This window comes from Hypanus sabinus, chromosome 28 (assembly GCF_030144855.1).
Source record: "Hypanus sabinus isolate sHypSab1 chromosome 28, sHypSab1.hap1, whole genome shotgun sequence".
In the NCBI taxonomy this organism is placed as follows: Eukaryota; Metazoa; Chordata; class Chondrichthyes; order Myliobatiformes; family Dasyatidae; genus Hypanus; species Hypanus sabinus.
In genome coordinates this window covers 33,781,377-33,842,324 of record NC_082733.1, presented here as the reverse complement: position 1 = coordinate 33,842,324, position 60,948 = coordinate 33,781,377, and the positions used below count along the sequence as shown (strand labels likewise).

Sequence of the window (60,948 nt, the reverse complement as noted above, 5' to 3'; positions counted from 1 at the left end):
CAGAAAAAGCAGGATCTCCCAGTGGCCACACATTTTAATTCCACGTCCCATTCCCATTCTGATATGTCTATCCGTAGCCTCCTCTACTGTCAAAATGAATCCAAACTCAGGTTGGAGGAACAACACCTTATATACCAGCTGGGTAGCCTCCAACCTGATGGCATGAACATTGACTTCTCTAACTTCCGTTAATGCCCCTCCTCCCCTTCTTACCCCATCCCTGACATATTTAGTTGTTTGCCTGTTCTCCATCTCCCTCTGGTGCTTCCCCCACCCCTTTCTTTCTCCTGAGGCCTCCCATCCCATGATCCTTTCCCTCCTCCAGCTCTGTATCACTTTCGCCAATCACCTTTCCAGCTCTTAGCTTCATCCCACCGCCTCCGGTCTTCTCCTATCATTTCACATTTCCCCCTCCCCTCACTACTTTCAAATCTCTTACTATCTTTCCTTTCGGTTCGTCGTGACGAAGGATCTTGTCCCGAAACATCGACAGCGCTTCTCCCTATAGATGCTGCCTGGCCTGCTGTGTTCCACCAGCATTTTGTGTGTGTTGATGATAATAGCTGGTCTGGGTCTTGAGTAGCTTCAGACCAATGCACCATCTCAGCCAGCTCCATCTTGGGCACTAGACTCCCCACCATCGAGGTAACTTTCAGTAACTGAAGCCTCAAGAAGGCAGCATCCATCATTAAGGACCCTCACCATCCAGGACGTGCTCTGTTCTCATTGTTATCATCATGAAGGAGACGCAGGAACCTGAAGACACACACTCAGTGTTTTTGGAACAGATTCTTCTCCTCCACCATCAGATTTCTAAACAGACCATGAACACCACCTGATTTTTGCACTACTTATTTGATTCTGTATATTTCTTATTGCACCTCATTGCAATTTTTTATGCCTTGCAGTGTACTGCTGCCACAAAGCAACAAATTTCATGACCTATGTCATTGATAATAAACCTGCTTCTGATTCAGATACAGGCTTCTTTGACAAATCTTATTGGTAAGGAATTTGTACATTCTTCCCATGACCCTGTGGGTTTCCTCTGGGTGCTCCGGTTTCCTCCCACAGCCCAAAGACGTACCAGTTAGTGCTTTAGTTGGTCATTGTAAATTATCCCATGATTAGTCTAAGATTAAATCAACAGTGGGGGGTGATGAGTGGCATGGTGGCATGGCTTGAAGGGCCAGAAGGGCCTATTTCACAGTATATCTGAAAAGAATGAATGGATGGATGGATAGATGGGTAGAGCGATAGATAGATAGACAGGTAAAACTAAAAAGCTGTCTGGATGTGGGAGATGAAGAATTCAGATTGGCAGCTGGGTGGAAAGAGTTGAGTGTTCTAGAGCTGTAATGGGGACCAAAGGAGTCATCCATATCTACAAGCTGTTGGGTAAGGAGATGGCTGCATGGTTGAATGGTGGGGAGGATGTGTGGTGTTGCCAGAATAACTCTACAACCCTAAAGCCTATCCAATACTCATAATGTATTGATAATATTAATTGTGCTAGAATTACTCTTGGGTTCCAAGTCCCTATGAAGACCATTGATGAGGAGTCCTCTTTGTATACACGTTCTTGTGGAGATCCTTAGGGATTAAGAATAAAGTACACTGAATAAAGGGCTTCTCTTCTTGAATGGCCTTCTTTTCCCCTTTGGCTGCTGCTCAATCTATATTGGTTCCAACCCAAAACCACAGATACAGAAAATAAGTTCATACTGTTCATTGGCTCAAAAAAATGCCTGTTTCAGGCGAGAACAGGGGAGTAATTTTGTGCCAGGTAGTTTATCTTCTCATTATTACAGAGGTCCTTACAAAATGTTGTGCACTGTGCGTTTTCTCCCTCAGCTTTGGCTCATTAATGAGCGAAGATGCCGGCTGCCAAAACGCCTTTGAACGGCCCTATTCATGCGCCTCATTACACTGCCTGTATCAGTGACAGGACGCACTGTGGAAGAAGAAAGAGAAACTGAAATCACTTAGCACATTGAGAGTCAAACTGGCTTTCTCACTTCCAGTCAAAACACTTGGATCACTGATTCAGTTGGCTGGCTCAAGAGAGACTGCTTCACGAGCGCAAACAAACTCAAAACATAACCTTCGGCCAAAAGAAACTGGATAGGGTCTTTGAGAGGCAACAGCGTGGCAATTCATTGCAAGTCACTGAGTGCCTTTATCTCGACTTTTGCATGGCTATGACGATAACAGGTAGACATAGATTGACATCATTAATTCAGGCTTGGAGTTATGCTGTCTCCATGAGGAGCAAAGTTTTGCCAGTGTGCAATTAGCCCTGAGAGACAAAGATCTCATTGGGCCAAGGTACCTCATGTCCTAGGTGCGATTCGGTGAAGGAATGTATGTCTGATCTGGAGAAGCTAGGAATTGACATTTTTTAACCATTTTGTAACCAAAACTTGGAGAACAGACCAGTTAAAATCACCAAAGTATTGCATTGATGTAGCACCCTCTCAAACAGAGAAAACTGGCCAAGGGACTTAAGTAAGAGAAGGTGATATCAGAATCAAATTTAATATCACCAGCTATGTTGTGAAATTTGTTAACTTTATGGTAGCAGTACAATGAAATATATGATAAATAAATACAGGAAAAAATGAGTTACATTAAGTATATATATGTCTATTAAATAGTTAAGCTAAAATAAATAGTGCAAAACAAAACAGAAGTAAAAAGCGGTGAAGTAGTGTTCATCAATTCAATGCCCATTTAGAAATTGGATGGCAGAGGGAAAGAAGATGTTCTGAATCATTGAGTGTGTGCCTTCAGGCTTCTGTACCTCCTTCTCAATGGCAACAGTGCGAAGAGGGCATGTCATAGATTATGGGGGTCCTTAATGATGGATTCTGCCTTCCTAAGGCTCCACTCCTTGAACATCTCTTCTATATTACAGAGGCTAGTACCCATGATGGAGCTGACTAATTTTACAAGTTTCTGCAACTTGCTTTGATCTTGCACAGAAGGCCCTCCACACCAGACAGTGATGCCAATTGAAGTTAATAATTCATCACCTTCTACCTTAGGCCACGAACTTATTAATCACCCCGATGTTATTAACTGATGAGTTATTAACTTCAAACTTTCTGCATAATCACTCAAAGAGTTGAACTGCATGTGCATGTAATGAGAACTGTATAACTCATCTCCTTCTACCTTAGGCCACAAACTTATCAATCACCGCTGCTGTGGACACTTTCTGGAGGTCCACGATCCGTATGCTCCACGACCGCTGGAGTAAGTGTGTAAATGTAGGAGGGGACTATGTTGAAAAATAAATGTGCTAGATTTTCTAAAATTGACTGCTTCTACCTTAGGCCACGAACTTATCAATCACCCCTTGTACGTATGTCACCATATATAACCCCAAGGTTCACTTTCATGCGGGCATACTTAATAAATCCATAATTGAATAATAGCCATAATAGAATCAATGTAAGACCGGACCAACTTGTGCGTTCAACCAGTGTGCAAAAGACAACAGCCTGTGCGAATGCAAAAGAAAAAAATAACAATAATAAATAAATAAACAATACATTTTGAGAACATGAAATGAAGGGTCCTTGAAAGTGAGTCCATAGGTGATGGGAGCAGTTCAATGATGGGGCAAGTGAAATTGAGTGAAGTTATCCCCTTTGATTCAGGAACCTGATGGTTGTGGTGTAGTAACTGTTCCTGAATCTGGTGGTGTGAGTCCTGAGGTTCTTGTACCTTCTTCCTGATGGCAGCAGTGAGAAGAATGCATGTCCTCAGTGGCGGGCATCCCGGATGAATGATGCCGCTTTCCTGCAACAATGCTTTGTATAGATGTGCTCAATGCGGGGCTGAGCTTTTTTTGCTATGGAAAAGGTGAGTCCTGATTATATTCCAGGCTCTGAAGAACTCTTCTCCTACTATGGATGCTGCCTGACCAGCTGAGTGTTTCAGTAAGTTTCTGACTTAATGTTTCCTGAACCAACAGTTTTTGTTTGATTTTATTTTACCTTTGAAATAAATTAGTTAGATCTTCCCAGATCTAAATTGAAGAATATAAAATTTAACCTTGTGCCTTGAGTTTGCTTACAAACCTGGGGACTATTGGATAAAGAGCAAACACGAGGAAATCTGCAGATGCTGGAAATTCAAACAACGCACACAATATGCTGGTGTACTGTCGATGTTTCGGGCTGAGACCTGACGAAGGGTCTCGGCCTGAAACGTCAAAAGTACTTCTCCCTATAGATGCTGCCTGGCCTGCAGTGTTCCACCAACATTTTGTGTGTGTTGTTTGACTATTGGATAAAGCCTCCTAATTTCTGATTTTTGCCTTTTGATCCCAGGATTCATTCACAAAATTGAAGCAGGACTAGGCCATTCAGTTCCTTTGTCATTCAATATCTTACATCAAACACTTTTCTTGCTGAATTCCAAGCACCATGCACAAGTCCAGCATTCTTGGGACTGGTAAACAAAATGTTATTGGCCTTTCCTCCCCCAACATGTCGCAAAGGTAATGAGACAGTTGTCATGGGGGATTTCAACATGCAGGTAGACTGGGAGAATCAGAATGGTACTGGACCGCAAGAAAGGGAGTTTGTGGAGTGCCTCCGAGATGGATTCTTAGAACAGCTTGTACTGGAGCCTACCAGGGAGAAGGCAATTCTAGATTTAGTGTTATGCAATGAACCGGATTTGATCAGGGACCTGGAGGTAAAGGAACCATTAGGAGGTAGTGACCATAATATGATATGTTTTAACCTACAATTTGAGAAGGAGCAGGGAAAATCGGATGTGTCAGTATTACAGTTGAACAAAGGGAACTATGGAGCTATGAGGGAGGAGCTGGCCAAAGTTCAATGGAACAAAACCCTAGCAGGGACGACAGTGGAACAAAAATGGCAGGTATTTCTGGGAATAATGCAGAAGGTGCAGGATCAGTTCATTCCAAAGATCCTAAGGAGAGTAAGGGGTGGCCGTGGCTGATGAGGGAAGTAAAGGGCAGTATAAAAATAAAAGAGAAGTATAACATAGCAAAGATGAGCGGGAAACCGGAGGACTGGAAAGCTTTTAAAGAGCAACAGAAGATAACAAAAAAGGCAATACGCCAAGAAAAAATGAGGTACGAAGGTAAACTAGCCAAGAATATAAAGGAGGATAGTAAAAGCTTCTTTAGGTATGTGAATAGCAAAAAAATAGTTAAGACCAAAATTGGGCCATTGAAGACAGAAACGGGTGAATTTATTATGGGGAACAAGGAAATGGCAGACGAGTTGAACAGGTACTTTGGATCTGTCTTCACTAGGGAAGACACAAACAATCTTCCAGATGTAATAGTGGCCAAAGGAACTAGGGTAAAGGATGAACTGAAGGAAATTTATATTAGGCAAGAAACAGTGCTGGATAGACTGCTGAGTCTGAAGGCTGATAAGTTCCCGGGACCTGATGGTCTGCATCCCAGGGTACTTAAAGAGGTGGCTCTAGAAATCGTGGACGCATTGGTAATCATTTTCCAATGTTCTATAGATTCAGGAACAGTTGCTGCAGATTGGAGGGTGGCTAATGTTGTCCCACTTTTCAAGAAAGGAGGGAGAGAAAAAACAGGGAATTATAGACCAGTTAGCCTGACGTCAGTGGTGGGAAAGATGCTGGAGTCAATTATAAAAGAGGAAATTCTGACACATTTGGATAGCAGTAGAAGGATCAGTCCGAGTCAGCATGGATTTATGAAGGGAAAATCATGCTTGACAAATCTTCTGGAGTTTTTTTGAGGATGTAACTATGAAAATGGAGAGCCAGTGGATGTAGTGTACCTGGACTTCCAGAAAGCTTTTGATAAAGTTCCACGTAGACGATTAGTGGGCAAAATTAGGGCACATGGTATGGAGGGCAGAGTACTGACATGGATTGAAAATTGGCTGGCTGACAGGAAACAAAGAGTAGTGATTAACGGGTCCCTTTCGGAATAGCAGGCTGTGACCAGTGGGGTACCGCAAGGTTTGCTGCTGGGACCACAGCTGTTTACAATATATATTAATGATTTAGATGAAGGGATTAAAAGTAACGCTAGCAAATTTGCTGATTGACACAACGCTGGGTGGCAGTGTGAAATGTCAGGAGGATGTTATGAGAATGTAGGGTGACTTGGACAGGTCGGGTTAGTGGGCAAATGCATGGCAGATGCAGTTTAATGTGGATAAATGTGAGGTTATCCACTTTGGTGGCAAGAACAGGAAGGCAGATTACTATCTAAATGGAGTCGTTAGGAAAAGGGGAAGTACAACAAGACCTAGGTGTTCTTGTACATCAGTCAATGAAAGCAAGCATGCAGGTACAGCAGGTACTGAAGAAAGCTAATGGCATGCTGGCTTTTATAATGAGAGGAATTGAGTATAGGAGTAAAGAGGTCCTTCTGCAGCTGTACAGGGCCCTGGTGAGACCCCACCTGGAGTATTGTGTGCAGTTTTGTTCTCTAAATTTGAGGAAGGACATTCTTGCTATTGAGGGAGTGCAGCGTAGGTTCACAAGGTTAATTCCCGGAATGGCGGGACTGTCATATGTTGAAAGATTGGAGCGACTGGGCTTGTATACACAGGAATTTAGAAGGATGAGAGGGGATCTGATTGAAACATATAAGATTATTAAGGGATTGGACATGCTGGAGGCAGGAAGCATGTTCCCGCTGATGGGTGAGTCCAGAATTAGAGGCCAGAGTTTAAGAATAAGGGGTAGGCCATTTAGAACAGAGATGCGGAAAAACTTTTTCACCCAGAGAGTGGAGGATATGTGGAATGCTCTGGCCCAGAAGGTAGTGGAGGCCAAGTCTCTGGATGCATTCAAGAGAGAGTTAGATAGAGCTCCTATAGATAACGGGGTCAAGGGATATGGGGAGAGGGGAGGAACAGGGTACTGATTGTGTATGATAAGCCATGATCACAGTGAATGGTGGTGCTGGCTAGAAGGGCCGAATGGTCTATTCCTGCACTTACTGTCTATTGTCTATTGTCTATAACACCCAACCACTACCCCCTTCTACCTCTTTTCCTTATTTAACCTAGCCCTCTGCTCTAAGGATGAATAGGGATTTTGGGGACTCTTGAATTGTGGAAGAAATATATTGCACCAACTGGTGTGTGGGGCAGAGGGTGATCAAGCCTGACCTCTGCTGCTGAATCCCTTTGGTACTGAAGACTTGACCAACTGCTTTTGTCTCTCCTATCCTGTTTCTCACAAATTATCTGAGAGTCCACTGATGTCCGAACCTTCATCAAGTCCTATTGATCTCTTAGCGCCCAGGAAAGCAATGCCTTGGTTTAAAATTCTTCTGTCAAAATTCTGTTGAGAGGCATTTAGCCTGAAACATAAACCCACATAACTCTCTCCAAGATATTGCCTGATATTCTTAGTGTTTCAGCATTTTCTGTTTAATTTCTGATTTCCAGGAACTGTAGTATTTTGATTTTGATTAAAATTATTACATTACTTTCAAATTCCTCTTGCTCTCCTACTTTCGTCTCCCTGTCCATTCTTCCCTTCCTACTCTCCCCTCCTATTTGCCCCTCCCCTCCTCTCTCTCCCCTCCCCATTTCACTCCCCCTCTCCTCCTTCCCCTCTTCCCTCAACCTCCTCCTTTCCCCTTCCTTCTCCCCACCTCTTCCTCCCTCTTCCCCTCTTCCTCACCACTCTCTTTGTCCTCTCTCCCTCCCTTTCCTCTTTCTTCCTCTCTGTCTCTTCCTTCATCTCCCCTCTCCCCTCTCTCTCCCTCTTCCCCTCTCCCTCTCCCATTCTCCCTCTCTCTCTCTCTCTCTCTCCCTCCCTCCCTCCCTCATGATCGAACTGTGTTTGACAACACATCTTTCAGTTCTTGATAGAGACTTTACCATTAATGTCACTATGTAAATGGAAGATGTTGGCATGGGTTGAATAACTATGTAATTCAGAGAAATCTCTTCCTTCTTGTAGCAGCTGGTATGCAGATAAATTTGCACTGATCATCTATTATAAACGTACCGGTACTCAGCACCGTGCTGTGGGTGTACTGTTCCCTGGAACTAGGCAAGACACCAGAGAGCAGATACTTTCCGCCAGGTAATATGTTGCTTTATTCCAGGTTCTCAATTTTTAAAATGTGATTTCAAAATATTTTCTCTCTCTCTATTAGAATTTTGCTTGTCCCTTTGTCTTTTAACAAATCAACTTTTTACCTTCTGAAACTGGTATGTAATTTTCAAACATTGCTCAAACTTAGGTCCTAGGATCCCTGGTCTAGAGAAGCTCTTGTGTTCTTCTGAAATGGCCCAGATCCAGAGAATGTCCTGAGTTCTGCTGAAATGGCCAAATTCTACCTGATCTCCCTGGGTTAAGTTTGACACAGAACATAGAACAATACATCACAGGAACAGTTCCTTCAGCCCACAAAGTTCTGCCAAACTAATTCAACCTAATTATAAGCCTAACTAAACGAATTCCTTCTTCCTATATTCTCTGCACATGTGTTTGCCTATCTCAGAAACACCTCCTTTGCATTTGCCGCCACTACTATTCCTCCCAGTCACCACAAACTAAGGACCCACCGGTCTCTGTGTAAAGAAATAAAATATGCCCTGCACGTTTCCTATGAACTTGCTATCTCCCACCTTAAAAGCAGTCCTCTCATTTTAGACATCTCTCATTTCAGACAAAGGTAATGATACTCTCTGCCCTCTCATAATCTTTTAAATTTCTATCAGGTCCCTATGCAGCCTTCACAGCTCCAGAGAAAACATCTCTTTCTCAACTTCAATTCTCCCTGGACTCTCTTATTTCTTTAACCCTTTCCCACATACCTGTGCATGATCATCTTAAGTGCCGCTTTTCTTATTCCTCATCCATCTGCCCCTCTGTTTTACCACGAGAGGCTGTTTTTTCAGATACCATGTGGTGTAACAACATGAACAAGTCACTGGAGAGACATTGAAGCTTACGGATGCAGACGTGGTTTATTCAACAAATAAACAAATAAACCACCTCTTGGAGGAAGAGGGCTGCTTGACCCAATATTACATGACATTTTTATATGCTAAAGATCAAAAGTAGCAACTGGACAATTCCATAGTCACAATGTATCTACAATGCTTAATTTGAATTACATATAATTTTCACATCTCCTTTTTCACACCCACACTCCAGACACCCAAAATAAATGTTAATCAGCATTGTCTGGTTTTTAACTAACTGGTGTCCACAGCTCCAGGGAACTATTGTTCAGGGCTACATTTTAAACTTAATCTACAATCCATGTTCAGCTCCAAAGTTTGATTGCTAATGTTAATATTTGCTATATACCCCAACTCCAGAATATGCTCTAATACCATTTCTCATCACTCACTGGGCTATAAGACTGAAGAATGGAATTGCATTCTTTTACCCGAGACCTGTGATTATCTGGAGAGGTGGAATGCACAATATCCTTTTGTCTGTTTGAGGATGGCATATGCATAGGTCACAAGAGCACTCTCCTTCGTACACATCAGTAGAAAAGCATCTGTTGACTCTTTCCTCTTTGACAATGGGCTTGATATCCCAAATGAATTATTTCCCATTTCCCTTCCTTAGTAAAACACTCAAAAACTTCTACAAATGTACCATGGAGAGCATTCTAACTGGCACAAACTTATCAATCACCCATTGTACCTTGATGATAAATTTAATTTGAACTTTGAACTTGAACTTTGATATAAGGCTACTTCATTAGCCTTAAATGATCTGTGAAATATAAAGAGACTCACACAAAACATGGAACTGATTAAGCCACAGTGTAGCGGTGTGCTACACGCAGCGCTGAAATAACGACACGTAGTTATTGAGCTGCAGTTGCAAAAAAGATTTATTCGAGCTTCGCGGCCTCGCTTTAGAGCCTTCCTGATCCCGCACTCCCCGGGCGGGAATGCTGTAGGGGGTGAGTATTCACAGTCCCGTCCCGCTCGCGGGCTTTTCCCCTTGCTGGTGAAGCAGACTTGGCGCACTTTTTGGGACTGGCCTCAATGCTGGCGTGCGCCGATTTGTGAGCCGGTTCGAGTGCGCTGGGAAGTGGGTCGCCACAACAGCTACCTAGTCCATTATCTGTAAGATTCAACAATCTAATTTATTTGTCAGGGGCACAGTGAAGCACACAGTGGAACAACCTGAGGGTGTGCTGAGGGCAGCCCGCAAGTGCCAACGCACATTCCGATGCCAACATGCCATGTCCACGATGCTCAGCAGAACTACGCAGAACACAACAAGCAACAAAAAAACAGCAGCAAAAACAAGTCCCGTTTCCCCCTTCTTTCCCACCCACACACATACATGGTCTTGCAACTCCAGGACAATTCTCCAGCCTCTAGCGGACATTGATTCAGGGATGCACACACCAGGCTTTGACCTCCTCAAGTCAATTTCACTGTCATTTAACTATATACGTGTACATGAGAACCAGGGTGTATAGCACAGTAGTACACATAACAAACAATAACTTAGGAAAGTGAGAATTAAATCTAAAAATGATCCTTAATAATACCAAGGGCCTCTGATAAACAGACTCATAGACATTTGCAGACTTGGCTCCAGCCAAAGGGCCTCAGCGTCTGATTTGACCTTTGGGCCTCAATCCTCAGTTTGGATTCCAAACACTAGGCCTCAAATTCTGGACTCACTGATGATGTGACTCCAAACACTGGGCCTAGAAATCCAGTCCACCTATTTGTTAATCCAGGGTATTATCAGAAATCATTTCTCGTGCTTGTGTGGATCTCTGACTCCAGAATCCGCTGACAACTAATTGATTTACTTAAGTGCGTAATTTTACAATGAGCTCTTCATAATTTTTAACCTATCCTTCACTACAGTTGAAGCGTTTGACTTGGAGCCTGTCCTGTCTTCAGCTGTGCCCTTGGTTCCACAGTGAATGCAAGTCCTGTGATACAGGCCTTCACCCAACATGCACTGCATAATTGCACTATTGAACATGCTGGATCGCATGTATTCTGGGAGCCCTGCAGCAAGTCTTCCACCTTGCCACTTTACCTTTCAACAGGTCCTTTTGAAACAGAGTTGGGATAGTTAAAGGAATCAGTGTCTCCACAATCGAAACAGTCTTCAGCTGCCACACAGGTGCCATTCATGGCACTGGTCAAAGTTCGAACGCATTTGTGAGAACTTGTTTCATTGATAATTGCACAGTTGTCTCAAAGGCAGAATAACCAAAGTGACTAACTGGAGAGTTATTCAGCTAGGTTTATGGTAAATAGTGCGGATATATTCAGGTTAAATGACTGAGAAATCCCTATTCTTTGGAGGATGTAAGAAACATCTTGAGACCACAATTAGATCACAGTGGTTATGTTAACCCTTGATCTGTAAGAGAATAAGACATGGAAGCAGAATTAGGCCATATGGCCCACTGAATCTGCTCTACTATTCGAATATGACTCAATTATTTTCACCCTTAGCCCCTTTCGATCATGGGTGATCTATTTCTGCTCTCAATCTTATTCTCCTTCTCCCCGCAGCCTTTGATTCTTTTACTCATCAAGAACCTATCAACCTTTACCACTCTCCAGCTAAAGAATCTCCTCCCTCGTCCCTGATCTAAACACACATCCTTCTATTCTGAGGCTGTGACTTCTGAACCTATACTCTCCAACTACTGGGAACATCCTCTTCACATCCACTCTATCTAGGCCTTTCAATATTCAATAGGTTTCAGTTAGATCACTTCCCACCACCCCTCACACATTTTTCTAAATTCCCATGAGTACAGGTCCAGAGACATCAAACACTCCTCATTTGTTAATCCTTTCGTTCCTGGGAGCATTCTTTGGACATTCTCCAATGCCAGCACTTTCTTTCTGAGATGTGGGGCCCAAAATTGCTTACAATATTCCAATTAAGTGTGATCAGTGTAGGACAAATACCAATGGGTGCTTGGCAGTCTCTGCAGACTGAAGGGCCTGTTTCTGTGCTATATTAGCCTGTGACATTCGGATATTTAAAATAAATGGCTGATGTCAAACCATTTAAAGCCACAAGAGGTCACTACACTAGGTGTGATGCAAGTTAAGAGGATATTGAAGCCCAGCTGTTTGAATTGACAGTCCAAGGAATATGTGTCCAAGTGTAACCAGGTTGAAAATTAGCTTAATCTGACTGGAATATGGAGAAGACTGACATATTAAATACCAAAAACATTTCCTTCCAGAGGAAAGAGGACATGGTGTCATGATTAGAGGCCAGTCATTTAAAAAGTTAAAACTTCAGAGTTCAAAGTAAATTTATTATCAATGTACATATACTGTATGTCACCATATACAACCCTGAGTTTCATTTTTGTGGACGTACTCAATAAACATATAGAATAATAACCCTGACAGAATCAAAGAAAGTCCACACTGACTTTGGTGCTCAACCAGTGTTCAAAAATCAACACACTGTGTAAATACAAAATGAAAAAATAATAATAGTAAATAAATGAGCAATAAACATAGAGAACATGAGATGAGGAGTTCTTGAAAGTGAGCCCTTGGGTTGTGAGAACATTTCAATGATAGGGCGAGTGAAGTTACCCCTTTAGTTCAAGAGCCTGCTTGTTGAGAGATAGAAACTGTTCCTGAACCTGGTGGTGTGAGTCCTGAGGCTCCAGTACCTTCTTCCTGAGAGCAGCAGTGAGAAGAGAGCACGAAATAAGGTGAAATTTCTTCACATCCATGCTTGGCTCATTGATTGGGTAACCCAAAAGGAAACAGAGTAGGAGCTTCAGTTTCCATTTGTATGCTAAGCTTTCCTTGATTGGACTGAGTTTTGATTGGTCCAATTCAAATTGACCCATGTTTGTGGATTTTAGCTTGGATTATGTTAGAGCCAAATCCAATTTGTCCTTACAAAACCTTGCACTGGCGCCTTTCCATAAAACTTCCCAGAGCAGCAGAAGACTCAAGTTTTGGTTCTATTACCACACATAAATCTGAGCTTCAAAACTGACTGAATAATCCAGGAAATTAATTTGATCTCACTTGATAGTAGAAAGGGATAATATCTCTTTTTATTTGCTCTCTACTGCAACAAGGAAAGGTAGATTTTCTATGCACCTCATTTATTATTGAATATCTCTGTCCTAAAGGGCTAAATTATAAAGATTTCCTAGGATAAGTATTTCCAGATGACATGAATTTGAAATTACAGTAAATCAAATTAGCTTTGGGGAGTGTGCTTTTGCACATCACCACTTGGTGGCAGTGGTGGGTAAAATAAAAGCATCTGGTTCGAAAGTACAAACTTTTTAAAAAATAACAAATATCAGAAATCTGCAATAAGAAACAGAAAAGTCTGGAGATGCTCAATCGATCAGACAGCATCTGTGGAAAGAAAAGCAACATTAATGTTACAGATCAATGGGCTTTTGTCAAAAGTGGAGGATAAAAATAGAAATCAATGTCAAAAATCAACGTAAACTTATTATCAAGTAAGTACATGTCATCATATCCTACCTTGAAATTCATTTTCCCGCAGGCGTTTACAGGAAAAATAAAGAAATACAATCTTTATCAAGAACTATACATTAACAAAGTCTGACAAACAACCAATAGGAAGATAAATTGAACTTAGTTTTAGGTGGATAGAGAGGAGAAAGGAGTTACTTACCATAGGATGAACAGTGCGGACTGAATACCACCAATGGAGGTATCCTGGTTGAGAGGGAGCATTGAAAGTTTGTTAATCACTGCTCCTGGCTTCACCGTTCGCCACGTGACATGAGCTGCCAGGCCATGAATTTAAAGGTTATGTTAGAATACAATTTTCACTGTTGCCACTGACTCATTGCAATCAATGGGTGTCTCATTTGGCTGGATCCATTCAGAATCTATCCATTCATCTGAATCAGAATCAGAAAATCTGAATTAGGCTTAATATCACCGGCATATATTGTGAAATTAGTTAACTTTGGGGCAGCGGTACAATGTAATACATAATAATAGAAGAGAAGATGTGAATTACAGAGCAAACACAAGGAAATCTGCAGATGCTGGAAATTCAAACAACACACACAAAATGCTGGTGGAACGCAGCAGGCCAGGCAGCATCTATAGGGAGAAGCGCTGTCGACGTTTCGGGCCGAGACCCTTCGTCAGGACTAACCGAAAGGAAATATAGTAAGAGATTTGAAAGTATTGAGTATGGCCACTGGGAGATCCTGCTTTTTCTGGCGAACCGAGAGTAGGTGTTCAGCGAAACAGTCTCCCAGTCTGCGTCGGGTCTCACCAATACCCTGTTCTCCATCTCCCTCTGGTGTCCCTCCACCCTTTCTTCCTCCTGAGGCCTCCCGTCCCATGATCCTTTCCCTTCTCCAGCTCTGTATCACTTTCGCCAATCACCTTTCCAGCTCTTAGCTTCATCCCACCCCCTCCGGTCTTCTCCTATCATTTTGAATTTCCCCTTCCCCCACTACTTTCAAATCTCCTACTATCTTTCCTTTTGGTTAGTCCTGATGAAGGGTCTTGGCCCGAAACGTCGACAGTGCTTCTCCCTATAGATGCTGCCTGGCCTGCTGTGTTCCATCGGCACTTTGTGTGTGTTGTTGTGTGAATTACAGCAAGTATATACACACACACAGACACACACACATATATATAAGACTGTTCCTGAATCATTGAGTATGTGCCTTCAGGCTCCTGTACCTCCTGTTCTTTATCAATATTTGGTCATTCATCCTCAAATAGATACAAGTCCTCCCAAGCTTATAAACATCCGACCTATGTACAACCCTTACATATGAAGAAGCATAAGGGGGAAAGGTGTCAAACACGAGGAAACCTGCAGATGTTGGAAATTCAAACAACACACACAAAATGCTGGTCGAACACAGCAGGCCAGGCAGCATCTATAGGGAGAAGCACTGTTGGCTTTTCGGGGGAGAGGTGTGGTGAATTTGTTGATTGCCTCAGTCATCTTTGGCTCTCTGGGAACTTGGGTCTCAGCTGTATGTCCTACTTGCAAACTGCTGAGGTTTTGACAGGCCCTGGGAACGGATCCTTGCAATAACTTGGAGAGAATATGTAATCAGAATTTCAGAGGCTGTTATATTTCTGGCGATTGTCAGATTCAGTCAGGTGTGGAAAAATATTACTAAGTGTTTGGTTTGGTCATGGTCAGAATACGAGGGGTAATTGATAAGTTCGTGGCCTAAGGTAGAAGGAGTCAATTTTAGAAAACCTAGCACATTTATTTTTCAACATAGTCCCCTCCTACATTTACACACTTAGTCCAGCAGTCGTGGAGTATATGGATCTTGGACCTCCAGAAAGTGTCCACAGATGGGTGATTGATAAGGCAGAAGGAAATGAGTTATACAGCTCTGGTTACAGGCACATGCATTTCAACTCTTTGAGTGATTATGCAGAAAGTTTGAAGTAATAACTCATCTCCTTCTACCTAGGCCACAAAGTTATCAATCACCCCTGATGAGTTATTAACTTCAAACTTTCTGCATAATCACTCAGAGTTGAACTGTATGTTAAGGATTAAATGTTATACTGGAACACACCTTGCTGTGGAAGGGTGGTGTAACCATAACAGGGAGAGTGAGATATTGTCCATATGAACATATTGTATGTGTCTATACCAGAGAGTATGAGAGATTGTCTGTGTACACTTTAGACTCTAGATAGATCTTAAATCCATCCTCAACAAGAATTAAAATGTTAAACTCCATCATCTCCTCAGCCAGGACTAAACTAGCCAGCAAATCATCTTTCTTCAGATTTAAGAATGGTAGGGGTGCGTTGAAAATTAAATAATATTGTATTTTATGCACAGCTGGAAGAGAAAGAGGGTGTGCTTACCCACTCTGAGGAAAGTATTGTTATGTAAATTAATAACTTCAGATGGAAAACGCAGTTACGAAGTTGATTCCAAAGGGCAACTGGAGAAGGACAAAAACATTTTGTTATTGGGATAATGCCTGCATCCTCGAAATCAATAATAAAATGTAGCACAAATCTTGTCAGAACAGACTGCTAATAAATTTGACAGGCTAAAATTACTCATTAATTGCCTGTGGTTTCATTCATGGTTATTCTCTTGAGTGCCCCAGAGAGTCACGTCTGTTTCTTCAAATATGAACCATTCTTCTTTAGTAACATGTGGGTTACTCAGCATTACTCACTCTTTACAACCTGAAGCATTTGTTTTAAAATCCAAACTGTGCATCTCCCATTAATTTCAACCCCCTGTAAGATGGACCAGCAACTTTTAAATTAAACTAAATGCTGAATCTTTCCTTTTCATTTTACAATTCCAGTGAGAAATGTCAAGAGGTTAATTGAGTGAGGTAATGATCCCTCCAGGATTATCTGCTGACTTATTGCTTTCAGGGACAGTGCAAAAAAAAAGATTCTGAATATTAGGATCGAAAGGGAATTTTAAAAATTTACAGCATAACAAGAGGCCATTCTGGTCATCAAATCTGGGCTAGTTTTCCAGTCTACTGCTTGCATGGCTTGTCACTTCTTTGCAGGATCCTCCTTCTAAAACACTTGACAGCTCCCTTCAGCATTTACATGTCACTTGTAGGTCTGCTGGGGCATCTACCGTATGTAGTTTTCTCAGTGTGACCTGCTCTACACCACTGAGACCTGAAGGAGGTTGTGTACCACCTCACTGAGCATGTCCACCGAAACTGCCCCAAAAGGCAGTGTTGTATATTTAATATTTCAGTAGTATTTGAGTAATATTGCAAGTATATTGTTTGAGTAAGCATTGTTGCTCTTTAAAAAGTTAATTATGGGTTATATGTATAAATACGTGAATTGTGTATGTCATCACTCTACCACGTGATACTTGCACACCTCACTTAAAGTAAACCAGAAATTAGACCCACGTTTTGGACACCCGCACCTTCTTTTGAATTAGTTTAATGTTTTGAAGTTATAAAACATAACAGGTAGGTTTCCCAGGTGGCCCACGTTTTAATTCTACTCCTCGTTCCCTTTCTGATTTTGGTCAATGGCCTCTTCTCTGCTTCTGTCAGCTTGGAAGCTCGCAGTTCATAGTCCAGCTGGATAGTCTCCAATCTGATAGTATAAACATCCGTTTCTCAGCTTCCAGTAGCTTATCGTCCCTCCCTCTTCTGCTATTTTCCAGCATCCATTCTGTCTGTCCTCTAACCCCCTCTCTTCTCCTCAGCTGCTCATCACCTCCCATTACTGCTTATCCTCCTTCCTTTCTTCCATGGTTAGCTCTCTTCTCCTTTCAGATTCCTTCTATTTCAGTCCTTTAACTCTTCCATCCATCACCTCCCAGCTTCTCACTTCAACCTCCTTCCCCACTCACCCACCCTACCCTCACCTGGTCTCACCTATTACCTTCCAGCTTGTGCTTCCTCCCCTTCTCTCACATCTTATTCTGGCGTCTTCCCCCTTCCTTTCCAGTCTTGATGAAGGGCCTTGGCCCGGAACACCTACTGTTTATTCCTCTCCATCGATGCTGACTGACCTGCTGAGTTCCTCCAGCATTTTGTGTAGATTCTTCTTTAGAATTATTTATTAAACTGTCTTCCAGCAAGGAGAGTGTCCCATTATGCAGTGGATCTGAATGATAAAAACCTTTCTTATCTCCCCAGTGACCACTTCACAAATGACTTTAAATCCGTGACATTTAGTCAGCCTTCCCTATATCAAAGATCCTCTTGAAAATTCAATTAAGATTTAAGATAAAATTAGCTTTATTTGTCACATGTACATCAAAACATCGCAACACAGTGAAATGCATCATTTCTGAGGATTATGCAAAGGGAAGCTCATTGGTGTCACCATGGCTCCAGAGCTGACGGAGCAAGCTTACAACTCACTAACCCTAAACCGGGGGTCGGCAACCCGTGGCTCCGGAGCCACAAGCGGCTCTTTCAACTCTGTGCTGCGGCTCCCTGAGGCTTTGGAAAATAAATGAGTATTTAATTAAAATGTATTTTATGTTAGTTTGTTAGTTTTTGAAATGTAATTCTAAATTTGAAGATTATGGTGATCTTGTACAATCTAAATAAAACGTTGTGGCGACCCATTTCCTGGCACATCCTAACCGGCTCACAATTTGCCAGCGTTCCGGCTAAGGGAGATAGCCTACGGGGGTTTGTGAGTGCGTGTCTTTTGGAGCATCCGCGCCCACGGGGGGCAGGTTGAGAGAGGCTTAAAAGCAAGGCTGTGTAGTTCAAATAAAGTTATCTTTGACTGCAGTTTAACCACTCCATGTCGTTATTTTAGCGCTGCATGTAGCACACCGCTACAACGTGTTTTTATCGCTATTAATATACGTCACCACTGCCAATACCTGACACCCGCCAGTGCGCGATTTCTTTTAATTTTTCGATCCAAGGTATACTAACGATGTAGTAACCTTCAACCCAATGTCTTTTTTTCGGAGTTCAAAATGTTTTTGTTGCATGCAGAAATGTAATTTTGTTTGCTCTGCAGGAGTTCATCGATTTCATAAATGCCACACATTATAGTTTGTTTATACATAGCATAAAGGCAAAAAAAACATTGTATGCAGTTATTTCATTTTAAATGTCAAACGGGTTTTGTGGCTCCCAGTGTTTTCTTTTCTGTGGGAAGCGGGTCCATATGGCTCTTTCAGTGGTAAGGGTTGCCGACCCCTGCCCTAAACCAATAGAGCCACGCCACCCTTTCTGCCTACCTCCCAGCCCTTTTGATACAATGTATATCCTTAGACGTTAAGCTCCCAGCTATAATCTTCAAACTACCTTCAGAGAAAAGATCACAAAAACATATACCTTTCCTTTTCCATATGCTAAAAGCTTGATCTGTTAAAGAAGGTTTAAAGAAAAAATTAAGAAAGATAGGGCTATCAAGAACGGAGTTTTTCAGAGTAAAAAACTTACGAAATTGAAACCAAATTTGTAATGTATGTTGCTATAATCTTCTTTCAACCATAAAGTTAGTCAGAGGCTTCTTCCCAGTGCTGAAATGGCTGCCACGAGAGGACGCAGGTTTAAGGTGCTGGGGATTAGGTACAGAGGAGATGTCAGGAGTAAGTTTTTTACGCAGAGAGTGGTGAGTGCGTAGAATGGGCTGCCGGCAATGGTGGTGGAGGCGGATACGATAGGGTCTTTTAAGAGACTTTTGGATAGGTACATGGAGCTTAGAAAATAGAAGGCTATGGGTAAGCCTAGTAATTTCTAAGGTAGGGACATGTTTGGCACAGCTTTGTGGGCCGAAGGGCCTGTATTGTGCTGTTGGTTTTCTGTGTTTCTAACCCGTACATCTTTGGAACGTGGGAGGAAACTGGGGCAGCCAGACGGAACCCACGGGGAGAATGTACAAACTCCTTGCAGACAAAAGCAGAAATCAAACCCTGTTTGGTGATCACTGGAGCTGCAACATTCCCTTAATTCTTCTGTGATACAAGGAGAAGAGTCCAAACAGTTACAGCCTTGCATCAGAATCAGTAGACTCACGATAATGTGGAATGAACTGCCAACAGAAGCAGTGGATGCAGGTTCAATTTCGGTGCTTACTAGAAATTTAGATTAAGTACATGGATTGGAGGGGTAGGGAGGGCTCTGGTTCAGGTGCAGGTTGATGGGATTAGGTAGAATAATAGTTAGGAATGGATTTAAGGGACTCAAGGGGCCTAATTCTGTGCTGCAGTGTTCCATGACTCTAATGAACAAACATGAAGAGAATTTGTTTTCTTTTCACAAAAAAGGGAAGGACACAACAATCTTGTCCAGATTGGTATCTGTGTACAAACACAAAGGAATGAAGTGAAACGAGTGCTGATATATTAGCTATTCCTTGCAAAACTACATGACTCTGGAAGTGCAAATGACTGGCAAAAATTGCTGTCCCCTTTATTCCAACAGTTCTTCTCAAACCTACACATTAATATGGACTTAAATATTCAATCATTTTCAACCCAATAATGGAAAGGAATTGCAGAATCATGGATGTGTTCCAGGACAGAAGGCAGGCATTTTCACTCATTGCATGAACTTCAGCCAGAGAATAGATCTTCCTAAGTCCCATTTCCCCTCCAGGGTACTGCAATTTATTTTCAATATAGCCTCTACCATTCCCCTTTGGAAAGCTCTGATTCCATCACCTCAATGGGCAATTACAAAATGGTCTAATTATGAAAGGGCGTACCAAACATCCAGCTGCAGAACATCACTTGAACCCTGATCATCAATGTAATTGAAGTAGTTTTCCCTCAACCCCTTTCAGAAATTTCATACCCTGACAACAGTCAAGTTGGAAATTAGATATGGCAGGCTATGGAGACGTCTAGAATCCATTAGTGATTTAAGGTCTTTGAGAAAAAACTCATCTTTTCCAGAAAATAGTTCAAACATTAACTTAAAAAATCAGTCCAGCAAATTTACACAAAATGACAAAATAATTTAACACTTTCACATCTACAATGGATACACATGTGAAGTTCAGAGGAGTTTGCAAGAATTGTGGACAGAGTCTTTGAATCTTTTCAGCCTGTTCTTGGCTGGGAGAAAGACACAGTGTTATTCTCACTCACAAACAAAAACTTTCCTTCTTTTTTTGTGCTAAAGACAGCTCACACCTATCAGGAAGGTGCATTAACATCACTCCATTGCTGTATAATTGTGTCGTTAAGAACCACAAGCAATTATCTAATTAACATTCTCCAATTAACTTTCTGGATAATTGAATTACCTGATTAGCTTATGAAAGGCTAGAGACTTATTAAGTCATCCCACCTTCAGGAGCTCTTCCTGCCCTATGTAAGAACAAGGGTTTGGACGTGGTGTTTGTTGAACTCCTTAAAGACCCAGCTCATTCATTAACCCTTCAAAGAAGGGAACTTGATATCCTTATCCCTAATTGCAGGATGGATGGCTGATTTGATGTGCCCTTAAGGCCGATAAGCAATTCTGTGTTAGGATGAATTCACAACCCCAATCAGCTGGAAATACTGAACATGAAAAAACAAACTCAAAAAAAATCTGCAATTGCTGGAAATCCTGATGAAGGGTCTCGGCCCAAAATGTCGACTGTTTTCTGTTTTCCACAGATGCAGCCTGACCTGCTGAGTTCCTCCAGCATTTTGTGTTACAAAAATACACCTCAACTCCCACCTGAGATGTGCACTGTCAAGGACAGAAGTCTCCAGCCAATTAATTCACTTCGTAATATCCAGAAATGCTGAGACCATTGAGTAGATCAAAGGCTACAGGAAGAGACAGTATTGCACTGAAGAATGTGTTCCAGCAGTAACTCTCTAAGCTACGGTTATAACACTGGCACTTAATGTACAACATTACATTGATATGTGCTATTTACAAAAAAGCAGGGCAAATTAAATCCAGAGAACTACTTCCAAATCAATCTACTTTTCATTACCAAAGTGATGGAATTTACCATTATCAGAGCTATTAAACCGCACTTATTCACCAAGATGATTTACCTTAGGACTCCTATAGCTCTTGATCCGAACATGTACCAAGGAGGTGATAGTGACTGTCCTTGACATTAAAACAGCATTGGATCAGGATCAGGTGTAGCATCAAAGCATCCTAGTGGAACTGAAATCAATGGGCATCAAAAGGGATGACGCACAGAGGAAGGACACTATGGCTACTGGCAGTCAGTCATCCCAGGGATTTCTCAGATCAATATCCTTGAACCATCTTCAATTGCTTTTTCAAGGACCTTCTTTCCATCGTGAGCTCAGGAGGATTGCACAATGTAAAATGCCATTTGCAAATAAAGCATCCCGTATTGGCATGCATCAAGAGTTTGAAAACACTCAGAAATCGACTGACAGGTGCTGAGGAACTTTCAAGCCACATTAGTCTCGAGCATTGAACATGTCCAATAAGCTAAGGTAGAACAAACTACATTGTCAGTCAGCAACAGTATCACTGCACTGTCAATCTCCCAAAGTTCATAATTGCCCAGGAAGTCATCGGGAGAAGTTACGTAAATACTTCAGCTGCCAGAGAGTGCCAGGGGCTGGGTATCCTTTTGTACATTGCTATCTTTATGACACCCCAACTTTCACACTCACTTTCTACTCTAAATACTTCTTTCTTGCCTGGAAGTAACATCATTCACCTCAAGAGGTTTAACATCATCCAGACATGAATGACACTCCAAATAAACTCCACTAACATCCATTCCTTCTATCACCAGTACATTGTGGCTTGAGTGTCCACTAAGGAGATGTGCTACAAATATTAGCCTTGTCTTCAACACACAGACTTTGGAAGTGGTTGCAAAGAAGATGCCTCTTCAATATGTCAAATGTACAATTGTCAAGAAGGTATCCTCAATTACACAATTGTCGACGTAATGTTGGTTAAATCAAGTTGTCAGTTTCCATTACTTGGCAGCATGTTAGGTAGCCATTATGTAAAGCAGATAGGAGCACTCCATCTTCAGCTATTAAAACAAACACATTAAGCAGCCGGCTCATTGATGAACTGGTTAATAATTCTCCAACATACACTTCAGTGACCACTTCATTAGGTACACCCGTAAACCAATTTGTTATTGCAGGTATCTGATCTTCTAATCATAAGCCAGTAATTCTATACATAAAAGCATGCAGACATAGTCAAGAGGTTCAGTTGTTGCTCAGACCAAACTTCAGAATGGGGAAGAAATGTGATTTAAGTAACTTTGACAGTGGAATGATTGTTGGGGCTATGAGTATCTCAGAAACTGCTTATCTCCTGATTTTCATGCACTACAGTCTCTCGAGTTTACAGAGAATGGTGTTAAAAACAAAAAGAAATCAAGTGTGTGACAGTTGTGTGTGTGAGAGTGGCTTGTTAATGAGAGCATTTAGAGGAGAATGAGCAGACTGGTTCAAGTTGACAGGAACATAGAAACATAGAAAACCTACGGCACAGTCCAGGTCCTTCGGCCCACAAAGCTGTGCTGAACATGTGCTTACCTTAGAAATTACCTAGGGGTTACCCATAGCCCTCTATTTTTCTAAGCTCCATGTACCTCTCCAGGAGTCTCTTAAAAGACCCTATCATATCCACCTCCACCACCGTCACCGGCAGCTCATTCCACACACTCATTACTCTCTGAGTAAAAAGCTTATCCCTGACATCTCTTCTGTACCTACTCCCAGTACCTTAAAGCTGTGTCCTCTCATGCTTGCCATTTCAGCCATGAGAGAAAGAAAGCCTCTGACTATCCACACGATATCCACAGGAAGTCGACAGTAACTCAGGTAGTTATGCTTTACAACAGTGGTGTTCAAAAGAACATCTCTGAATGCACAACACGTACAACAGCAGAAGACCACACCAGGTTCTATTCCTGTATCTAATAAAGTGGCCACTGAATGTAATTCCAGGGTATTTAGTATTAAGATTTCACTACCGGTTTGATGTTAATATCATTACTCATTTGATGATCTTGGCTCAAGTGCAGTCTGCAGTGGAATGGAAGAGTAAAAATCAACTAATTAACTCAGCTAGTCTCATGATTATGACTGCTGGACTCTTTAACTTTTTGCTTTAACCAGTAGCAATTGGAAGCTGTCAGCTGGAAGCCCACCTTATAGATTCAGTTTCAGTTTGTTAACAATGAAATAAACATTTGTTAGACCTCATTCTTTTCTGTCCTCATTCTCCACTTCTGCACATGAAGAGACAGGAGAAAAGAGAGCATTTTAACGGGAACAGTTCATCCATTCATTTGCACCACACACTTCATCCTTTTTTCCCTCTAAAGGGAAATGGAGCATTAAGAAATAGAAGGAAAGGCAACACAATTTTAAAGGCTCATTGTTTTCTTTGAAAGGTCCCCAATGACTCACAGGAATGATGTGTACTTAAGCCAAAGGCTGGAGTTACTGGATTGCAAAATCTCCAAAGGCCCCAGCAAATGTGGGGTTGCAGTTATGTGAGCCACAGGATGCTGTAGCGTTGTGGTTCAGTTACTGGACTAGTATCGAAAGGTCTGGGGATGTTTATTCAAAGGCTGAAGTTCATAGCCCATCATGTTAGCTCCGGAATCTAAGTTGAATATTCATGAAATGAAAATCTGGTGTCAGTAATTGAGGGCCATGATTATTCTTGTTCAAAGTAAATTTATTATCAAGGTACATATATGTCAACATATACAACCCTGAAGATTATATATCTATAGATTAATAACCATAGTGGAATCAATGAAAGAATACCCAAATTGGGTTTCAGCCAGAGAGCAAAAGACAACAGACTGTCCAAATACAATAAAAGGGTAATAATAACATATAAATAAGCAAAAAATAGCAAGAACATAAGATGAAGAGTTCTTGAAAGTGAGTCCATGTTTTGTGGGAACATTTCAGTGATGAGGCAAGTGAAGTTGTCCCCTTTGGTTCAAGAGCCTGATGGCTGAAAGGTAACAACTGTTCAGGAACCTGGTGGTGTGAGTCCTGAAGCTCCTGTTCCTTCTTCCTGATGGCAATAGCAAGAAGAAAGCACAGCCTGGGTGGTGGGGTCCCTGAAGGTGGATGCTGCTTTCCTGCAGCTGCGTTTCATGTAGGTGTGTTCGATAGTTAGGAGGGCTTTATCCATGATGGACTGAGAGGTAACCAATGCACTTTGTTAGATTTTCCCTTCAAGGGTGTTGGTGTCTCCTTACCAGACTGTGATGAAGGCCGTTATGAAAGCACTATACCAGATCTTACCTACCTTCCCCTAAGTAGGAACCTATGATGAGAATCTCTGTAACCCGATCTGAATGTCACATTGGCAACATTTAACAAGTAACAGGCCTTTGAAACCTGCTCTACCTTCAATAAAAGGATTATGACTGATCTGGTTTCCGCTTCACGGCTCAGTGCCCATTTTCCCCAAATCACACAGTTCAGATATCTCCTGAGTTATCCCCACATTCACTCTGTGATGGGAACTGCAGGTTTTCTATGATACTGATTTTGACACCAGCTACTGTATATCCCAGCAGACTGAGAACAACTGAGGTTCCAGTTATGCTGGGACACATGGAACATTTCTGACTCCTTCCTATGCAGTACTTGTCACAGCCTGACATAGTTTATATATATATATATATAGAGAGAGAGAGAGAGAGAGAGAGAGAGAGAGAGAGAGAGAGAGAGAGAGACTAGACGACTAGACGGCTCTCCTGGGCTACATTCTTCCTTGAGGACCTGGTATCCATTTGATGTTCTTGTTGCATGGTGTTGTGGTCTGCAAATATGGGCCTACAGATGGAGGTCACATGATCTCTAGCCTTCAATCACATCCTGCCCAATCAAACATCTTTCCTGTCTCTCTCCTTGTTTTGTTGTTATTTTAGACAATTTTGAACTGGGGCAACCTACAGACAATGAACACTGAGCTGAACTGAATATGCCTGCACTCTTTTGGTTTTGTGTTTTATATTTTATATTCTGTATTTTTAGCTCAATTTTTTTTTTTGCTGTTTGCGTGATTTGGGGTTTTTTTGTGCTGTTGGGCGGTGGGGGGGGGGGGGTGGTTGATGTTTCTCATCAAACCGGTTCCATAGTTGTCTTTGTTTTGTCTGTGGGGAAGACAAGTCTCAGGATTGTATACTACATATATATTTTGATTTTAAATGTATTTTTAATCTTTGAACAAGATAACAACTTAAGAAATAGGAGCAGGAGTAGGCCATCCGGCCCATTCAGTCAGCCCCACCATTCAATAAGATTATGGCTCATCTGTCCATAAACTCTTCTCCATTTACCTGCCTTTTCCCCATATCCCTTAATTCCCTTACTATGTAAAAATCTATCTATCTGTATCTTAAATATATTTAGCAAAGAAGCCTTAACTGCTTCCCTGGGCAGAGAATTCCACAGATTCACCACTCTCTGGGAAAAACAGTTTCTCCTCATCTCCGTCATAAATCTTCTCCCCTGAATCTTGAGACAATGTCTCTTAGTTCTAGTCTCAAAATCAATCCAAAAGTGATGGGCTATCACTTACCAATAAATTTCAATTTTTCAGTGTTATCAGATTTGGGATTTTGACTGTCCAGCTGTATTTCATAAGGGAAGGTGTCTTACCTACCTTCATCTAAGAGGAAATCATACTGGCCAATAAATTGCATTTTGCAGACCTCAGCCAGACTCAAACCATCCAGGCAGGTGGCAGTATCCTTTTCAAAACCATCCATTACTTTAGAAACTTCAGATGTACTAATATCTTGCAGTATCAATAAATCAATGGCCTGGTATGAACATGGGCTAAATCTATTAATATCAGCCTTATCATGAGTACCTGAAAAAGGAAAAACTATCTCATTTGTTCTCCACCCTCATTTAATTCAAACCCCTCCATCGTCACACTTCCTCCAAGAGGACCACTGCCTTGTCAGTGGGTTTGGAGGCTTGCATGCCTTAATGACCCAGAGAGTTATGTTGGCAGGAGTCAGGGCTTTATGCTTTGGCTCTTGGTGGGGTCATCCATACCAAGCAGGTCAAAGGGTGGAGGTCAGACTAAGAGCAGTCCACCGGTTCTTCAGGTTCGGGGGTTTAGCTCCATGCTAACAACCCGGACACGGGTAAAACAAAATTGTTACAAAACAGCAATGACGAATCTTCCTTCATCTGAGTGTAATGGAGTTCCTGAATCTCCACCCTGGACTTGCATGACTGACAGTAGTGAAATCCAGGAAGGAAGCCTGAACACTGCCAGAGATGGAGGACCTTCATTGCTGCCCTAAATGCCAGTGGTGTAGTGGGAAAACAGACAGGCCATTATACTTACTCCCTCACCCCTGTCAACGTAATCCCTTCTCTCTCCAAGGGGAAGTACATTGCTGGACAAACCATTCAGCACAAGGTTGCACCAATCTATATACCAATTCATACTGATTGTCCTCCTGCTGTGTGTTATCTATATCCCTCCATTCCCTTCATATGCACATGTCTATCTCCTAAACTCTACCAAACAGCCTGATCCACTACTACTCCTGGTAACCCATTCCAGGCACCAAATGTTTCTTGTCTATTTCAGTGACTTCGTCATTAACTCCTTCTATGTCTGACATCTACTGGTTCATTTGCACTGAATTTCATTATCCTTAACGTACTCTCTATCTTTTGTTGTACTCCTGGGATTTTTGAACCCAGACCTATCCCCAATACTTTAAACTTCAATAGTCTCCATTTGCTTATATTTCCCTCACTCTCTTTGAATGTTGTTACACAAACTTGAAGTAATGCATTTCGAAACAGTGTCTGAGTTGGTTATTTAGTGCATAGTGAGGGAAGGAGTGTTGGACAAAATGAGACATGTCAGTCTCAGAAGTCTTTTTGGGCTTCACTGCATAAATCAGCTTCAATCTGCACAGACAAGCCATTTGAGAGTTGATTTTTTGAGACAGAAGACGCAGTCATTTTGCTTTGCAACAGTACTCCCTGTAGTGCTACCAGATGTTACACTCAGAGCCCTCACCTCTCTCCTTTAATAAAGGGCTTACTCAAACAGATTGCCAAAGAGCAAAATGTGGGAACAAGGTACCTGAAGTAAATCTTTTTTCATTGAATTGCAAAGCGCTTTTCATCAATCTGTTGTGAGCCAAAGTTCTAGCTTGCGACTCTACCTGTTGTAGCCTTTTTGCTATGAATACCCACATAGTGGGAACTCTTATAAAGACCCTATTCATCCCTTAATCAAAAACAGCATGTTGAGTTGAAAACTGAACGCTCGTTTTGCTAAACTGTTCACTGTAGAAGTTAACATTAGAACACTGAACAGGAGAATCTGCCACTTGTCCATATTGTTTGGGCTTCAATGATCAAGGACCCTGTTGTCAAGCCATGACAGGAAGAATTTATTTACATCATAACTTCAAGCTGCATCCAAGTATTTCACCTTTAGGAGTCCAGACTTTTGAAATGGATCAGCCAATTTGCATATCACAGGCTCCCACAAACAGGAAGACAACAATACCTGGAATTTGTTTAGAATTATGTTGGTTGATTATTGCTCAAGGCACTGAAATAAATTCTCTTGATCTTTTCTAAAAGAGTGGGCGATTTCCTTTGGCAAACTCTGAAGTAATAAGTATATATTTCTTAAATTCTATCTTAGATCAAATAAATTAAGATAAATAGACGTATTATCTGAAAATCAGTTGTATATTGAAATATTCATGAAAATCCACACTTGTAAAATCAATTTTTGAAGTCGATAGAGAAAATAGTGCCTTGCTCTGCAGTAATGAGACTTTTCTATGCCTTTTTAACCCACATGATGTGGAGCAACTTTCTTATAGAAGACAGAGCATTTTAATCCCTCATCTGAGGGGGTCACAGATGAAATCTTTAACTGTTTATTCCCCTCCATCGATACTGCCTGTTTTGCTGAGTTCTGCCAGCATTTTGAGTGTGCTGCTTAAGATTTCCAATGTCTGCAGCATCTCTTTGTGATTTAAAACAGCAAATGTGTTGCACTGCCGTAACACTGCACTGACCAGCCACTTGAGATTTCTGTACTGCGGAGTGAAGCATGAATACAAAACCTTGTAATTCAGAGGCACGAATGACCATTGCCTAGATTTGGTAGTCAGTAGTAAAGTGACATCATTTACTGCCACTCCCAAAGAAAACCTAGAGCAAAGATATAGAGATTAGTAATGTGGATTCCTCAGCAGCGACATTGAGGGTAAACGAGAATGATCCATGGAAAGGAAGGGTTAATGCATGAGGAGCATTTCAGAATCAGAATTAGAATCAGGTTTATTATCATCGGCGTGTGACGTGAAATTTGTTAACTTAGCAGCAGCAGTTCAATGCAATACATAATCCAGCGGAGAGAGAAAAAAATAGATAAAATATAACATAATAATAAATAAACAAGTAAATCAATTACATATATTGAATAGATTATTATTATTGTGCAAAATCAGAAATACTGTATATTAAAAAAAGTGAGGTAGTGTCCAAAGCTTCAAAGTCCATTCAGGAATTGGATGGCAGAGGGGAAGAAGTTGTTCCTGAATCGCTGAGTGTGTGCCTTCAGCTTTCTGTATCTCCCACCTGATGGTAACAGTGAGAAAAGAGCAAGCCCTGGGTGCTGGAGGTCTTTAATAATGGACACTACCTTCCTGAGACACCGCTCCCTAAAGGAGTCCTGGGTACTTTGTAGGCTACTGCCCAAGATGGAGCTGACTAGATTTACAACCTTCTGCAGCTTCTTTCAGTCCTGTGCAGTAGCCCCTCCATGCCAGACAGTGATGCAGCCTGTCAGAATGCTCACCACAGTACAACTATAAAAATTTTTGAGTGTATTTGTTGACATGCCAAATCGCTTCAAACTCCTAATAAAGTATAGCCACTGTCACGCCTTCTTTGTAACAACATTGATATGTTGGGACCAGCTTAGATCTCAGAGATCTTGACACTGAGGAACTTGAAGCTGCTCACTCTGGACCTGTAGTAGCTGCAGTTGAAAAGAATGAGAGAGGATCTCATTGAAATCTATCAACTATTCAAAAGCCTAGAGACAGTAGATAATGGAGAGGATGTTTCCTATAGTGGCGGAGTCTAGGATCAAAGGTTGCAACCTCAGAATAGAGGGACATCCATTTAGAACAGAGATGAGAATGAATTTCTTTAGTCAGAGAGTGGCGAATCTGTGGAATTCAATTCAATTCGAATTCAATTCAATAGAATTCAAAGCCAAGTCATTGGGTATATTTAAAGCGGTTGTTGATAGAATCTTGATTGGTAATAGCTTCAAACATTATGGGGAGAAGACAGGAGAATGGGGTTGAGAGGGATAATAAATCAGCCATTACGTAATAGTGGAGCAGAATTGATGGGCCAAACAGCCTAACTCTACTCCCAGGCCTATGGGTCTTATGGTAAAACATGCAGTTTGTATTACAAAACAGTAGCTTAGTGGGTAGCGTGACGCTACTGCAGCTCAAGGCATGGAAGTTCAGAGTTCAAATCTGGTGTCCTCTGTGAAAAAATTTGTATATTTTTCCCGTGAGCATGTAGGTTTCCGCCTGGTGATCCAGTTTCATCCCACAGTCCAAAGCCGCACCAGTTTGTAGGTTAACTGATCATTGTAAATTGTCCTATGATCAGGTTAGTTTTAAATAGGTATGTTGCTGGGTGGTGCAGTTTGTTGGGCCTGTTCCACACTGTGTCCCTAAATAAATAAATAACTAAATAAACAAATAGATAAATAAATAAATACAATTGGTACATTCCACAGGCTACAAAGTAAAAATTGGGACAGGCATGAGATTTAGCAAGAAGCTGAAATATAAATTGGAAATATATATTTATTATTTGAAAATCCTTTAAATATTTGAAACGTTCATGAAAATCCACACTTGCAAAATCACTCTTTTAAGTCTGCTGTGAAAATTATGCCTTGCCCTGCAGTAGAGCTTTCTATAATGTTTAAACCCACATCCTGTGGTCGCAAGCATGTTCCTTTCAATGTGTTTTACACTAACAAGAGTTTGTGAACAAGTAGGTTTCTTCATTGGCTGAGCGGAGTTTCTTCAGACCACACTGGATGAAGATCGCTAACACTGGATATTGGAATCTCCATTTTTAACGGTACCCGTGCTTACTCTAGAAGTGATTTGCAATATAATTACAATGAACACAGCTTGTTTACTGCCATTGTAACTGGTTAATCTGGGCCATTAACTGTTCGAGTCATTGAGAGATACAACATAGAGCAAATCCTTCAGCCCATTGAATCGACATTGACTCAATGTTCAAAGTAAACATCTTCAAAATATGTGCTGTATTTGTCACCACGTAGTACTATGAGATTAATCTTCTTGCAGGCATTTGCAGTAGAACAAAAAAAATATAATAGAATCAATGAAGAATTTACATACAAAGACTGACAACTAACGTGCAAAAAGAAGACGAACTGTACCAATGCAAAGAAAAACGATAAATTAATAAATAATACTGAGTTGTAGAGTCCTTGAAAGTGAGTTCAATGTTGAGGTGAGAGAAACTATCCATGGGATTGTTCGGGATCCTGATGGTTGAGGGGAAAGAACCGTTCCTGAACCTGGTTGTGTGGGCCCTAAGACCCCTGTGCCTTCTTCTTGATGGCAGCAGCAAGAAAAGAGCATGGCTGGGATGGTGGAGCGCCTTGGTAACACACATTCAACATTTTAGGAACAGCTAATTCCATTCCACTATCAGATTTCTGAATGGTCCCTATGAACTAAGGGTTCAATTTCTGCCAATGTCTGTAAGAAGTTTATAAGTTCTCACTGTGATAGCATGGGTTTCCTCTGGATCCATCAGTTTCCAGAACCTCCAGCAAGTCTCCTCTGTAAGCATTCTGTTGCCTTTCTCCTCCTAGTTCAGCTTGAACCCATCCAGGAGCCAAATGGGGCAGGACTCACAGAAAACAAAAACTCAGACTTCTAAGTGTGAGCAGTTACCATAAAGAAAGTAATAAAAATTCAAGCATTACAAATAATATAATATGTTACGTGGGACTACCAAAGATCAAATAATGTAAAATATTGCAAAATATTGAACTTTAATATGACCTAATTTATCTCCACAGCTTTAATATTTAATATTTCAGTGTAGCTACTGTTATTCCACTTCCAGGTGCTTCCGTCTGCTTTTGACTCTGAATGTGATTCATCTAGTGATCACTTAAAGGAGATTATTTCCATCTCTACAAGTGATCATCACTCTTCGCTTTTCTCATGCAAGTTTTACAATGTTACTCGCTATTTAACTTCAGACATCACTTTGAACACAACTCACCCGAGTGTTAAGAGGAACTTGTTCCACAGTGCACAGGAAACAGTCCTGTTTGCAACTTCCTACTTGTTGCTTACCTTGCTTAATTGCAATAAAAGAATGCGCTTGTGGCAATTTAAAGCAACTTTGCCGGATCTTCCCCACAACTTCCCTTTGCTTGCAGGGTCTTTCTCTTATTTCCTTGTTGCAATTTCATGCACTGTTCAAGATAGAAATATTTGATGCTCTTCAGAGTTTATAAGAACCATGAAGGATGAACTCATTAGACCATATGGCCAAAAGACCTAAGAGCAGAGTTAGGCCACTTGACGCATTGAACCTGCTCCACCATTCTATCATGGCTGACCTATTATCCCTCTCAACCCTATTCTCCTGTCTTCACTCCATAACCTTTGTCACCCTGACTAATCAAGAACCTCTCAACTTCTGCATTAAATATACCCAATGACTTGGCTTCCGTAGCAGTCTGTCACAATGAATTCCCTAGATTCACCACCATCTGGCTAAAGAAAATTCATTCTCAGCTCTGTTCTAAATAGACATTCCTCTATTTTGAGGCTGAGCTCTTTGGTCCTAAACTCACCCACTATCGGAAACATCCTCTTCACATCTTCTCTGTCTAGGCCTTTCAATATTCGATAGGTTACAATGAGATCCCCCTCGCTCATTCTTCTAAACTTCAGCAAGTACAGACTCAGAGACATCAAACATTTCTCATACATTAATCCTATCATTCCCATAAACATTCTTGTGAACCTCCTCTGGACCCACTCCAGTGCCAGCACATCTTCTCTTAGATAAGGGGCCAAAAAACTGCTCACAATACTCAAGTCTGGTCTGACCAATGCATTATAAAATCTCAGTATCACATCCTGGCTCTTATATTCTAGTCCTCTTGAAATGAATGCTAACATTACACTTGCCTTCCTCACCACTGACAAACTGCAATATAATCTTTAGGGAACTCTGCAGAAGGACACCCAAGTCCTTGAAGAAAACACCTTTATTCCTTTTGGCAAAGTGCATGATCATACACTTTCCTGCACTACTGAATATTCCATTTGTCGCTATTTGCCATTTCTCCCAATTTGTCCAAGTCCTTCTGGAGAGTCCCTGCTTCCACAACACTACCTGCCCCTCCATCAAAAATCCAAATAAATAATAACCTCTCCCTTGTCTATCCTGCCAGTTATTTCCTCAAAGAATTCCAACAGATTTGTCAGGCAAGATTTCTCTTCAAGGAAACCATATTGACTTTGGCCTACTTTATCGTGCACCTCCAAGTACCCTGAAAGTTCATCCTTAATAATGGACTTGAATATCCTCTCTTCTGCCTCCCTTCCTTATTAATGAATGGAATGACATTTGAAATTTTCCTGTCCTCCAAAACCATTCCAAAACCTAGTAATTTTGGTAGATTATTTCTAAAGCCTCCACAATTTACCTCCGACAGAACTCTGGGGTGTAATCCATCAGGTGACTTTTATACCTTTAGACCTTTCAGCTTCCCAAGCACCTTTTCCTTAGTAATAGCAGTTACCTTCACTTCTCCCTGCCGACACCCTCAAATTTCTGGCATACTGATGGTGTCTTCCAAAGTGAATGCTGACGCAAAATACTTACTAAGCTTGTCCGCCATTTCTTTGTCTCTCATTACTATCTCTCCAATGGTCATTTTCCAATAGACCAATATCATCTCACGCCTCTTTTTTAGTCTTTATATACATGAAAAAAACTTCAGGTATCCTTTTTAACATTTTTGGCCTGCTTACCTTCATATATCCTCTTTTCTCTCCTTATGTTTTTTCAGTTCCCTTCTGTTGATTTTTAAAAGCTTTCCAATCCTCCAATTTCCTCTAATTTTTTGCTATATTATATACCGTCTTTTTTGCTTCTATATGATCTTTGATTTCCCTTCTCACCAACAGTTGCTTAATCTCCCCTTTTGGAATACTTCTTCATCTTTGGGATAATTCTATCCTGCACCTGTTGAATTGCCTCCAGAAATTCCAGCCACTGCTATTCTGTCATCATCCCTGCTGATGTTCCCTTCCAATCAACTTTGGCTAGCTCCTTTCTCATACCTCTGTTATTCCCTTTATGACACTGTAATACTGATACATCCAGCTTTATCTTCTCCCTCTCAATCTGTAGAGTGGATTCTATCATATTATGATTTCTGTCTCACAAGGGTTTCTTTACCTTAAGCTCCCTAATCAAATCGGCTTCATTATACAACGCCCAATCCGGTATTGCTCTTCCACTAGTGGTCCCAACCACAGGCTACTCTAAGAAGCCAGCTACAAATCCTCTCTCAATATCCAGCACCGAACTGATTTTGCCAATCTAACTGCATATTGAAATCCCCCATGACAATCATTGTGTTACCCTCATTACATGCCTTTTCTACTTCCCATTGAAATTTACATTCCACATCCTGGCTACTGTTTGGGGGTCTGTATATAGCTCCCATCAGGGTCTGTTTACCCTTGCAATTTCTTAACTCTACTCAAAAGGATTCTACATCTTCTAATCCTGTGTCACCTCTTTCTATGGATTTGATTCGCATTTTTACCGACAGAACCACCTCATCCCTTCTGTCTACTTACCTGTTCTTTCAATACAAAATGTATCCTTGGATATTAAGCTCCCAACTATGATTATTGAACCTTCTTGTATAACATTCTAAAAGAGCATGAGAGGGCAGATGTCGAGATGTTTCCACCTTAGTAGGGGAATTTGTAATGAGGGAACATCATTAGAAAATAAGGGGCAATCATCGAAAACTGAAATGTGTTGGAATCTGTTCTTACACATGGTTATGAATCTCTTTAAGTGGTTATCCCAGAGAGTTGTGGAAGTTGGGTATTTGAAGAGGAGGTGAATATACTTTCAAGAGATCAGGGAATTGTATGTCTCTCACAAAAGAGAACTTGGAGTCTGGCGTGGATCAGTGATGATTATCTTTTTAATGGTGAATGGTGGTTGTCCATCATATCTGATGATGACAGGAAACCCGTGAAGGGGAATTTTTAAAATGGAAAAGCCATTGCACTCCCTTGACCTCAGAATTCTGGTCCAGTGGTACGAACCAGCATCACAAACTAGGGTCTTCCTTGGTTGTAGTGGATTGCCATGTCTTCTCTGCCTTGTCATGCCCTAAGCTCTCCATGGAGTGGTGCCGCCTTCCTAACAGTTGGATCTCACTGTAGCTCTCATCCACCCGGTCCACCGAAGCTTACTTCACAGGCTAGGGCAGGCATGTCCCTGTCTCACCGGGGCATGAGGCTGTCAGCTACCCTTACCTGGTTTATTCTGCCTGTCAAAGTGGTGTACCGGTGTATGGCTGCTGTCATATGCAACCAGCTACTTGGAGCCACAGGCGAGAGCTGAGTGTCCGGAGGGGACCAAAGCTGCTCCAGAATGGACACAACAAACCCCTTCACCAGAGGTGCGACCCCTCCTTGACACCTCATACATCCCTTTTTAATGGTGGGTCAAGCTTAAAGGGCTCACAACCTATCCTTCTTCCATTCTCATATGTACTTCCAAACAGCCATTAGCATAACAGAAAATTGTGATGGGGAAGTGTCTGAGCTTATTAGCACGCAGAAGGGTTATTAAATGCCTTTTATTCAAACGATGATTCTGATGTTTACCACTACTACAGGCTGCTGTGGACATGGACCAGCCATATTGGAATCTCTGTTACTTATGTGTTGACTTTGTCAACAGCAGCACTATAGGGGTTAGTGAGTCTCAGTCTGTTTGAAATTGTAACAAGAGACCTATGGGTGGTGGTGAAGACAAGTGCAGAGTAATGTCTAAAATTGATTCAGACTCAGATTCTGAATAAACAAGACAACACAAACTAAATCCAAAGGCGCCTTCACAAACAGTAGTACAAGACATGAAACTCCTATGATTGAGCACCGAGTGCTCAGTACAGACTTTCCACGAAGAAATGTGGCAGACAATAATTGGCAGTCTGAGTCTTAAAGGGAGAGCATCAGCTAACCATATTCTGGGGAATTGGAGCTCTGAAACATGGATACCTGGCACTGTTCAGCCAGGACCATGACAGAACTTTCATTAACCGGGCCAGTAGTGGACCTCAAGAGAAAGAATTTGTAGAATGTCTCAGGGATGGCTTTTTAGAACAGATTGTTGTTGAGCCCACTAGGGGATCGGCTGTGCTGAACTGAGTGTTGTGCAATGATCCGGAGGTGATAGGAGAGCTTAAGGTTAAGGAACCCTTAGGGAACAGTGATCACAATATGATCGAGTTCTCTTTGAAACTTGAGAAGAAGAAACTAATTTCCAATGTGTCGGTATTTCAGTGGAATAAAGGAAATTACAATGGCATGAGAGGGGAACTGGCCAAGGCTGACTGGAAAGGGGCACTGGCAGGAAGGACAACAGAGCAGCAATAGCTGGAGTTTCTGCGAAAAATGAAGGAAGTGCAAGACAAATATATTCCAAATAAGAAGAAATTTTCGAATGGAAGAAGGACTCTACCATGGCTGACATGTGAAGTCAGAACCAAAGTAAAAGTGAAAAAGAGGGCATACAAGGAAGCCAAAGCTATTGGGAAGATAAAGGATTGGGAAGCTTTTAAAAATTTGCTGGTGACTAATATCAAAGAAGGTACTAAAAGTTATTTTAAGTATATAAAAGTTAAAAGAGAGGTGAGGGTAGATATAGGACCAATAGAAAATGAGGCTGGAGATATTGTAAGGAGAGATGCAGAGATAGCAGAGGAACTGAATGCTTATTTTGCATCAGTCTTCACAGTGGAAGGCAGTTACAGTATACTGGACATTCAGGAGCATCAGGGAAGTGAAGTATGTGCAGTGAAAATTACAACTGAGATGGTGCTCAGAAAGCTTAACAGTTTGAGGGTGGATAAACCTCCTGGACCTGATAGAATGCACCCTTGGGTTCTGAAGGGAGTAGCTAGAGAGATTGCAGAGGCACTAACAATGATCTTTCAAGAATCAATAGATTCTGGCATTGTAGCAGATGGCTGGAAAATTGCAAATGTTACTCCACTATTTAAGAAAGGTGGGAGGCAGCATAAAGGAAACTGTAGACCTGTTGTTTGCCTGACATCAGTGGTTGGGAAGTTGTTGGAATCGATTGTTAGGGCTGAGATTACAGAATACCTGGAGGTACATGACAAGATAGGCCAAAGAGAGTGTGGTTTCCTGAAAGGAAAATCCTGCCTGACTAACCTAGTGCAATTTTTTGAAGAAATTACAAGCAGGGTAGACAAAGGAGATGCACTAGATGTGGTGTGCTTGGATTTTCAAAAGGCTTTTTCTAAAGTGCTGCACATGCGGTTGTTTAGCAAGATAAGAGCCCATGGAGTTACAGGGGAGTTACTAGAATGGATAGAGCATTGTCTGATCGACAGAAAACAGAGAGTGGGAATAAAGGGATCCTATTCTAGCTGGCTGCCAGTTACCAGTGGAGTTCCACAGGGGTCAGTATTGGGACCGCTGCTTTTTACAATGTATGTCAATGATTTGGACTTTTGGATTAATGGATTTGTGGTTAAATTTGCCAATGATACAAAGATAGATGGAGGAGTGGGTAGTATTGAGGAAATGAGGAGCCTGCAGAAAGACATAGATAGTTTAGGAGAATGGGCAAAGAAGTGGCAAATTAAATACAATGTTGGAAAGTGTATGGCCATGCACTTTGGTGGAAGAAATAAACAGGCAGACTATTACTTAGCTGGGGAGAGAATTCAAAATGCAGAAATGCAAAGGGACTTGAGAGTCCTTGTGCAGGAGACCCTAAAGGTTACCCTCCAAGTTGAGTCTGTGGTGAAGAAGGCGAATGCAATGTTGGCATTCATTTCTAGAGGTATAGAATATAAGAGCAGGGATGTGATGTTGAGGTTCTATAAAGCACTTGTGAGAGCACACTTGGACTATTGTGTGCAATTTTGGGCTCCTTATTTTAGAAAGAATATACTGACATTGGAGAGGTTTCAGAGAAGATTCATGAGAATGTTTCCAGGAATGAAAGGGTTACCGTATGAGGATCATCTGGCAGCTCTTGGGCTGTATTCCCTGGAGTTCAGGAGAATGAGGGGGGATCTCATAGAAACATTACAAATGTTAAAAGGCCTGAACAGATTAGACATGACAAAATTATTTCCCATGGTAGGGGAGTCTAGGACAAGAGGGCATGACTTCAGGATTGAAGGACATCCATTTAGAACAGAGTTGCGGAGAAATTAGAGGGTGATAAATCTGTGGAATTTTTTGCCACGAGCAGTTGTGGAGGTCAAGTCATTGGGTGCATTTCAGGCAGAGATAGATAGGTTCTTGATTAACCAGGGCATCAAAGGGTATGGGGAGAAGAGAAGGGAGTGGGCATAACTGGAAGAATTGGATCAGCCCATGATTGAATGGTGCAGCAGACTCAATGGGCCAAATGGCCTACTTCTGCTGCTGTATCTTATGGTCTTATGAACCCATTGGTTCCTCACAGCATGTTGGAGGAGAAAATGTGATCAATCATTAGACAACATTGGTTTACTATGAGTTAAGATCACTCTTAATGAAGACAAACTACATCTCCAAGTCAAACATTATCTTGACTTGGGAATATGGTCCTCCATTATCATTAGGACTGATTGTTAGATGTCCCTATCCAATGGAGTTACTTACCCCACAAGGACTCAATGGTCCAAGAAAGCAGCCTATCACTTACCTTAATGATTGCTTGCATTGATATGATATCTATAACATGGTAAAATAGTCCTGAATGAGACCGTGAAACATCAAGCTTGATGCAAGTCTGGAAGAATTACCTACTGAGTCCTATTGGCTTCCTGCCTTCTTGGGTCAAGAGTGCTTAGTTGAGCTCATAAACTAGAGAATGGGTCGAATTTTAGTGCAAGTTAATGAAGCAGAAGTACTGTGTAAATATTAAAAAACTGGAAAAAAAAGAATTTAAAAGAATGAATTGTAGAACTGTGTATTACCGTCCTTAACTCCTTAAGCAGAGAATGATATTGGATTGGGTGATGACACTTCCTGCACAACAGCACCCCAATGAGTGACTCTTCATCTGCTCTTCTCTCTGTATAATCATGACTATATGGGTCGGCACAGCTCAAATGTGAGCTGCATAATTGGGATCACCCCAGTCAAGTATGACGTTCTCCTAAGAGGCTGGTTCCCTTAATGGAGAACACCTACACGTGACTTTGTGTACCATGGGTTGACTGATGCATGAGGAGGAACCACACACTGCTTGACAGATTGGCACAGCAGCATAAGCAGTTAGCACAATGCTTTACAGGACAGGCAACCTGAGTTCATTCCCCACCGCAGACTGTAAGGAGTTTGTACGTTCTCCCGTTGACCGTGAGTGTTTCTTCTGGGTGCTCCAGTTTCCTACCACAGTCCAAAAGACACACCGGTTGGTAGGTTAATTGGTCGTTGTAAATTGTCCCATGATTAAATCAGGGGATTACTGGGCAGCATGGCTCAAAGGGCTGAAAGGGCTTATTCCACGCTGTATCTCAATAAATAAATAAGATTTCGGTCAGGCTCCAGTGGCATGGAATGCAAGATGGCTGGGAGCCCTTTACAACTACAGCATTCCTCTGCCTTCATTCCGTTGTGATGTGTTATCATCTTCCACCAGTTCTACCATTGATGTCTTGGTGCCATCTATAAATTCAGCGATGACAGCCCTGTTGTTGGCAGAGTCTCCAAAGGGAATAGCTCCCTCTTCTCTCAGGTGGTCTGCTAACTCTGCTCTCTCCAAACCTCAGGCATCCCCAGAAAGCATATTCTGCTTTACAGTGCTCTATCAATTCTCCTCAGTCACAAATCAGCTAGAAAATGTTTCACATCTGTTCAACATCTCCATGCTGTATCTGTTTTAAAGGAAATGATATTGCATTCGTACTGCCAAGGAGAAGCAAATTTATAACAAATTCATGCTCATCACCACACCTGACTGTATTTGAGAAAGAAATCTTCTACCCCATCTTGTTCAGCTCTATGGAGCCAATATACACTCAGTGACCACTTTGTTAAGTACACCTATACACCTGCTCGTTAATGCAAATATCTAATTAGCCAATCATGTGGCAGCAACTCAATGCATAAAAGCATGCAGACAAGGTCAAGAGGCTCAGTTGTTGTTCAGACCAAACATCAGGATGGGGGAAGAAGTGGCTTTGACCGTGGAATGATTGTTAGTGCTAAACGGCGTGGGTTGAGTACCTCAGTAACTACTGGTCTCCTGGGATTTTCACATACAACAGAGTTAGCAAGAATGGTGTGAAATACCACAAGGCACATCCTGGTGAGCAGCAGCTCAGAAGGTGAAAATGTCTTGTTAAGAAAAGAGATCAGAGGAGAAAGGCCAGATTGGTTCAAGTTGACAGGAAAGCGACAGTAACTTGTTACAACTCTGGAGTGGAGAAGAACATCTCTGAATGTACAACACATCAAACCTTGAAGTGGATGGGCTACAGCAGCAGAAAAAAATGGTCACTTTATTAGATACAGAATGAACCTAAAAAGTGGCCTCTGGACATACATATAACGCTGCCTATACATAAAAAATAAGTTGCCAGCTCCAAACCCCCTTTATCACCCAGTACATTACATCATTTTGGGGAGTTTATTTCTTCTGAGCCTAATAAATCTTGGCATTATCTTTCAGGTTAAAGTAAATGCATAAATACTCCAGGATTCTCAGTGTTCAGTCAGAAGTGAGGCAAAACCGTTTTTTAAAAAATATTTTGCTTTTCTAAATACAGCCCAATGATTCACTCATCCCTGCCCCAAAATCCCCCGATCACTGAACCACACCAGTTCTGTCTGAACCCAGCGCACACCCATAACCCAGAGCAGGGGAGAGGCAGCCCTTTGCTTTCCAGTGATACACTGAAAGGGTTAGTTCTGAAGCAGGAGCAGATGCAAGGTATTCGTTCACCAATAAGCTCTTAGTGACGTGATTGGTCATTATGTTAAATCAGCTAATGACAGAAAATTACTGGAACGTTGTAGGTTATTGGCCAGCAGTTCACAGAAGTTTTTTTTTACTTCATTCATAAGATTCAATGGCACTGGCAAAGGCAGTGCTTATTACTCATCCCTAATTACCTTCTGAACATTGGCTTGCTGGGCTGTTTCATCAGGGAATTAGGAGTCAAGCAGCTTCCTGTTGGCCTAGCGCTGTGTCCTGGGCAGCCTGGGTGAGAAGGGTAGCTTTGTGTCATTAAAGGATGTTAATATAAGAGGGAGATTGCAAATTTGGTTGAATGGTACCAGAACAACAAGCTCTCATTCAACTCAGCAAAGCCAAAGGGCTGGTTATTGCCAACAGGAGGAAGATACTGGAGCTTCATGAGCCGATCATGATTAGGAGATTGGAGGTGAAGTTTCAGGAACCTTACCTAAGAAAGAAAGCACAGACATTGGAGAGGGTCCAGGGAAGTTGCGCGAGAATGAACCCAGGAGTTAAAGGGTTAACAAAGGAGGCATTATAACACCATATGAGACTCCTTATATGTTATATATGGTCCAAGGCAGTAGAGCAGTATTGGAGGTGATGTGAATCAGATATGGTTTCATAAAAGCATTATCAAGTAGAACTTCACTCTGAGTCATTTTAATCGTAGGTGATGATCAAAAGATTAAGATTTTAAAAAAGGAATTAGCTTTATTTGTCATGTGTACATCAAAACATACAGTTTTGTGTCAAATTAAATCAGTGGGGATTGTATTGGGCTGACCACAAGTGTTCCCACACTTCCAGCACCAGCATAGCATGCCCACAGCTCACTGACCCTAACTGTACACCTTTGGAATGTGGAAGGAAACAGGAGCTCCCGGAGGAAACCCATGTGATCACAGGGAGAACATGCAGAATCCTTACAGACAGCAGTGGGAATTGAACCCCGATCTGACGCTATAAAGCAATTGAGCTAACTGCTACGCTGTAGGTTTTAAGAACATCTTAAAGGAAGAAATAGAAAAAGGAAGCAGAGAGGTTGAGAAAAGGAAACTCAGCAATGGAAGTTTGCCAGTTGGTAATCCCAGCACACTTTTAAGGATGATCAAGCCAGCAAAATACGAGAAGTGCAGATCTTCTCCTGTGGTTGGACTAGAGGAAGTTCCATGGGAAGGGGTTAAAATTGCAGACATTTGAAAACTAAGATTAAAATTTTAAAATCCAGACACACTTATCTAGGAATCCTTGTAGGTCATCAAGGAATGAGATAGCTGGTGAATGGGGAACAGGATTTTAGCAATCTTAAAAAGGTAAAATGAGTTGGCTTGCTCAAGATTTTATTAGAATAGTCATCCAAATGTAGTGCGTGACTGGATGATGTCCCATTTGCCAATAAGTGATGGTGGGTAAATGTTAGGTGGCTGGTATTGGATTTGGTTTAGTACTGTCACAACCCTGGATTCCACAGAGCAGTAGATAGGCGATTGCGCTCATGAATATGCCCATGTCAGCTAATTATTATTTCATTGTGATCATATTTAACTCCATTCATTCTGTTGTAGTACTTGTTGAGACTTGAACGCAGCACAGTAACACTTTGCTGCCTGTTGGCATTCTGCCTTGTCTGAGAAATTGGACTGTCGAGTCAACTGACCCTGAAGACTAGCGGTACTCGTTTTATTCTTAGTTGTTCTTTTCAGCCACTGTGTAGGCTTCGTTTTCCATTTGAGAGTTTTAGTTAACGGTCCTGTTTGGCCTAGCGTTTATTGTTTATTTTTCCCATTAACACTATTCGCATTAAAGTCTGTGAACTATCGACCTGCTTCAGTGTCTCTCACTCTGCACTTGAGCCATGTCTGCACTGGGTTGAAGGAACAGTGCATAGGACAGGGTTTTGGTGATGTTCACTACAAGGAACTTGAAGCTCTCTCCACCTTCTTGACCTCAGCACCATTGATGCAGACATGAGCAAGTGCACTGCACCCCTTCATGTCCAGTAGACAATAATTATTCCTTAGCAGAAAATACTCCGCAGATGCTGGGGTCAAAGCAACATGCACAACACACTAGCGGAACTCAGCAAGTTGGGCAGCACCCATGGAAACAAACAGTCAACGGTTAGAGCTGAGACCTGACGAAGGGTCTCGGCCTGAAACATTGATTGTTTGTAACTATTTCTTAGTTTTGCTGCCCATAAGGGGAAGGCTTAACACAAACAATCTTTTCAATATTTTTTATACTAACTGCAAGGATTTGACTTCTGGATCAATTTTGACACCTAAAATTGCATGTGACTTGTTCTAATTTCAGGCAATTGCTGAGGAAGGGGATTATGTCTAAAGTGAGTTAATAGAGTTCGTGATGGAGATCAAAGTCTATTGCTCTGAGCTACACATTATTTAATTGGAGCCAGTGATGACAATCTCACATCACAGTGTCCCTGTGGGCCACAGTTCTACTCAATAGGCCTTACAAGCAGTTTTTCACTCTCTCCACAGTATCAATGTCTGCTGGTAATGTTTAAAGAATCACCAGCACATTATGCTCTTTGTTGTGCTACCGTGAGTTGTGTCTCACTTACAGGAACTCAATGCCCAAGGCAGCAGCTGGAGGCGGGATGGTGGTGAAAGCATCTTTATATTGACCACAGTATCTTCCACTCTCAAGTCGCAGACTAAAGCTGAGTGTACTGGGAGAGCGGCGTCAAGCTGGAGACGAGAAAAAGTGCGAAAGTCACATCAAGTCAGTCAAACTGGGAAATAGGAATGCACTCAAAGGAAGTGAGAGTTTATTTTGATTTAATATAGGACAAATATATTGAATGATAAAGTGTTCCACTTAGCAAGTTGGAAAATGAACGTATTACAAAATGAAAGATACTTAACCAAGTTCATTAAGCACAGGCAACCAAGGGCGGCACAGTTCCATAGTGGTTAGTAATGTTCCCTCTAAGATGTGTGCGTGTGCACACGCACACATCTTTCGCTACTAGTCTCCAAAGGAATTTAAACTGCGCACAAAAGTTTACGATCGCAAACAGTGACGTGCGTATTTACCTGTCAGTTTAAAGTCATTCAGTTTGCTGGTTGCACTGCTAGATGTGTGTTGCTTAATTAGTTTTAAACAATGAAAACATTATTTAAACAGGACTTGGGAGTTTATAATCCTTAGAATAGCTTCAAGTTTACTTCCACTTAAAAATCCAGTGTGCACATTTTGTTGTCCCTGGGCAAAAAATTGCACAGCACAAAGGTTGTTGTGCACATTGGTCACTACAAATTAGAGAGAACATTGCTAGTTGGCACAACACTTTACAGTACAGGTGATTCAGGTTCAATTCCCGCCACTGCCTGTAAGGAGTGTGTATTTTCTCTTCTTGACCACATGGGTTTCCTCCAGGTGCTCCAGTTTCCTCCCATACTCCAAAGATGTATCAGTTGGTAGGTTAATTGGTCATTGTAAATTGTCCCATGATTAGGCTAGGATTAAACTGAGGGATGGCTAGGTAGAACAGTTTTAAGGGCCAGAAGGACTTATTCAGCGCTGTATCTCAATAAATAAATAATTGAATGAATAAATAAATAAATAGATAGATAGATAGATAGATAGATAGATAGATAGATAGATAGATAGATAGATAGATAGATAGATAGATAGATAGATAAATAAATAAATAAATAAATAAATAGGGATTACTATTCCAGAGCAAGGAAAGTGACTTGACAATGGGATCTGCTGGAAAAGTGGGGTTGGGGGTGAACACCTGTATCCAGTCATAATGGTGCCCCAGTCCCGACAAAGGGTCTAGGCCCAAAATTTTGACAGTTTACTCTTTTCCATAGATGCTTCCTGGCTTGCTGAGTGCCTCCAGTATTTTATGAGTGTGCTTGGACTTCTAGCATCTGCAGATTTTCTCGTGTCTGTGTACCGGTAGTAATGGTTAAGTGAAGTGAGTTAATCCCAGTTCAAGAGCTGGGAAATATCATTATTGGAGACAGACCTATCTCGAGTTAGCACCTCAAACCACTGCAGAGGTATTGGTTACACTGTCTCTGCAATAACCTTTCAAATCTTGCAGCAGAAACACAAAACAACATCAGTATCATCTCCCAGCTAAATATACTCAGCTTCAAAGTTTACTAATTATGCTCAGCCAGTAGTGACGGACAGTCCATATTGTTCAAAGGCCTTACACTAGATACAGTACCTGAAACAACGACTCTGCTCTCAGAATCAGAATCAGGTTTAATCTCACTGACGCTGGTCATGAAAAGTTTTGCAGCAGCAGTACAACACAATGCTTAAAATGTACTATAAAATACAAAAAGAAAATGCAATATATACACTCATTATATACACTATGGTTACTTTATTAGGTATACTTGATTATTAATGGAAATATCTGATCGAGCCTACTCAGTAAGATTTATTTTATGCTGGGTGTTGTGTAATAATTCAGATTTTATTAGGGAGCTTAAGGTAAAGGAACCATTAGGGTCAGTGATCATAATATGATTGAATTTATACTGCAATTTGGGAGGGAAAAGCATAAGTCAGAAGTAACAATATCGCAATGGAATAAAAGGAATTACAGAGGCATGAGAGAGGACCTTGCCCAGGTGGATGAAGGAGGATAGGTGACAGCAGAGCAGAGGTGGCAGAAGTTTCTGGGAATAGTTTACATGGTGCAGGATCGATAAGTCCCACAGAAGAAGTTCTCAAATGGCAGGAGTAGGCAACCGTAGCTGACAAGGGAAGTTAAGGACAGCATAACAGCTAAGGAATGGGCATATAATGTAGCAAAAGTGAGTGGGAAGTTGGATAACTGGGAAGTTCTTAAAATCCAACAAAAGGCAACTAAAAAAGCCAGAAGAAAAAATGAAAGATGAGGGCAAACTAGACAATAATATAAAACAAGATACTAAAAGTTTTTTTTTCATAAAAAAAGTTACATAAGTTACATAAAGAATAAAATGGAGGAGAGAGTTGATATTGGACCACTGGAAAATGATGCTGGTGAGGTAGTAATGGGGGCAAAGAAATGGCAGATGAAGTTATTAAGTACTATGAATCTGGCTTCACTGTGGAAGAAACTAGCAGTGTGCCAGACGTCTGTGTGTGTCAGTGTGCAGAAGTGAGTGCCATCACTATTACAAAGAAAAAAGTGCAAGGCAGAATGAAAGTCACCTGGACCAGGTGGACATCCCAGAGAAAAGAAATTCTAGACCAGTTAGCCTAAACTCAGTGGCTGGGAAAGTGTTGGAGTCCACTATTAAGAATAAAGTTTCAGGGTACTTGGAGACAAATGATAGAAGTCAAGTTAGCATGCTTTCTGTAAAGAGAAATCTTGCCTGACAAAATTGTTAGAGTTCTTCAAGGAAGTAATAAGCAGGATAGGCAAAGGAGAGGCAGTGGATGTCGTTTACCTGGATTTTCAGAAGGTATTTGATAAGGTGCCACACATGAGGCTGCTTAATTGGATAAAATCCTATCGTGGTGCAGGAAAGATACTGGCATTGATAGAGGAATGGTTAACAGTCAGGATGCCGTGAGTGGGAATAAAGGGGACTTTTTCTGGATGGCTGCAAGTGACTAGTAGTGTTCCTCGGGGGTCAGTATTGGGACTGCTACTTTTCACATTATTTGTCAGTGGTTTAGGTAATGGAATTTATGGCTTTGTGGCAAAGTTTGCAGATGATTCAAAGATAGGTGGAAGGATAGGTAGTGCTTAGGAAGCAATGCAATTGCAGGAGTTGGACAAATTGCAAGAATGGACAAAAAAGTGGAAGATGGAATGCAGAGTTGGGAAATATATGACAATGCATTTTGGAGAAAGGAACAGAAGTGCAGACTATTATCTAAATGGGGAAAAAATTTAAACATCAGAATGCAAAGGGACTTAGGGGTCCTTGTGCAAGACTCCCGGAAAGTTAATTCACAGGTTGAGTCAATGGTAGTGAAGGCAAATGCAATCATTTCAAGGGAATGGAATATGAAAACAAGGAGATAATGCAGAGTCTTTATAAGACACTAATCAGGCCACACTTGAAGTATTGTCAACAGTTTTGGGCTCCATATCTCAGAAAGAGTCCAGAGGAGGTTCATGAGGATGATTCCGAGAATGAAGCAGTTAACATGTGAAGAGTGTTTGGCAGCTTTGGGCCTGTCCTCACTGGAATATAGAAGAATGCAGAAAGATCTCATTGAAACCTACCAAATGTTGAAAGGACTAGACTGGGTGGATGTGGAGAGGATGTTCCCTATGGTGGGTGTTTCCAGAACTAGAGGGCACAGCCTCAAAATTGAGGAGCAACCCTTTAGACCAGAGATAAGAAGGAATATTTTAGCCAGAGAATCGTGAATCTATGGAATGCTCTGCCACAGACCAGCAGTGGAGGCCAAGAACATGTGTATATTTAAAGTGAAAATTAATCGTTTCCTTTTGGTCAGGGCATAAAGGTTTTGGCAAGAAAGCAGGTGTATGGGGTTGAGTGGGATCCGGGATCTGCCATGATGGAATGACGGAGCAGACTCAATGGGCTGAGTGGCCCACTTCTGCTCTTATGTCTTGAGGTCTTATGGTCTTACAGTCTAATCAACCAATCATGTGGCAGCAACTCAATGTATAAAAGTATGCTGACATGGTCAAGAGCTTCAGTTGTTATTCAGACTAATCATCAGAATGAGGAATATATGTATGATCTAAGTGACTTTGACTGTTGAATGATTGTTTGTGCCAGATGGGGTGATTTGAGTATCTCATAAAATAGGATTTTCACACACAACAGCCTCTAGATTTTACAGAGAATGGTGCATAAAACAGAAAAAGAAATCCAGCAGGCAGCAGTAATGTGAGTGAAAATGCCTTGTTAATGAGAGTGGTCAGGGGAGAATGGCCAGAATGGTTCAAGCTGACAGGAAGGTGACAGTAATAATGACATGTCACAACAGTAGTGTGTAGAAGAGCATCTCTGAATGCACAACATGACATACTTAGAAGTGTAAGAGTTGCAGAAGCAGAAGATCATGAATATGCACTCAGTGGGCATTTTGTTAGGTACAGAAAATACTTACTAAAGTGGCCATTGAGTGGTATTCATGGGTTCATTATCTGTTCATAAATTAGATGGTGGAGGGGCAGAAGTTGTTCCTAAAACACTGAATTTGTGGCTTTAGATCATAAGACACAGGAGCAGAATTAGGCCATTCAGCCCATTGAGTCTGCTCCACCATTCCATCATGGCTGATCTCGGATCCCACTCAACCCCATACACTTCCCCTCTCACCATATCCTTTGATGCCCTGACCAATCAGGAAGTGATCAACTTCCTCCTTAAATATACACACAGATTTGGCCTCCACTGCAGTCTGTGGTAGAGCATTCCATAAATTTACTACTCTCTGACTAAAAAAGTTCTTCCTTACCTCTGTTCTAAAGGGTCACCCCTCAATTTTGAGGCTGTGCCCTCTAGCTCTGGATACTCACACCAGTGGGAACATCCTCTCCACATCCACCCTATCAAGTTCTTTCAACAATTGACAGCTTTCAATGAGATCCTCACGCATTCTTCTATATTCCAGTGAGCACAGGCCCAAAGCTACCAAACACTTCCTATACGTTTGTGGTGAACTATGTGCCTGTCTGGACACGCCCCCTGCTGACTGCTCCTGTGGCTCCTCCCACAGGCCCCTGTATAAAGGCGATCTGAGGCCTGATGCTCGGCCTCAGTCTCCAGGACAAAGTATGATAGACACTCACTCCTGGTTCCTTCTTCCAGTCAATAAAAGCTGATATCTCGCCTTACGTCTCAGTGTGAGTTATTGATGGTGCATCAACGTTAACCCCTTCATTCCTGGAATTATCCTCATGAACCTGCTCCAGATTCTCTCCGATGACAACTCATCCTTTCTGAGATATGGTGCCCAAAACTGTTGACAATACTCCAAGTGTGGCCTGACTAGTCTCTTATGAAGGCTCAGCATTATCTCTTTGCTTTTATATTCTATTCTGTTCCCCTTTAAGTAAATGTTAACATTGCATTTGCCTTCTTTACCACAAACTCAACCTGTAAATTAACCTTCTGGGAGTCTTCAGCCTCTCTGATGGTAGAAATGAGTAGTGGGTATGTCCTGATAATGAGGGTCCTTAAAGATAAATGCCACCTTTTCGAGGCATTTCTTTTGAGGATGTCCTCGAAGGTGGGAAGGCTAGTGCCCATGATGGAGCTGTCTCAGTTTACAACCTACAGCAGTTTTTTTTCTAATCCCCCCCATGCCACACAGTGATTAAACCAGATAGAATACTGTACTTGCGGCAACAAGAAATTGTAATTCTCAAAGAAAGAACATATTTCAACAGAACCCCTGGGATGGAATATCCAGGAAGACATTGAGAGAACCTTGAATTTCTTCGGCAGGAGCAAATGGAGGAGTTGAAGGAGCACAGAAGTTTCTGGATAACCCACTCACCATCACGCCCTGTCAAGCACCACCGACCCCACCTGTGGCAGAGTCTGCATGTCACATATTGACATCACCAGTCACCTCAGAAACCACAGAACTGCCATGGAAGTAAGTCACCCTCAACCTCAAGGGATCATCTAACAAGATTAACTGCTCTCCAGAAGCGATGCCATCATCTTGCCAGGGAGTATGAAATCCTTTGTGGTAAGATCAATATGTCTTTACCTTCAGGCCACACATCATGCCAGGCAACGTTCATATGATCTGCATCATCACAGTGTTACCATTGACCATTGCTTTAGTATTTATCTGTCCATGTTTATTTTAGATAATAAACTTGTAAAATGGTTAGAGACCTCCCTCAGAGCAGCGGAGTGATGCTTGTGGTGACCACCCATCCTGAAAGGATGGGTGGGCTGAACACCTTAAAACACTCAAACATTTCCCCACACCTGTGCCCCATGTGTTTTAAAACCTTAATGGATCTATTGAGTTGATGCGATCTCATCCATTAGCTTCCTCATGCTGAGCTGTCAGGTTAATAATGTATGAGTAACATTTCTTCAAGTTAGTTTGATAGGAACACTTATTGAAACCAGGCTCCATAATTTAAGAAAACTGCAGAGAATTATTTGAATATCTTCGTATTGCATTTTTGGAGAGCAACTTCTTTTTTGTTAATTACGTTTTAGGATCGAAGGAAATGCCACATTTATTGTCCACCCTAATTGCTTTCAAGATGGTTGTTTGGGCCACCATCATGAACCACCAGTTGAAGATACACCCACAGTATTGTTCGGTAGGAAGCTGCAAGATTTGGATCCAGCACTGATGAAGGACCAGTGATTTTTTTCCAAGTCAGGATGGCATGTAATTTGGATGGAAACCTGGAGGAGGTGGGAATTCCCTGTTGCCTGAATTCACTTGCTGCTATTGTCATTCTGGGCAGATGGTGCTGTTGGGAGTAGTCTGTATGTGTGTAACTGCAGTGCTGGTTGTTGATTCTAAGCACTGCAGCCATTGTGGAGAGAATGAAACTTCAGGATGGTTGATAGGGTGCAGGTCAATGATTGCTTTGTCCCAGATGGCACTGAGCTTCTGAAGAGTTGTTGATGCTACAGTTGACAAGGCAGATGGAGAGTATTCAATGAGGAGCATCCTGCCTGATGGTATGAACATCAACTGCTCTAGTTTCCAGTCATTTCTCTCTCCTCCCCTTCTCTCGTTTCCCTTCTCTATTCTGGCTCCCCTCTTACCATTTCTCTTCTCCTCCCTCTGGTGGCCCTCCTCCTTCCCTTCCTCCCATGGATCACTCTCCACATCTACCAGATTCCACCTTTTACCTCTTATACCAATCACCAGCCCATCTTCTCACTTCAGCTACCCTTACTCACCCACCAATCTGTTCCTTTCACCTGCTCTCACCTACCACCGGCCAATTTGTACCTCTTCCCCTACTCCCACCATCTTGATCTGTCTTCTTCCCCCTTCCTTTCCATTTGTCAATAGTTTATTCCCCTCAGAGAACCTGTCTGACTTGCTGCTGAGTTCCTCCAACATTTTGTATGTGTGTTGCTTGGGATTTCCAGCTTCTGCAGAAATTCTAACGTTTGTGATGCTCCTGCCTTGTGCCTTACAAATGATGGAAATCTCTCAGGGATATCTGAATGTGAATCACTTATCCCCAGATACCCAGCCTCTTCCCTTTTCTTGTGGCCATATAACTTATGCGGCTGATCCATTTGAGTTTCTCGTTGGTGGGGCTTCCAGAATACCAAAGGCTTTCTGTCATTTTTCACTTCCATTCTCTGAGCTGATCCCACTATCTGCCCCCTGCAATCTTTCTGCAAGGTTCAATGCAAGGTACAGGACCCAATTTTTCTATGCTATAGCTTTCTGCACTCAACTATGACTCCAACATTTTTAGATAACTACTCTAGGATTTTTATTTCAGATTTTCACTATTCGCTTTCTTTTCCTCTAGTGTTTTTAGATAATTATTCTGCATTTATGAAGAGGATGCTTCCTATAGTGGGGCAGTCTAGGACCAGAGGGCATGGGCATAGAATAGAAGGGTATTTCATTAGACCAAAAATGAGGAGGAATTTCTTTAGCTGGTGAGTGGTGAATCTGTGGAATTCATGGATGGCTGTGGAAGCCAAATCACTGGGTATCTCTAAAGTGGAGGTTGATAAGTTCTCGATTAGTCTGGGCATGAAAGGTTATGGGGATAATATAGGAGAATGGGATAATAAATCAGTCATGATGGAATGATGGAGCAGACTTGATGGGCAGAATGGCCTAATTATGCTCTTACGTCTTATGGTCTTATGGTTTTATTTACATTTTCACCAGACAGTCCTTTGTTTACACTACAAACCCCATGTTCCTCCTTGTCTGCTACTCTACTGTCATTTCATGTTTCGCCCTCGTACCTTATCACATTTGTTCTCTTCTCCCCTCCTTCTCAAAACTTGCCCTGCCTCTAACAAATCTGATGACTAATAGGCAGGTAGTATAACGCTTAGCAGCACAAGCAATTGGGGTTCAATTCCTGTCACCATCTGTAAGGAGTTTGTAAGTTCTCCCTGTGATAACATGGGTTTCCTCTAGGTCATCTGGTTTCCTCCCACACTCTAGACATATGGGTTAGGCTCAATAATTTGTGGGCATACTAAACTATTGCTGGAAGCATGGTGACTCTTGCGGGCTGCGTAGGTTACCAACGCAACAAGGAAACATTTCACTGTTAAAGCTAATCTTTGCTTTCTCTGTTTTGAAGAAAGGGTGGTGACCTGGAAGATAAACTCAGCTTTCCCTCCACAGAAGCTGGTTGTCTTAGAGATTTAGTAAAACCCCAATAAACTGCTACATGATTACTCAGAAATCTTGATTCGGCCACTAGTTCACTCCACACTCCCTTTAACACACCACAATCTCAGTTCCCCCACTGCCTTTAAGGGCACTGGGAACCTAGTTCCAATGTTCCCTTTAAAATTGTTGGTGACCTATTTCTCGTGCTCTCTTGAAAATTGTTGAGTTCAGTTTAAATTTATTGTTCAATTCTCCCAGGTAACATCTTGTTTTTTAAGTGAATTAAATATGTGTTGGTGTAACAATCAGAATAACATCATCATCATTAGATGCAGTATCATTTGACATAATATGACATCTCCTGACCTAGATTGTTCTAGGCAAATTTTTCTGCACAAGGGGTTTGCCATTGCCTTCTTCTGGACGGTGTCTTTACAAGACAGGTGACCCCAGCCATTATAAACACTCTTTAGAGATTGTCTGCCGGGCATCAGTGGTCACATAACCAGGACTTGTGAAATGCACCAGCTGCTCATACAACCATCCTCCACCTGCTCCCATAGCTTCACGTGACCCTGATTCAGAGGCTAAGCAGGTGCTAACCTTGCTCAAGGCTAGTGAAGGGAACTGCCATGCACCTCCTTTGGTGGTGAATTACCTCCACCTTGCCACCCATGGAATAACAAACAGTGAAAACATTTTTGGAAAATCTGCCAGCCTGCAACACCTTAAGTGCCAAGTTGATTAACAGAGTTTTACTGTATTTTGAGTACATTTTGTTATTATTTTTGGTATCCCCCTCGCTTCACAGACTCTCCAAGCTACAGAGGTTTAACTCTAAACCAGATCTCAACCAAGCTCTTCATTCATGACCAATCTCACCTTTACCTCTTCATCTCTTCAACCTCAGGAGGATCAGCACTGAATCTTCTCTGAAGCTTTTCAATAACATGTGAAACTTTTCTCTCTCAGATACCTCCCTGATCAGAAAATGTTCAGACACGAGTGCTGGCTTGGTTTATGCTGATGGTGTGATGTGAGTACCAAGCGCTTACTTTCAAGGGGAGAATTAATTTGGCCCTGACATTACTTGAATCAGCTCCCTTATACTTAGTTTGAAATGGTAAAGAGACGTCCTTTTCAAAGAAATAGGGCAAATTTACCAAATTTATCAGGCAGAAGAATAGCACTGCTGTGCAACACATAAGGAATCACTGTTGAGAATATCAGCAGTCCTGCCAATGATACCATAGCCCCCTGATTATGTAATGTCTACAAAATGGGTGAGATTCATTCACTGCTTTCCTGAACTGTGCCGTGCAATTATAAGCGTGAGCATATTCTGCAGCTTCCTGGTGCCAGGACTACAACACTGCAGGGGCCACTGCTTAAGGGCTTTGAAAAGAAAAGTCCTTTGTTTTTAATCTTCTGCCAGGCATCCAGCAAGTGTATTGCTAGAAGTGCCTTGATGGGGGTTTTTGCTATATGAAGCCATATGTTCAAGGCATAACTTCAACCCACTTTAAAGTGACTGTAAAACTCTGTTAATTGACTTAAGACTACAGTTTCCAATTGATGCACAGTGGGACAACGGATATGTATGGAGAGCATTACAGGGCAATAACATAGCTGTGGCTTTAGATGAACCTATTAACCACAAGGGCAGAGTTCAGCATTGTTTATGCAAGACACCTGAACATGTTATGGTTGAGAATTCCTTCGGTTACTAAGTTCTGGGATATGGTAAAAATGTGTGTGAAGCTTTCCATCTTGCAATGTCCGCCAGCACTTAACACATTTACACCAAATTCCTCTCTGGACAACTAATGGAACGAGTGGAGGCTCCGGCACAAGAGGAGCCATTCACCTCATCCAGGCCAGTCAACTGGTTGTATCCAAATCCCTTGTTCACTCTCTAACTCAAGAGAGCGCTCATGTAGTGTTATAGTTGTGCTGACCGCCTGGCAGCAAACATTTAGGTTTAAAATAGCACTTCCCTCGCAATTACTTTCCTTTAATTTAATTTCACTGGCAATCTACCATCTAATAAGTGTAATTGCAATGTAAGTATGGCAGGATCTCTACTTCCTCAGGACTCGGCGGAGATTCAGCATAACATCAAAAACTTTGACAAACCGCTATAGCTGTGCAGTGGGAAGTGTATTGACTGGCTGTATTCCGGCCCGTCTTTGGCCTGGTATGGGAACACCGATGTCTTTGAACAGAAAATCCTACAAAAGGTAACGGATTCGGCCCAGTATATTACGAGTAAAGCCCTCCCAACTATTGAGCACATCTACATGAAACGATGTCATAGGAAAGCAGCGTCCATCATCAAAGATCCTCACCACCCAGGCCGTGCTCTTTTCTCTTTTTACTGCTATCAGGTAGAAGGTACAAGAGCCTCAGGACTCACACCACCAGGTTCAGGAACAGTTACTGCCTCAACTATCAGGCTCTTAAACAAAAGGAAATGACTACACTCATCTATTGAGACATTCCCACAACAAATGATCACACTTTAAGGACTTTTTATCTTGTTATGTTCTCGTTATTTATTGCTATTTATTTATGTTTGCATTTGCACAGTTTGTTGTCTTCTATGTTCTACTTGCTCTTTCATTGATCCTGTTTATAGTTACTATTCTATGGATTTACTGAGTATGTTGGCAGGAAAAATATTCTCAGGGTTGTATGCGGTGACATGTACATACTCTGACAATAAAATTTACTTTGAACTTTAATAGGAACATGAACACTCGGTGCCTTCGCTAACCTTCATCAAGCCATTCTTTATCTCAGCTTTATTTAACTATTAAGGGGTCTATATTTAACCCAGGAGGAAGGATGGAAATACATCTCTACCAAAGGCGTAAGGCGCTCCTTCCCTCCGCTAGCCTGCAGGTCACCATGGACAAGGTGTAGTCCCTGCTTAGGGTCACATGAAGCTATGGGAGCAGGAGGTGGATGATCACACGAGAGATGGTGTCTATCATAAGTGCTGGTTGTGCGACCACTGACACCAGGCAGACGATCTCTGAAGAGTATTGATAATGACTGGGCTCACCCCATTTGTAAACATACAGCCCACAAGATGGCATTGGTAAGCCACTTCTCTGGAAAAATTTGCCAAGTACAATCATGGTCATGGAAAGACCGTGATCACGTACGTCATACATAACGAACGGACGAAATTTAATCAGTGAGTTGCTGACTCCTTGGGTTGGGCATATGCCAAGAGGGTTCGCTACATGGCCTGTTAAATCCAGCCCCCCCTACCTTGTCACCCCTATCACTGATTGGCCAATGTGACTTATTTATTTATTGAGATACTGCATGGAATAAGCCCTTCTGGTCCTTCGAGCTGCACTGCCCAGCAAACCCCGTTTAACCCTCAGCCTAATCACAGATCAATTAACCTACCAACCCGTGCGTCTTTGGAATGTGAGAGGAAAGCAGAGCACACAGAAGAATTCCACAAGGTCACGGGGAAAATGTACAAACTCCATACATTCGACAGCGGCAGGAATTGAAGCTGAGTTGCTGGTACTGTAAAGCATTGTGCTAACTACTATGTTACCATGCCTCACCATGCAATTTCACCCTATACCAATCAGAAAAAGAATAAATTCTCACTTGATGGTTTAATCCTAGACATCCAATTAACAAGTCTTTACCCAAATATCATGTATTTGTTATAAAGAATGAAGCAGTGGTTGCTGGAAAGCCAACAGAAAGACTTAACCTCCTGCATTTCTCCATTCCTGATCTGGCCAAGATTCTCAATGGCAGATGCCGTAACACGTTCTTCATATAGGCCTATTGCAGCTAGGTCCCAAGGAGATGGTACAGGAATTTTGATAGTTAAAGGAAATATCTGCCTGGACGTGTACATTAACTCTTTAAAAGAAAATTGTGGAGTCTTTGCTAACCATTTTAATCAAACACTTCAAAAACACAAGAAAATCTGCAGATGCTGAATTCCTGCGGCATTTTGTGTAATCAAACACTTGCCAGCTTTCCGCTAGGAAATCAGTTAATATTTGCCTTTAGTTGACTATCTTGTCATATATGTAGATTGGATAACTGTGTTTCCTTTGTAACTAAACTTCGCAGGAAAAGGCAGATGTGAAGACTTCAGAAATCTCCATGCTCTAACTGATGGAACTTGTCAGTAGAGATCATCAGAAATTCATATTCCACTTTTCCATCCCTATCAGTTGTCAGTTTCTTCAATGTTAACACAATGTAGGCTGATTACATTTGCCTTTTTTTCGAATATATGGAATAGGTGTACAAATTTCAGCCTGAGTTGTTCAGGGAATGCTGAGGATAGGCCTTGTTGCCTGGGTTGTCAGCTCTGATTGGACATATTCCCAGTGGGTTCATCACATGACCCGTTGAATCCAAGCGCCCCCCCCCCCACCCCAAGCTCGTCACACCTGCTATTGGTTGGCTAATGTGGCTTCTTCACAGTTTATCTTCTTCCCAATTAGAGAAAGAATAAATTCTCATTTGACTTCCAGTTAGTCTTTTAGTATGTCTGATTTGCTATAACTAATAAAGAAAACAAATCTTTTTGCTATCCAAATGATTTTTGTTCTTTCCTGAGTTGCTCTTAAGAGTGGCCCATTTAACCCAGCTCTCCAAATACCATGATGCCTTATCTTTTGCACCTTGTCAAATACCTTCTGAAAGTTCAAACACGTAACATCTATTGGCTTCCTTTTATTGACCCGGCTTGCTACATCCTTTGAGAACTCTAATAAATTCCTCGAATGTGATTTACTTTTCTTGAAACTATGTTGACTTGGTTTGATGACATTAAGCTTCACTGAATGACCGGCTTTCTCTTCCTTGATTGTAGACTCCAGCATCTTGTTAACTATTCCAAGATATTCTCTGGCACACAAAGTGAACAGATGTGCAATGATTCCCTAGTACGAGCAGATGGGTCCTTGACCTCACAAATGACCTTGTTATTATCTTCCACTATATTGTTTACCTGCACTGCACTTTCTTTGTACCTGTTCTGCTTTATTCCGCATTGTTATGTGTACCTTAATGAGTAATGATTTGCTATGTAATAATAATAATAGCTTATTAATAGATCACTTTTCATAGAAAACAATGTAGGTCAAAACGCTGTGCAATGGGATGAAGTGTAAATGTAAAAATAAAAGTCAAAATTAAGTTAGTTAAAAAAAAATTTAAATAAATCAGTTTTGAGCTGGTATTTAAAAGTGTCTGCATCCTTATAGTTTTAAGTACTGATTTCCACAGTTTAGGAGCTTAGTTATGAAAAAGCTGACCTGCCAATTTTCTTTTGAAGTGGATTGTTTAACTTTAAGAGAGCAGCAAAAGAAGACCTGAAATTTCAAGCATGGTTATAAAATGAATGTGGTTCTGGACTATCGAGAGCTTTAAAAGCAAGTAGGAGAAATTTAAAATCAATTCTAACAGAGACAGGAATCCAGTGCAGTGTAGTTAGGGTGGGAGTGATATGTTCCTTCAGCATGGTTTTAGTTAAAAGTCCAGCTGCAGTGTTCTGAATGAGTTGAAGTTTTTCAATAGATTGCTGTGCACGGCTAATGAAAAGAGCAATGCAGTAATCTAGTCTATTGGAGTAAATTATTGGAGTAAAGGAGTAAATTAGTTTTTCAGCATCATTACATGATCTTTATGAAGTGTATGCAAGACAACTTTTCACTCTATCTATAATAAACCAAGACAAATTCCAATATCCATATTCTCAATCCTTGTATAACATTATCCACAGGACTTTCTCACTACTGAACCATGGACCAATATTATGCATCCATCATTAGCTGCGTCCTGGTTTTCAGGCCACCTCACGGAGATAGCATGTGGCTACAAGGAACTTACCCCAAGAGAGGAGAGTCTGAACGGCGGCTACGTGCTCAAGTTCCATGGCTAATTCCAGGATGCAACATTCCTGAATCACCTGCAAATCCTAGCTGAAAGACATCAGTATGTGTTTCAGTGTGTTTATTATGACTTTTTAAAACAGAAGTCAGTGAACCAGCAATTGCTGGGAAGTCGAGTTTACATACCCACTGCATGTTCTACTGTTTCTGATCATTCCCGGAACCAAACCAGTTCCTCAGCTTCTATACTTCATGGAAAAAGAATTTCCGTGCACACCAACCATGACATTGTTTACTCAATGACTTGTCGAGGGTCACAGTCACATGTCTAGGTTGTAACACCTGCTCCTTCAGTTTATTGTTGCATGTCTTCCTTTACATACCATTCATTCTCTTTTGCTTTCCTTCTTTCCCTTCCCCTCCCTTTCTTCCTCATCACTTTCCGCTCCTTCCCACTCCCCCCTCCCCTATGCCCCTGTTGCTCTCTCCTCCTCTCTTCCCCCTTCTCTGCGCCATCCCCATCCACATCTTCCCCCTCCCTCTCCAGCTCCTTCTCCCCCTTGCTCTACACTTCTCCCCACTTCTCCCTTTCTCTCTTTCTCACACCCTTGCCCCCTCTCTCCCTCCCTCATTTCCCCTCTTGTCCTCTCTTGCCTCCCCTGCCCCCTCTCCCCTTGCCCCCATATCCCCTGCACCCCCTCTCCTTTCAGCCCTATTGAACATTTGTTTAGTGACCGTGCATTTAATATAGATCACCAAACCTGAATGGATTGAAAAAAATGTTTCCTCATATCTCTTCTAAATTCCCTGACCAGTCACCTGGTTGTGGTTTTTCCAAAGGGTCATAGTTGAAATGACAGATCCAGGCATGCAGTACAATCCTAAATGCCCAGACAGGTTAAAGTGTGGTGAATTTATCAAGCAAACTGTTAAACTGAGGCTGTGTGTCCAAAGTTTCAGTAGCAATTACACTCTGAACCAAGTCGTTTAACAAGTTACAAAATGCTTAAAGAAAATCCTGAGCAACACACACAAAATACTGGACGAACTCTGCAAGTCAGACAGCTTTTATGGAGGGGAATAAACAGTCAATGTTTTGGACTGAAACACCATCCTGTAGAGTGTGAAAAGTTCAAAGAAATGTGTTTTTTATCTTTCTTAGTTCATATACTGTAGGAGTGGATTTCACCTACACTTGCTTTATGTTGTTTATCTAGTTTGACTTTAAGTTCAAAGTTCAAAGTGCATTTATTATCAATTATGCATACATTATACAACCTTGAGATTTGTCTCCTAACAGGCAGACACAAAACAAAGAAACCTAAAGGAACCCATTGAAAAAAAGACCATCAAGCACTCAATATGCAGAGAGAAAAAAAACAACAAATCACGCAAGCAAATAGCATTCTGGACTGAGGCCCACGAAGAGTCCATCCACAGACCATCAGTTCAGTGCAGAGCAGCAAGCTGAAATGGTCCATCCCTCATCTTGGGCCCTGACACCCAGACCTCTTCAATCTGGTCCAGCACTTCAATCATCACCCAAACATTGGATTCAGTTGTTTTGATATAATTTAGATTTCCCTTTGACCTTTTCAGTATTTTCTTTGAAGCATATCTACATTACAAAGAACTGTTCTGTGTTCTATACTGTAGCAGATAACTTTAGCAGCCTCTAATAATTTGCCTCTCTCCTGTGGGAAGTGGATAAATCCCATGAAAGCTTACTTCAGCAATGTTCCATAGCCTACTTCTGCCCTCTCACTGCCCTGATAAAGTAGACTTTAACATCACTGGGTCAGAAACTTAAATATTGTGGTCAGGAATTTTGGAGGATTTAGACTTTGAGTAAAAGTTAAATGGGTCTCAATGACAAGGCCAGCTTATATTGTTCATCCTTTGAGAAGGTGGCAGAGAGCTGCATCCTTGAACCACTGCAGACCCTGGTTAATGTACTTACCCAGTGTTGTTGGCAAGTGTTCCAGAATTCATACAGGGGCAGCAAAGTACTTGCAAGTCACGACGGTTGGTGAGATCAGAATCAGAATCAGAATCAGGTTTAATATCACCAGCATATGTCAGGAAATTTGTTATGTGGCACCAGTATATTGCAATACATCATTAAAAACACTGTAAATTACTGTAAGAAGTGTATACATATACATATTAAAAGTTAAATTAGTTAAGTAGTGTAAACAAAGAACGTAGTGAAGTAGTGTTCTTGGGTTTAATGTCCATTCAGAAATCTGATGGCAGAGGGGAAGAAGCTGTTCCTGACTCATTGAGTGTGTGCCTTTAGGCTCCTGTACCTCCTTCCTGATGGTAACAATGACAAGTCCTGGGTGATGTGGGTCCTTAATGATGGATGCTGACTTTTTGAGGCAATGATCATTGGAGATGTCCTGGACACCACTGAGGCTAGTGCCCATGATGGTGCTGGCTGAGATGGAAGGGAACTTGCAGAGAAGCATGTTCCTATGTGCCTGTGGTAAGGTTTACAGATTTTTGTAGCTGTTGATGTTTGTATCAAGTCCACTGCTCTTGTGTGTCATTAAGATGAACAAACCTTTTATATTTTTAGTGATTCCAGCAATGAAACAAAACTACCTAGACAAATGCCATACTTTACTCAAGAAGACTTCAATCATCTGGTAGTATATTTAGATACAGACTTTTTTAATGGTACCTTTAAAGTACTTTACTATAAGTTTTTCAAGAGACCTTTTAGGTAGTTAGCACTCTAATTTTATCCCACAGGGAAGTCTTTCTTTGTATGTTCCAATGTTCTGGATTTCATCCTGATTGATATGGCAAAATTAAGCAATGATTTTTGAGGAAAGTAAAATTTTATCGAGACCTTGATCCAACTGTCATTTCTCTACACTCATATACGGTAGCATAGCAGTTAGTATAATGCTTGGGGTTCAGTTCCCACTGCTGTCTGCAAGGAGTTTGTACGTTCTCCCCGTGACCGCATGGGTTTCCTCCAGGTGCTCTGGTTTCCTCCCACAAACATTCCAAA

At 41.5% G+C, this 60,948-nt stretch overlaps 1 long non-coding RNA gene across 5 annotated transcripts; it reads right to left on the bottom strand.

Moving 5' to 3' along the window:
• Positions 1 to 9,011: 9,011 nt before the first annotated feature.
• LOC132382571 (uncharacterized) lies at positions 9,012 to 58,201 on the bottom strand. Of its 5 annotated transcripts, XR_009508392.1 has the most exons (7): positions 58,113 to 58,201; positions 57,925 to 58,016; positions 43,343 to 43,469; positions 31,845 to 31,966; positions 15,852 to 15,931; positions 13,654 to 13,885; positions 9,012 to 13,367 (listed from the first exon to the last, which is right to left on the bottom strand). It is a non-coding gene; the product is annotated as an uncharacterized LOC132382571 (long non-coding RNA). The 5 variants fall into 5 exon arrangements; XR_009508395.1 differs by lacking the exon at positions 31,845 to 31,966 and adding an exon at positions 40,911 to 40,998 and having other exon boundaries at positions 9,012 to 13,885; XR_009508393.1 differs by having other exon boundaries at positions 9,012 to 13,885.
• Positions 58,202 to 60,948: the final 2,747 nt, after the last annotated feature.